Below are 72,089 nucleotides of genomic sequence, written 5' to 3'. Positions count from 1 at the left end.
CGGATGCGCAGCTCAAAGCAGACATAAAAGTTATGCTGACCGTCAAACTCATGTTTTGGAGTTTAAGGTTGGTGATCAGGTTTTGCTTAAGGTTTCTCCCATGAAGGGAGTAATGCGGTTTGGGTCAAAGGGTAAGTTATCGCCTCATTTTGTGGGTCCTTTTATGATTACAGATCGGATCGGGGCAGTAGCTTATCGTCTGGCTCTACCAGATAATCTTCATAGGGTACATAATGTTTTTCATGTATCTATGCTGCGAAAATTTCTACGGGAAGAAGATCGATATCAACACATTGATGTGGGTGAAATTGAGTTGCAACCCGATGCAACCTATTTGGAACAACCTTACTGTATTCTCGATCGTAGCAATCAGATACTACGCACGAAGACTATTCCATTAGTACGTGTACAGTGGAGTCATCATAGTGAAACAGAGTCTACTTGGGAACGGGAAGATATTATTCATGCCAAGTATCCAGAGCTCTTCCATACAGGTATGTAGTGAATTTCGGGGACGAAATTCCTTTATTAGGGGGGGAGAATGTAATACCCCGTAATTTTAAAGAGTTTATTTAAATTAATTTTGTGTTAGGTTAATTCTTTAAGGTGTAGATTTATTCACCTTTTAATTATATATGTTAAATTATTTAATTAATTTTCTTTATTTGTGCATGTAATATTGATTTTATGTTCTATATATTATAATGTTTAGTTTAGAAATTTTATTGGTTATGTTTTAGATTAATTAATATTATTTAATTAAAGTATTTAATTTGTATTTAATAATAATAATAATAATAATATAATAATAATATTTATAATAGTAATAATTATAATAGTTTATTAGGAATAATAATAATAATAATACTATTTATAATAATAATAATAGTATTAAATCATAAGTCATGATGAAATTAGAGATTATGATAGGATTTCATTAATGTTTATGGGTAAGACTTGAAGCCATATGGTTGGGAATGTGGTGAGTTGAATGTAAAAGTAGATATTTGTAATATTTATATTATTTTAATTTGTATAAATATTAGTTAGTTTGATGAGAAGGTAAGTTAGAAACCAATTTAAAATAGTAGAGAGTTATTGTTAGAGGAAAGAAAGAGAAGAAAGGTGAGAGAGAAAGAAAGGAGCTTGGACCGGTGTAGGAGAAATTTACCCGACTACGCGCAATCGGCGGATTTATTTTAAATCCAAAAAAGGCAAGTTATTATCTACTTTTCCCCGTTGAGTCCATAAATTATTCATTACATTTATTCGGCTATTTTTTTTTAAACCATGCTAGGACAATGAGAAATTAATTATTTAATTTATTAAAATAATGTGATATTAATTATTTAAGGGTTAAATAATTTATTATTGGCCTAGGTAATTAATTGAAACTTAAGAAATTGTTATTTAAGGCTTTAGAAATTTTTCTAGAATTTTTGGGCAATTTTCGGAATTTTTCTGTATTTTCCGGCGACCCTCCGGCGAGTTTTCCGGTCGCCGGCAATGGGGGAGATGACCGGAGTGATCTGGTGTGATGCGGCGCACCATAGGAGGGTATGCGCGCGCATCTGGGCCATTAACAGGAGCGATTGATCCGGTGCACCGCGGTCCATGTTACCGCGGTACACCCGGATCTGTGAGCGTTGGATGGAGGGAAGATAGGGTGAGATGATCCGGTGTGATGCGAGTACGAAGTCCAGATGCAGCCAACCAACCAGGAAGTGACACGTCTGCAGGAAGCCATGGTGCGCGCGTGGCTGATGCCAGACGCGCGTGGAGGCGCGTGTGCGTGCGTGAGAGAGTGGAAAGCATAGGGCTGCGCGTGGGGAAGCTTAGGGCGGCGCGTGGGGGCGCGTGAAGGGCCCTGTCAGCTGTTGGAAATTACCAGAATACCCCTAGGGCCTGTTTTGTAAATTCCAGAACCTTAAACGTGGATTTTTAGGTACTGTGTTGGTATTTGCGGTTTTAACGGGCCACGAAATTATTATTTTAATACCCGGTAATTATTCTTATGGCCGATTAATCTTTTCTAAGCATTTATTGGCTCGTTTACAGTACGGATATTAATGTGATTTATTTAATGACATTGTTAAATATAAATAGTGTTGTTATCTTATTAAATGGTATCAAACATTACTGTTAAATTAAATAATGCCATGGTTTTAGTCATATAAATTATCCATGATATCTTATGAGATGTTTATACTGTTAAATGATATATAAACCATGATTATTATGCTGTGTGCATTTCAGGAAATAAATGGACTGTTTAATTATGTCACATTTATATTATATGGATGTGTTGCCATATAGAACCATGTGAGCTGGCTAATAAGTTTAGACTCATTTATACCTTATGCATTCGTTGCTATAAACAGATGTGTGGCTGTCGGGGTATGTGGTTTAATATTATTGGCATGTGTTGCCTAATTGGCATGCTCAGTATGTGTAGTAATATTATTGGCATGTGTTGCCTAATTTTTATGCTGAGTATATTCATCAGTACTTTGAGAGGTGTTATCACTGTGTAGTTCGTTATAGTCTGTGTTGTCAGTACCATGCACCATATATAATAGCTGATTTCTCGGGTAGGGAAAGGCGACACTTAACCACCTAGTGTGAGTCTAAGTGATCACCGTCTATTCTGGTTGAGGTCATGTTATACATTGGATAGTTCCCTTAGGATGTATACCGATATAGTACTCGTCCGATTCATAGTGATTAATTTATTTGATTCTCTGATTTGGGTCATAGTAGAGAGGACTTGCTCGTGGGGTTGACCCACCATTGTTGTTATTTCAGGATACGGTCAGTACCGGTTCCAAGGTTGAGGTTAGCAGTGAGGGACCACCATCCGAACTCATCTACTCTTACGATCCAGTTCAGGGTAGAAGTTTTATGTATTACTGCAGTTTCAGCTTTTATTTACTTTTGACGTCGAACTCTCCGGTTTATATTTAGGGATCCTTGACATAGGATTTCCAAGTTGTAATGGAGTACTGTATTAAATAAAGGATGGATGGATGTTGTATTATTTAGTATTCCTTTCCTGACTAAATTCTTTTATTATCATCATTTTGTATTCCATGCTTGTATATTGCCAATTGTTTTTTGATATCCCTCGTTTTTCATGTATAAGCCTGATCAACTTATGCGTGGAAAATGTTGGGGGTGTCGCATTATTGGAGATTTCCAAACCAGGTTGTGCCATGGGACATGAGTAAATTGTCTGGTAAAATAAGCAGAGGTATGTTTATGGCTGTAAGTACCTGTTAATCAGATAATCCAGAAAAGTTTGTCATTTTTGGATGCACATGGTAGGGGTAAATGTAGAAGCTCTAGGATTGTTATGGTTAGACAGTAAGGTAAGGACCAAGAATTATTCACAATGAAGGAGTCCATTCTGGTGTCATCATTATAGCCAACCTCAGTAAGGATTTGGGAAGAAAAGCTTGAGCATAGAAGGCCCCTAAAAGCCCAATTATCTATCTAGAGTGAAGTATCAAATCCATTTCCAATGTTGTGTTTGACGAGAAATCTTGCAATGTGCCTCAATTAAAGGATTTTCCTCTAACTCTATGAACATGGTTGTGGAATCTTAAAACTCTAAAGATTTCCAGACTTGATAAGATGGGCTCTACACCAAATAATCCAAATCCCATCAGTGGTATCTGTCTAAATATCCCAAATGTATATCAAAATCCTAGCTCTGTTGAATATTTCTAGTTTGGAATACCTAAACCACTAGTTTCTAATAACCTTGCACTAGATGCTTTCAACTCTAGACCAGGCCATAAAAAAGATCTGAAAATTCTATTGAGCTTATTGATCACTCCCATAGGCAAAATAAAAATGTTAGACCAGTAGAGTTGTGTTAAGACCAAAACAGAATTGATGAGTTGCAATCTACCTGCATAAGAGATGGATCTTGATGGCCAATGTGTAATGCAATGAGTGATTTTTTCAATGAGGAGTTTGCAATCTGAGGTTTTCAGGTTTATGGAGATTAATGAGACTTCATAGTATTTAACTAGAAGGGTGCCAATCTTAATACGAATGAGATTTGTAATGGTTGTTGTTGTATGACCCTCAACTCTAGACAAAAAGATAATACTTTTAGAGAGGTTGATTGCCATTCCGGACATTAAGCAGAAGTGGTCCACTGCAAACTTGAGGACAGAGACTGAAGCAATCTCCATAGCAAAATAGAAGGAGGTCATCAGCAAATGACAGGTAAGTGATCCCTAGATCCTTACACCTCTAATGGTAATTGAAAACATGACCCCTGGCAAAAAAGTTATTGATTGCGGTTGTTAGTGCTTCCATTACAATCACAAAGAAGAGGAGAGATTTGATCTCATTGCCTTATTCCTCTTTTTCCTTTGAAGAACCCTTGAAATTCCTCATGTAATCTAATTGTAAATGACGGAAAGTGGATACATGCTTGGATCGACTCTATGAATTTTTGTGGAAAGTTTAGGAGTGTTAGACAATTGATGATGAAATTCTATTTAATGGCACACCTTGCAAGGTAACTATCCTTGTGATACCCCCTTAATAACTCATAAGCTAGTAGAATTGAGTCAGTAATCTTCCTCCCACTAATAAATGTTGTTTGTGTTAAGTCAATGATGTGAGGTAGGGTCACTTGAAGCTTGATAACAGGTAGTTTTGCTACACATTTGTAAATTGTGTTATAATAATAGATGAGACGATAGTCATGGACGATGGAGGGATTCTGGTATTTAGGAACAATAGATATATAGATATATATATATATATATATGTATATGTTACTGGCTTCAAAAAGTAGTTTGTTATTCATGAAGAATTCAAAAATAGCTTTGGTTACTGATCTTCCCAAAACGCCCCAAGATTTCTGGAAAAAGAAAGCATTAAATCCATCTGGCCTAGATACTTTATCTTTATTGAGTCTCATCATACAATTCTGAACGTCTATGTGTGACAGAACCTCTTCAAGGAAACTATGAAGGTGGAAGGGAATTTTCTTTGTGAAAAATGGAGCAAGATGAGTAGTATAAGGGAAGAAACCTAGAAAGTTCTGAAAATGTGCCACCACTTCCACCTTTATTGCATCTATGTTTTCTATAACCTATCTAGATGAAATTGTAAGAGAGAAACAAAAAAAAATCTTGTTGTTCCTGGAGGCAAGATACTTGTGAAAGAATGAGGAGTTACAATCCCCAAGCTTCAACCAAGTCATTTTGGACTTTTTGCCTCAACATATCTTCTTAGACTTTGGCAAGCTTTAGGTATTCATAGGTGAGTGATATTTCCAACTATCTAAGAAAGATGTTAGTAGGGTTATGATCAAGGTCTAATTGATATGAGTCAAGTTCAAGTTTGACATCATGCATTTTTTAATCAACATCAGTGTAATTCTTCTTGCAATTTTCCCTAAGGATGTGATTGAGTTTCTTGAGCTTTTGTACTACTTGAAACAAAAAGGCACTATAGACACCCATTTTTGCCTTACCCTTTCAAATGACAAATGAAATTCACCATTGAGTCCAGAACATCCAAAAACCCTAGGGTACACCTCTCCTCTAGGTCTTTAGCCTTCTCCATCACCCACTTTGACCAAAACCCCTGGCAAGGCTCGAGCAGTCAACCTCAAGTTTGACTTTTCACACCAATGGTCAAACTCACCCACAAACTTCAGCATTGTGCTTATAAGGTCCAAAACCCCCCAAAAAGCACTGTAATATTGCCTACCTTCCAACCCGGCTCACCTTTGACCAAATCGCTAAGGTATGGACCAACCGGTCAATTCTAAAGTTTAACTTTTTCCTCTGAAAATTAAAATCGACAAACAGTTATAAAACCCTAGAAACCATTATAATATCAACTATGTTCTGTTCTGGGGCCACTTTAACCTAATTTCCATTCCCATGGGCAAAACAGATAAATCAGCTCCACGCAGGATTTTTCAGCCTTTAGAAAAGGACAAAATGTGCCACATTAGCTGTGTGAGGTCAAAATTCCCCAAAAAAAAAGACTCACAAATTCGAAAATGGCATGAAATTCCTATCTTGGTTAAATCATTCCACAGCTTTGAGATGGTCTTGTTCATTCCTTTGATCATGTCAATAGTTTTACCTAAGTTCTCTTGTGACCAGTCATGCTCTTTAGTTAATCTTTCAATCTGGTGTCCTAAAAAGTCACGCTCTAAATCTAGCCACTTGTGAGAAGGTAGATTTAGTTGAATCTGCTTGAAAATTATTTTTTTTAATTTTAAATTCTCTAACATAGAAAGTCATAATTGTTCAATATTACAATTCTTTTGGACTTTGTGAATTTAGTGGGTGTCTCATACGTTAACGGCCTGCATAAGTAAACCAGAGTCTCTTTGAGCTAAAAACATTTTTCCTCTTTCTTCTTAAGGTGACCATAGGCTAAGCATAGAGAATGTTTTTCAAACGAAAGTTATTTACTACTCCCTCTGTCCCAAAAAAGATGTCATGTTTGGGGAACCGTGACTCATGTGAGTCACGGTTCCCCAAACAGGACATCTTTTCTGGAACAAAGGTAGTAATATTTATATTAATAAATTAGATGTTGAAAAAAAAATGATTAAGATAAATTATGAATATCACTTGCACTTATGAATACGGTGAAAATAAAATTTGTAGAAAATTCAAACTATTGTGTGGAGGCGCGTAAACGCTTTTGAAGATTATCGAAGACTCACACAAGGTGCAAAGGATCATGACAACTCTATCCCCAGAATTTAACCAAGCATACATTTCTAATCATAGTGTATGTAATGACTCGATCATTTTACTTCCTTTCTTTTTCGGTAATTTCTTTTTTCGTCTTTTTCCCTATTTTGTCCTTTTTCTAGTTTCTCATTTTTACTTGCATAACCTCACTTTTTGTGCTCGGATTTGACTTCGACTTTGCATACATCCATGATATTTAATTTTCATGATATCTACATTTTTACTTTTGTAGAAAAGTATGCTAAATGTTTACTTTTCTTGTAAAAGGCATGGATGCATAACTTTTTGGTAATATTCTTAACTTTTGGGGTTTTAGTGTAATTATGCAAAATAATTATTTTTCATCTTAGGGACACTTTTGCAATTTAATTTGGAAGATATTTTTAAAAAGGACCTTTTTGTAATTTATGAAAAATATGACAAGTGTCACACTCTCATGGTGCCACTTGTTGATCTTGTGGTGGAACCACTTGGAAGCCTTGTTTGATGACACATGGAGGGTGGAGATTCACCCATTTTTTGGCCTAGGATAGGAGCACTTGTTAGCATGGATGGTTAACAAGTGTGGGCTTAATATAAAGTCTTGGGAGTTTACTTAGATTCATGACAAGAATAGGTCTCACATTTAGTTTTGTAAGTATGTGTGTGAGAGGTAGTGCAAGAACACCTAATGAGTGGAGAATCCCACCACATTTAACTTAGGGTTTTCATTTCATTTTTTTTCATTTTGTCTCTTTCTTCTCAAACCCTAACTTGGCCACCATTGGAGCAAAGCTTGATTCAAGGCTTTAGGCTTTATTTTGGTGCCCTTCCACTCACCTAAGACCTTTAAGTTTGGAGCACTTTAGTTTCCTCTCACTCTCCTCTATAAAACCCTTGTTTGATTTTCCATCTTTAAGCTTGGTTGCCTTGGATTATAGAGATACAATTCTCTATTGAGGTAGGGGGTGTTCTAATTTATTATCTAAGTGAATTAATTACTTTTGTAGTGATTTTAAGTTGTATGCATTTCTTGTACTGAAATGAGAAATCCATGATTAATTATAGCTTGTATATAACTCATTTTAGACTTGATATATGGCATGGCCATGACTTGATCTTTGTCGTGTATTAATTTGGCATGATTTAAATAAGCTTTTAAATCTAGAGGATTAATTAATTTTAGTTGATTTAAATTCTAATTATTTGTACCATGCTTGTATTCCATTTTAGACTTGATATATGGCATGGTCATGAGTTACTCCTTGTCATATATTAAATTGGAATCACTTGGACAACTCTTGAAATCTAGAGAAATTACTTAGTTGGTCTACTTAATTTCTATCATATTGATCTAATGATTTAGTCATGTAATTCATGGAACTTATTTGTTTTATCACATATCATGACTTGTTGCTCTACTTGTTGATTTTGGAAACTTGGGATATCATTAAGAACTTGACATGGCTAGGACTTGGTTCTAGTACGGGAAATAGAGAGCTCCCAGTACTATAATGCGCACTAGGGGAAGGTACACATGGGTTAATAGCCCTAAAGTGATCCCAAGAGTACGGTTTTAGTCCGGGCAATACCCAAGTATCCACTTTAGTTTGATTTCACTCTTTAATTTCCAAGTTGATAACTTTGTGATGTTGCATCTCATTGCATTATGTTGAAAGTTCCAATGTCACTTTAATAGCATGGTTTAAATTATATTGAATTGTAAACTTGTATAAAGATGAGCCTATGCATACTCATTCCCTATGAGAAAATTCGTTTACTCACCCCAAAGTTACCGGGTTATTTTTCAGGTAAAGAAGCATTATTGTGGGACGCACAACACTCTTAGACTTGCTTGATTTCTTGGAGTATTTTTGGTGACATTGAATATGCACTTGTTAACATATCATTATCCTTTTTGGTTTAACGTATCCAAACTTGTAATTATTGCTTTAGATAGGTAATGTGCACTTAAGTGCACCTTTTGTTAATCTTTGAAGGCATATGTAATGAGGCCAAGGGCTAAGGACAATTATATGACAAGTATGCTTGCTTAAACTCATTGTTTGTTTATGGAACTCATGCGAATTCATGCATTGAAGGGTCATATTTTGCATAAGGGATACCATGAGGCCGTAGGCCATTGTAGTGCGTCTACTTTATCATTTTACACATGCGAGCATGATCACATCTCACAAAACACATGGATTTCAACTTTTGAACTATTTTGGGATCATTTATGAAGTTTTCATGCAAATTTCATGCAAGAGAGCATGTTTCAAGTTTCTGTTTGAATTAGCATGTTTTGGATGCTTGCATGAGGCGAGGGAATGTTTTAAAGCTTAGTCGGATCAAATGGAATGCATTTAGGACCTTAGAAATGGACCGAGCACCTTCCCCATTCGCTACAGTAGCTTTTTTTGCTGTAGCAGGGTGCATCGGTCGGCTAATAACAGATATTAGTTGGCTGACACATATCGAGTTTGCATTCTAGTAGCCTTTTTGGGATTTTTGGCATTTCGGATGGCTAACAATTGGGGTTTAGCAGGCTGACAATGGGGTTTTAGCCAGCTGATCCTCCCTGGAGCCTTCAACTTTCAGTTTCCTTTGACAGTTTTGTCATACCAACTTCAAAGAGGCATATTTCAGTCATTTCAAATCTAAATTAGGTCGTTCTTGAGTCTAAATTTACGAGCTTGAAGTTAGCTTTCCAATGGTACCAACCATACACCAAAAATCCAATCGTAAAGAGAGTTATTACAGTTTTAGTGAGATAGGGTTGCGGTAGCTCTAAATCGGAGGACGTCGTTTTATCCTAAATTCATATCTTTTCAATCTGGGCTCTGAATCAAGCGATTATTGAGCCTATTTTCATCTATTTTTCATTGTCTTTCCAATGGTACACTTGGTAGCATCCATTTCATCTATGAAATGACCATTTTGCCCCTAGGCTTATACTTGTTCGTTTTGAAGTATCATTTCTGCATCTGTTTTCTTTGGGTTCCGTGACCTCATTAAGGGTCACATTAGTGTCTTAGAGGTGTATAGTATTTCTAGAGACTTTTGTTTTACTTCTTGCTTCCGCATTCTGGATTCATTATCGGATCTACATTTGGTTCATCATAGGACGCACTGGCCTAAAAACCAGGACAGTCACAGTGTATTTGCACGATACACTATTAGATGCAATTCCACTTAATCTCTTTTCAAATTGCCCAAGTATGAAAATTATGAGAGAAAACTTCCAAACTTTGAGTAGAATAAACTTAAGAATGATATGGGATACTTGATTCGTACTAGAGTGAGGGAAGTCGGTCCTTACATAAACCTCTCAAGATAAACCTCATAAATGTATTCAAACCTCAAAAAACATGAATTAAGAAGATTATGTTATAAACCAATGAATTTGCATAATTACATTCATGTATCACACTAATCAAAATGTATCTCATAACTATGATGAAATGAATTTAAATGGTTCATCTAAAATTAAGTAAATCATATAAATTCATTGAGAATACCAAAGTCTGGTATGAATAGTTATAAAAACATCTCCTTTGATGATGCATGAATTATTCAAATTTATATACATCTGAACACATTTAAAGCTTAATTACTCAGAGGGGTATGAATCAAAATAATTATACTTAAATTATATGTAAATATATTTTCAAAAATAATATAGAAATATCTTGAAACATTTCCAACATTGGATAGCAAAAGACTTCATTTAGCAACTTAAGCCTTAGATTGAACTTGACTTGTCTTGGTTAAATCATTCGATACTATTGTTTGCAAGCTTAATGACATGACATGGACCATTATACATTTACGGGAGTTTGTGGCAAAAAAAGGTACCATTTTTTTAATCCTTTTAAGGGCTTAACGTGACACTAGATCAAAGATTGTTTCTAACTCTGATACTAACTATAATGGGTCGAGTGCTTTACGGTCCGACCCAATAGCTTAAGCTATTAGGTGTTACTAACACCCAACCCATATATACTCAATCACTTTCCCATCAAGATCCGATGTGAAATAAGTTCTCCTTATAACAACTGCTTATCCTATAATGCAAGCCACTCCCCTCCTCTAAACTTTCATTTATGTAGAAAATCCCATATACTATTCAAATATATATATATATATATATATATATATATATATATGTGTGTGTGTGTGTGTGTGTGTGTGTGCAGATACCTTTTTATCTTTTTTCTTTTTTTTTCCTAAATGAAGAAAAATTTATAGATATAAAACATTATAGTACAAGCAAGAAGTGAAGGTATATCCTCACTCCACAAGAAATCCCTTTATAGGATTAAACAAGAAAAATAGGGAAAACCCCTATCCAACCAAACAAAACAAAAATTAGGAAAGGACATCTTGGAAAGATACCCCCAAGACATCCAAAACCTCCTAAACAATACATTTCAAAAGAGATCCACAGCTCCTGACAACATCATTATGGACCCTTCCATTCCTTTCACTCCATATAAAATACAAAGTGGCAGAAAAAAGGGTTTTGCAAAATTTATTCCTCACTAATGTAGCTGCAAATTGATGAGCTAACTCCATTGCAAATTCACAAACAAAATGTTGTTTGTTAATCCTCCATTTGAACATATCAATAAGATCACACCAAATAGATGCTTGACAGATTCTTCAAAGTTGCAGCAGAGACAGCATCTAGAGGTAAGTGAAATACCTGTCCTCTATAAATTAGAACCAGTCAACACTGCATTCTATAAAATAAGAATACCATAAACTGACCACGCGGACTACCACCATTCCAAACTAGTGACGACCAGAAAACTTCTGGTTTACTCAACCTGCAAGCCTCCCATGCTGCTTTATATGTAAACATATTGTGCTTCCAACGGATTCTGTCAATCTCACCATAGATTCTAAACTGAAATAAGTAATTCTGAATTACCATAGGAACATTAATGAGATGCCATTGACCATTAACCAAAAATTTACTCAATAATGTCTTCTTGTCAGTAGTTAGCATTCTAAGATTTCTAAATATAAACTCCTCTGAAAGAAAGAGCCCATTGCACCAAGGATCAAGGAGAATTTTAATCCTTTCACCATCACCAATGTGGTACCTACAATTAATCTTCAAAATATCCCTCACAGCTACAATACTCTTCCATGTAGCAGACTGAGAAATTCTAGGAACCACAGACCAGAAATTTGATGTTTTCAGATGACATTGCTTATACCAAGCAACCCACAACCTATCCTTGGAAAGGATAAAGTCCCAAGCCAAAACACACTTAGCAGTTCTATCAATATCCACCAACTTTCGAAGCCCTAAGCCACCTTCTTATTTAGGAGAAGTCACATTATTACAACACAAACCATGAACTTTATAAGACTGATTATCTTGTCCCCAAGTAAAATTTCTCAATCTTCTCTCAATAATATTAACAATAGCTGCAAGAATGGTATAAACAGAAGCCCAATATTGAACCATAGGAATGATATTAGCCCTAAGCAATTCAAGTCTACCAGCCATAGATAAATTCATACCTGCCCATTTGGTAGTAGCTACTTCAACCTTTTCAATCAATGGCTTGCAATCAATTCTTTTCAAGCCTTTGTCAGAAATAGGAACACCTAAATAAGTAAAAGGCAGTTTACCTTGCTTACAGCCCAGGATTCTAAGAATAGTAGATTTTCTTTTAACTGATCTAGTAAAGAAAACCTTATATTTATCTCCATTCACTGCTGAACCAGAAACTTTTTGAAAATGTTGAACCATTCTCCTTAAAGTCATCATCACTAAGGCTATGTTAGCTCGAACCACAACCAGAAGATCATCTGCAAAAAATTGATGAGTAACCACATCATTTGCCCTTCTAGCAGCTTCAGAAACCACCAAATGTCCTACCTCACATTCATGTTGAAACATTCCTAAGAAGTAGTCAGTAACTAATGTAAATAACAGAGGAGATAAAAGGGTATCCTTGCCTAATTCCTGTAGAAGGTTGAAAGAAACCACATGGAGTTCCATTAACTAACAGAGAAAACCAAACAGTAGAAATATATTCCTTAATCCGTCCTATCCATTTACTTCCAAAACCATATAGTTGGAGTAAGTTTAACATGAAACCCTACTGAACAGAATCATGGGTCTTCCTTAGGTCCACCTTCCAAGCTAAGGTGGGTTTAGTGTGTTTAGCCCCAAAACCTCTCATTAACTCATTTGCAACAACGATAATATCATGAATTTTCCTCCCATCGATAAAAGCATTTTGTTCTTTACCTGTCAATTGATCTAAAATTGTTCCCAGTCTAACAGCTAGATGTTCTATAATGATCCTGTATAAAGTATTGCAGAGAGAAATTGGTCTGAATTCTCCAACCTTAACAGCTTCTCTCTTCTTAGGAATAAGAGTAATAAATGTGTTATTCAACCCCTTATCCATAGAAAGATGAGAGAAAAAATGGAGGATTGTATTAATAATATCATCTCCAACAATATTCCAGTAAGATTGGAAAAACCTTACTGAAAATCCATCTGGACCTGGAGCCTTATCAGCTCCCATACTAAAGACAGTCTGCTTAATCTCCTCCCAAGTGATAGGTCTTTCAAGATAGGAAGCATCCAAAAAGGTTAAAGTATTCCTAATGTAAACATCTAAAGGAGCACTATGTTGATCTTGAGATGAAAATCAGTATAATAGTTCAGTAACAAGTTTTTAATCCCAGGGTCATCCTGAATCATATTACCAGCAGCATCCTCAAGCTTAATAATATTATTATGCACTCTCCTAGCCTTGATCTTTTGATAAAATACTTTAAACTTCTGTCTTGATCTTTAATCCAACTAATTCTAGCCTTTTGTGATAACAAAGTTTCCTCATTGGATTGGGCAGCTTTATAAGCTCTCCTGGACTCAACCTCCCTCTGAATAAGACTCTCATTATGAGGACAATTGAATAAATCAGTCTGGCAAACTTCAAGATCCCTCTTGGCTGTATTAAATTTTCAAAAACTGATCCAAACTTAGTTCTATTCCACACCTTGACAAATTCCTTAACCCCTTTAAGCTGATTTATAACCTGTGCAATTGGATCACCAGGAACAGCGGTCTGCCAAGCTTCAGCAACCACTTGCTTCACCATAGATTAAGTATTCCACAAGTATAGAAATCGAAATGGTTTAGGATCTGAAGCAACCTGCATTGGAAAATGAACACAAATCCCGCAATGATCTGATGCCAAAGGGGGAGTGAGTTCAATTTGAGTAGATGGGAAAAGATCACTCCATTCTTCATTCATTAACCCTCTGTCAAGTTGTAGATAAATCCTCCTTGTAACCTATCTCTTGTTGCACCATGTATAAGTTCCATTCATAACAAGAATATCAACCAAACTCAATATATCAATAACATCATTAAAGTCCTTCAACACCTGGAGTGATAGATGTTTCCCTCCAATTTTCTCATAACTATATCTAACAACATTCCAATCACCAACAAGTAACCATGCTCCTACAATTCTAGCAGCCATATCCACAATACATTTCCACAATTCAAGTCTTTCTACTGCAGTATTTTCACCATAAACACAACTAACCCAAAAAGATACATCGGTATTTCTGTTCTTGACCTTAAGAAGAATAACTTGAGATTTAACCTCCATAATTAAAACATCAAATATCAATGGATCTATGATGGCCCTGGTTTTTAGGCCAGCGCATCCTATGATGAACCGAACGTAGATTCGATAACGAATCCAGAATGCGGAAGCAAGAAACAAGACAACGGTCTCCCAAGGGACAACACACCTTTAAGACACTTTGATGACCTTCCATGAGGTAGTGGAAGTCAATGAGAACTGACGCAAAAGCAAAAGCAAAAGATCAGAAAAATAACAATTAACCCCCAGGGGTAAAATAGTCATTTTATATGGAAATGACGTCCCTAGAATGTATATCATTCCCGAAACACATCCATGACTTCCCCTAAAGTCACGGAACTCAAAAAAAGTAGTGGAAGCAGAAAGCAAGAAAAACTGAGCAAAAATAGCCCCAAGGGCAAAATAGTTATTTCTAAAACTATGGATTCGGATGTCACCGAGCACACCGCTGGAAAGACAGCAAAAAATTAATCAAGTTAGACCCAAGAATCACTTGATTTAGAATTTGGATGAAGAAGATATGAAACTCCAAAGTTTCATAAAAATCAAACTTTTAGGTTTGAAATTAGTGCGGTAAGGGTACTTTACAAGGGGTAAAATGATCTTTCCAGACAAAACTAGATGCAACTAAGTATATCATTAGATAGACAAGGAAAAATTAATAAATCTAGACTCAAGAATCACCTGATTCGGACTCCGGATGAAGAATATATGAAATGTTAAAGTTTCAAAAAAATCAACTTTTGGGTTTAAAATCAGTGTGGCAAGGGTACTTTACAAGGGATAAAATGGTCTTTTCAGATAGAATTGGATGCAACCGTGTATAACGTTGGATAGACAAGCAAAAATTAATAAACTTATATTCAAAAATCACTTGATTTGGAGTCGGGACGAAGAAGATATGAAACATCAAAGTTTCAAAAAAAAAAAAAAAAAAAAAAAAACAACTTTTCCTAGTAAGAAATCTGGGCATGAATAGTGTTTTGACAGAGAGCATTTTTTGATTTTTTTCCCAGAACTGAAGCTAAAAACGGACCCTTAAACGAATTTTTCTGGGAAAACACAAAGAAGAAACCTCCCTTAAAATCACGTTTTCTATCCGGCAATGTGGAAGGAAACAAAAAAAAATATGCTGTAAAATCCCTATAATGCCTCCTAGATCAGCATAGATCAAGAGAGTCCAAAAAGCTGCTACACAAATATTTTTCAGAATCTGTCCACAACTGAGAGATAAAACGAGCTATCAAATGATTTTTTCTAAAAAAACATGAAAAAGAAACCCCTCTCGAAATCGAGTTTTCTACCCAGCAGCGCAGGAGAAAATGAAAAAAAAAATAATGTGAAATGCCCAAAATGCCCCTAGATCAGTAAAGGGTCAAAAACTCAGAAAATGCAACTTTGCACCAAGTATGCATTTAGCCCTAAATGCATTTCTAGGTTGAAACGAATGTTCAAGCAAGTGTAATTAGTGTTTTCAAGCGCACAGGAATGGTCCGCGGCTCCTAAGAAGGCCCGACTCAAAATCCGACACCCCAACGGCCAAAAATGAGAAAAATGGACTTGGAATGGAAAATTTGAAATCCAAAAATGTGAAATGGTATCAAATTACCATTTGGCCCTTAGCCACACTTCATACACGATTAATGAGACTCTATGAAAGAATAAAAATTGAATTTCCACACCTGATGCAAACATAGTGAAGCAAAGACTTGTCATTTTTCAATATTTTCATAATATTTCATGAAGTTGAAAGTTACATAGGATACAAACTAGATACCATTGGCCTATGGCATCATCTTATACATGTCAAATACATTGTAAAGAGTGTACTCATATACACATTACATATATGGAATCAAATATACACATCTTGACAAATAAGGCTACAAATGGCATTTCAAGCCAATCTTTACAAGAATTAAAACCTTCAAGTCTACAATCATCCAAGCAATGATGAACATCACAAACCAAGTCTTCATACCTGAACAAAACCCCCAGTAACTTCGGGGTGAGTAAACAAGTTTACTTCTAAGGAATGAGCATGCATAGACTCGATTTCTTCACAGATTTTTACATTAACTTGAAACGATTCAAAAGGATCATGCCACCTAATATCTATGTCAAAGTGAGACTCATAGATCATCCTAAGCTACTTATGTAATTTAAAGTGAACAACGGCATACAAGTTTACATGCTCAAGTATACTAAATAATGTTAAAACATGTTATGTGACATATAAGCATACATTTCCAATTATACTAAACCATATTAAAACAAGTTATAAAATGTCCAAGCATATCTACTCAAGTATACATTTAATATTGAAAGCTCGTAAATCAAGTACACAAACACAAGCATACTACACTAAAAGAATTACACATGTGACAAGTATACATAGTACAAGTATACTAAATGAAATTTAAACTCATGGAGCAAGTATACAAGTTCAAGTATACTAGATAGGATTCAAATACCCAAAGTAAGCATCAATTCTCAAGACACAAGTAATCCATGATTAACAACTTGAAATTAAATGCAAAAACAAATAGTGGAAATACCAGGACATTCGGTCGTTAGACCAAGCAAGTATTTTCAGGTAATTACAACCCACAAGGTACCACCTAGTGTGCACTTATGACTTAGAAGACTCTTGTCTCCGTACTAGAGCCAAACCCTAGCCATCAAATAAATTATGTCCTCACATGCTTTCCAAAATCAATAAGTTCAAAACTTATACAAACTCAAATGTAATTTACCACATTCCATGCACAAGTAAGGTTGAATCCACATAAACCATGTCCTAGAATTCAAGTCTAAAAAGCATATGACATGTCATGTCCTCAATATGCAATTTATACATAAAGCAAGAATATCTTACAACAATTGAGCCATACTATCATCCTAAGCCACAAGTACTAAATAAGCTAAATTTTAGTAACTAGCTTTCAATGTAAGCAATTGTAATATTCTAACAAGCTACATACCTACACAAGATATATATTTAAATCAGCTTTACAAGTCAATGATATTTTATATCATCCTAAGTCCAATTACTATTTTAAGGAGCCACAAGTACTAATTCTATATCAAGTTAGTAGCATGCTCACAAGGTAATTAAACATACTTCATTTTAAGAGATTTTCAACCTAATCTTGGAAAGTCTCTAGATTTCAAATCAATTCCAAATAATCTCAAATTAATATATGTTAAACAACATAGCATGCTCATTACATATATCAAATCAAAAGAGCAAAATGAGCAAGACTCCATTATGTAGATTTTAGTTAATTTAAATTAATTAAATCTATAATTTTTCAAAAGTTGTTCAAATGATCCGAAATAAATATATAACAAGGACTAAGTCATGGCCATGCCATATATCAAGTTAAAAATGGAATACAAGTAAGGTACAATTTAGTATAATTTAAATCTTTTTAAATTCATTAAATCTCTAGATTTGAAAACTCATTTAAATCACCCCAAATTAATATACAACAAAGATCAAGTCATGGTCACGCCATATATCAAGTCTAAAGTGAGTTATATGCAAGTTACAATAAATCATTTATTTCTCAAATTGATATAAAACAAGCATACAACTTGTATTTCACAACAAAGGTAATTAAAATCATTTAAAAAATAAACTATAACACACCCTACCTCACAAGAGGATTGTTCCCCTTAAATCCAAGGCCAATCAACACTAAATGGCAAACCCTTTAAGGGTTATGTAGAGGAGGATGAGAGGAACAAAAAGTATTCCCAAGGTTAAGCTTGGAAATCAATGGAAGGTTCTCAAAAATCAAAGTCAAGGCCTAAGCATCAAGCTTCTCTAATGGTGGCTAGGGTTTGTGGTGAGGAAGAAAATGAAACAATGAAATGAAGTGTGAGTGGAGGAAATAGAAATCCTCCACTCACTATGTGATCTTACACCATGGTCAACACACACAAGTTTAGTCAATTGCACAAAAACCCTTCTTTAAAACCATAATTCCAAAATGGCCCAAAAATAATTGCAAGACTTAATTTGGAGCATACACTTGTCACTCATCCAAGCCAACAAATGGTCCAATCCTAGGCCAACTAATGAGTGAATCTCCACCATCCATGTGTCAAGAGATTAAGCTTCCAAATGGTTCCACCAAAATATCAACAAATGATTCCATAGAAGTGTGACACTTGTCACACATTCCAAAAATTACAAAAAGGTCATTTTCCAAAATATCTTCTAAATTAAATTGCAAAATAGTCCCTAAGATGAAAAATAATGTAATTACACTAAAACCCCACAAGTTAAGAATATTACAAAAATGTTATGCATCGATACCCTTTACAAGAAAAGTAAACACTTAGTATTCTTTTCTAAGAAAGTAAAAATACGCATAGCATGGAATTTAAATATCGTGGATGCATACAAAACCAGAATTAAATCTGAACACGAAAAGTGAGGTTTTGCCAACAAAGTGACAAACGGGAAAAAGACGAAAAGTGAATAATGTCAAAAAATGAAAAATGTGAAAATGACGCAGTCCTTAAAGTAAGTTGTCAATCCAAAAGAAAGAGTCTCAGAAACCATTTTCGAGTACCCAAAAAGACACTAAGTGACAAGAAATCAAACCCAAAAAAGAAATTTCAACGAAAAAAATTCATCCGTAAAATTCTGAGGAAAAAAGGAAAGGAAGGAAATGACCAAGTCATTACAACTTACCCTTCTTAAAGAAATTTCGTTCCTAAAATCAGGGACATTCCCAGAAGAACCGAAGAAGGACTGTAAACAAGGTTACACCAAGGAATAGATCATAAAGTACCCAAGAACAATTCCAAAGGTCTCAAGATCAACAAAAAGACACGAAACCACGAACCGTGAGATACCTCTCTAACGAATTGACATACTAACCCAATGTCAACCACCCAAAGAAGATCAAGGAAACTATATAACTAAGCAAAGAACACAACCAGAAACAACATGGCAGCACAAATATTGACTAGAACTCACCCACAACGTACCCAAGGTGCGGTAGCATCGACGACATCAAGCGCCCACCCACACTTACATTACTAGCTAGGTAATGCAAGGTAGCATCGGCAGCAACTAGCACTCGCCCACCACACATAACTTGTACGGTAGCATAACAGTATAAAGCCCTAATTCATCACCTGCCCTCAACAAGCTTACCCCCCATGAAACCTATCGATACAAATGACATCAATGTCAAACAATCATTACCAAAAGCACCACGGAAACCAGGCATTCTGTGAGAGTTGTGATATGGTCCAAAATGTCCGGCCGGACCATTCTGGCCAATCCTAAACTCTAACAACAATGTCATAGGCATTGCTACGCTTAAGGCCTTAAATCCTCAATATAGGAAAAACAAATAATCCCAAGCTCAAAACACAGTTGTTAACCACACCAATCACGAATCCAAAGCCTGACGAGTCTATGCCCTCAAGCCAATGGATCGGACTTTACAAATCAAACAGCATCATCATCGCCCTAGTTACAACAACTTCCAACAAGACAATGCACCCAAAATCCTCCACGTCATTCTAAAGCTGACCTACTACAAGGCTACACCTAGGAATCAAGACATCAGATCAAGCTCACACACACAATCCTAACAACCAAGGTCATACAACCCTAAGCACAGTACGAAATGATAAAAGAGATGGACTAACTAAAACAATTAGTCATAAAACATACATATACATATGCAAGTATACACTCACAAGTATACTAAGAAATATCAAAATGGAAACACAATATATGTGTATGTACAAGTATACATCCAAAAGTACACTAAGCAATACTAAATCCATGGTAGACAAGTATACAAGCTTAGGTATACTAAACCAAAATGAACTGAAATAAATAACGTGCAAGCATACTAGGTACAAGTATACTAAATGTAAATAAAAGTCCACGCACCATACAACTAAACACATAGTGTACAAAACAAATAAAATATGCTACCTATCACATAGGGGTCAAGCATCAGAGGCATGCTACACATCACCTATAACGCTTACATGACAAACAGATATAGTAAATAAAAAACACATCATCTATATCATCACATAACTACCAAATAGTTACATCCCCTAACATGTTTCTAAGGCATGCTCGAAACAACAAGGTATATAAACATGTAGGAATGATTATGCAATTAATAATCCCGCAAAATTATAAGTAAGAAGGGATGAAATGCCTCTCAAAAGGACAAACTTACCGAAAGTGAATCCCAAAAACCCGGATGAGTCCAATCCCTCACCGCAAGGAAGTGAATCATCTCCTAGAATGAACACTAAAGTCCCTAAAACAAAGAGTCTACAAGTCTTTCCCAAGACTGGCTCAAACACAAGGTGGAATCCTAACACCACACAAAACAAACAATGATGTAATGGATGATCCCAATACTAACCATTACGAGACGCCGATAAGAGAGAACTCAACTTAAGATATCGATAAGTTTGATGAGAACTCTACAGAACTAATCGAAACCCTAAACACAACCCCGAGTCTTCCATAACAAGGAATAATAATTAATTGCACCAATGTAATTAATTACATGAAAACACTCACACCCCAACCTTAGCTCGTAAGAGTTATCTAAGGCAAGATAAGAAGATATCTTAGGTCAACGCACCTATCAAATCCCTAACCATCACTCTAAGAAGAAAAGACACAAGAACCCCACCATTGAGGCTCAAGAAAACAAACCTCCCAATCCCCAAGGAAGGACTCGAGTCAATCCGACTCATCATCCCATGACGCTAGAAACAAGACCCCAAGGATGTCATCACATTAAAGTCACCACGAGACTCTAAGATTCGATGCCCTAGCATCAATCTCAACCAACCAAGCTGAGACAACCCGCAATGCCTAAACAAGACATAGAAATAAACAGTTAACACATAACACAACAATAGACTACACACCCACACAAGTGGTAAAGGATCACATAAGGCATGTCGATACACGCAACATACAGTCATGTTAAAGATAACAAGCACATATAATACGCTAAAGCAAAGAAGCATAACCCTAATGCTAAGCAGACAAGCGTAAATCAACATGCTAAAACAGAGAAGCATATACAATGTGCTAAGACCTACAAGTAAATACAATGTATAAAAGTAAACAAGTACATATGTCATGCTGAGGCAGTTAAAGTAAACTTCTAAACATACGTCCACATAAGCACGTAAACATGTGATTACATTCAACATGTTATCAAGAAGCAAATAAAAACATAGGGCATGACAACACAAGTATGATATGCACCCAAAACCCGTCGTCCCAAGGTTTCCGAACCTAAGAGCTCTGATACCACCTGTGACGGCCCTGGTTTTTAGGCCAGCTCATCCTGTGATGAACTGAACGTAGTTCCGATAACGAACCCAGAATGCGGAAGCAAGAAATAAGACAATGGTCTCCCAAGGCACAACACACCTCTAAGACACTTTGATGACCTTCCATGAGGTCGTGAAACTCAATGAGAACTGATGCGAAAGCAAAAGATCGAAAAAATAACAATTAAGCCCCCAGGGGCAAAATAGTCATTTTACATGAAAACGATGTCCCTAGAATGTATATCATTCCCAAAACACATCCATGACTTCCCATGAAGTCACAGAACTTGAAAAAAGTAGCGGAAGTGGAAAGCAAGAAAAACTGAGCAAAAATAGCCCCAAAGGCAAAATAGTTATTTTTGAAACTATATATTCGGGTGTCACCGAGCACACCGCTGGAAAGACAGTGAAAAATTAATCAAGTTAGACCCAAGAAGCACTTGATTCAAAGTCCGGATGAAAAAGATATGAAACTCCAAAGTTTCATAAAAATCAAACTTTTGGGTTTGAAATCAGTGCGACAAGGGTACTTTACAAGGGGTAAAATGGTCCTTTTAGACAAAACAATATGCAACTGAGCATATCATTAGATAGACAAGGAAAAATTAATAAATATAGACTCAAGAATCACTTGATTCGAAGTCCGGATGAAGAAGATATGAAACGTTAAAGTTTCAAAAAAACTAACTTTTGGTTAAAATTAGTGCGGTAAAGGTACTTTATAAGGGGTAAAATGATCTTCTTAAATATAATTGGATGCAACCGTGCATACCGTTGGATAGACAAGCAAAAATTAATAAACTTAGACTCAAAAATCACTTGATTTGGAGTAGGGACGAAGAAGATATGAAACGTCAAAGTTTCAAAAAAAAAAACCAATTTTTCCGAGTAAGAAATCTGGGCAGGAATAGTGTTTTGACAGAAAACATCTTTTGATTTTTTTTCTAGAAATGAGGCTAAAAACGGACCCTTAAACAAATTTTTCTGGGAAAACACAAAAAAGAAACCCCCCTTAAAATCACATTTTCTACCCGGTAATAGGGAAGGAAACAAAAACACGCTGTAAAATCCCTAAAATGCCCCCTAGATCAGCATAGATCAAGAGAGTCCAAAAAGCTGCTACACAAATTTTTTTCAGAATCTATCCACAACTGAGAGCAAAAACGGGCTATCAAATGAATTTTTCTAGAAAAACACGAAAAAGAAACCCCTCTCAAAATCGAGTTTTCTCCCCGGCAACATAAGAAAAAATGAAAAAAACACTACGAAATGCCCAAAATGTCCCTAGATCAGTAAAGGGTCAAAAACTCAGAAAATGCAACTTTGCACCAAGTATGCATTTGGCCCTAAATGCATTTCTAAGTTGAAAGGAATGTGCACGCAAGTATAATTAGTGTTTTCAAGTGCACGGGAATAGTCTGCGGCTCCCGAGAAGGCCCGACTCAAAATCCGACCCCCCAACGGCCAAAAATGAGAAAAATGGACTTGAAATAGAAAATTTGAAATCCAAAAATGTGAAATGGTATCAAATTACCGTTTGGCCCTTAACTACACTTCATATACGATTAATGAGACTCTATGAAAGAATAAAAATGGAATTCCCACACTCGATGCAAACATAGTGTAGCAAAGACTTGTCATTTTTCAATATTTTCATAATATTTCATGATGTTGAAAGTTACATAAGATACAAACTAGCTAGCATTGGCCTATGGCCTCATCTTATACATGTCAAATACATTATAACGAGTGTACTCATGTACACATTACATATATGGAATCAAATATATACATCTTGACAAATAAGGCTACAAGTGGCATTTAAAGCCAACCTTTACAAGAATTAAAACCTTCCAGTCTACAATCATCCAAGCAATGATGAACATCATGAACCAAGTCTTCGTACCTAAACAAAACCCCAAGTAACTTCGAGGTGAGTAAACAACTTTACTCGTAGGGAATGAGCATGCATAAACTTGATTTCTTTACAGATTTTTACATTAACTTGAAACGATTCAAAAGGATCATGTCACCAAATGTCTATGTCAAAGTGAAACTCAGGGATCATCCTAAGCTACTCATGCAATTTAAAGTGAATAACGGCATACAAGTATACATGCTCAAGTATACTAAACAATGTTAAAATATGTTATGCGACATATAAGCATACATTTCTAAGTATACTAAACCATATTAAAACAAGTTATGAAACGTCTAAGCATATCTACTCAAGTATGCAATTAATATGGAAAGCTCGTAAATCAAGTACACAAACACAAGCATACTAAACTAATACGATTGCACATGTGACAAGTATACATAGCACAACTATACTAAATGAAATTTAAACTCATGGAGCAAAAATACAAGTTCAAGTATACTAGATAGGATTCAAATACCCAAAGTAAGCATAAATTCTCAAGACACAAGTAATCCATGATTAACAACTTGAAATTAAATGCGAAAACAAATAGTGGAAACACCAGGACATTCGGTCGTTAAACCAAGCAAGTATTTTCGGGTAATTACGACCCACAAGGTACCACCTAGTGCGCACTTATGACTTAAAAGACTCTTGTCTCCGTACTAGAGCCAAACCCCAGCTATCAAATAAATTATGTCCACACAAGCTTTCCAAAATCAATAAGTTCAAAACTTATACAAACTCAAATGCAAGTTACCACATTCTATGCACAAGTAAGGTTGAATCCATACAAACCATGTCCAAGAATTCAAGTCTAAATAGCATATAACATGTCATGTCCTCAATATGCAATTTATACATAAAGCAAGAATATCTTACAACAATTGAGCCACACTACCATCCTAAGCCACAAGTACTAAATAAGCTAAATTTTAGTAGCTTACTTTCAAGGTAAGCAATTGTAATATTCTAACAAGCTATATACCTACACAAGATATATATTTAAATAAGCTTTACAAGTTATTGATATTTTATATCATGCTAAGTCCAATTACCATTTTAAGGAGCCACAAATACCAATTCTATATCAAGTTAGTAGCATGCTCACAAGGTAATTAAACATACTTCATTTTAAGAGATTTTCAACCTAATTATGGAAAGTCTCAAGATTTCAAATCAATTCCAAATAACTTCAAATTAATATATGTTAAACAACATAGCATGCTCATTACATATATCAAATCAAAATAGCAAAATGAGCAAGACTCTATCATGTAGATTTCTATTAATTTAAATTAATTAAATCTCTAATTTTTTAAAAGTTGTTCAAATGATCCGAAATAAATATATAACAAGGACTAAGTCATAGCCATGCCATATGTCAAGTCAAAAATGAAATACAAGCAAGGTACAATTCAGTATAATTTAAATTAATTTAAATTCATTAAATCTCTAGATTTGAAAACTCATTTAAATCTCCCCAAATTAATATACAACAAAGATCAAGTTATGGCCATGCCATATATCAAGTCTAAAGTGAGTTATATGCAAGTTACAATAAATCATTTATTTCTAAAATTGATATAAAACATGCATACAACTTGTATTTCACTACAAAAGCAATTAAAATCATTTAGAAAATAAACTATAACACACCCTACCTCACAAGAGGATTGTTCCCCTTGAATCCAAGGCAAATCAACATTAAATGGCAAACCTTTCAGGGGTTATGTAGAGGAGGATGAAGGGAACAAAAATTATTCCCAAGGTTAAGTTTGGAAATCATTGGAAGGTTCTCAAAAATCAAAGTCAAAGCCTAAGCATCAAGCTTCTCTAATGGTGGCTAGGGTTTGTGGTGAGGAAGAAAATGAAACAATGAAATGAAGTGTGAGTGGAGGAAATAGAAATCATCCACTCACTATGTGATCTTACACCATGGTCACTACACACAAGTTTGGTCAATTGCACAAAAACCCTTCTTTAAAACCATAATCCTAAAGTGGCCTAAAAATAATTTCAAGACTTAATTTGGAGCATACACTTGTTACTCATCCAAACCAACAAGTGGTCCAATCCTAGGCCAACTAATTGGTGAATCTCCACCCTCCATGTGTCAAGAGATTAAGATTTCAAGTGGTTCCACCAAAATGTCAACAAGTGGTTCCATAGGAGTGTGACACTTGTCACACTTTCCAACAATTGCAAAAAGGTCCTTTTCTAAAATATCTTCCAAATTAAATTGCAAAATGGTCCCTAAGACGAAAAATAATGTAATTACACTAAAACCCCAAAAGTTAAGAATATTACAAAAAGGTTATGCATCTATACCCTTTACAATAAAAGTAAACACTTAGTATGCTTTTTTAAGAAAGTAAAAATACGCATAGCATGGAATTTAAATACCGTGGATGCATGGAAAACCGGAATCAAATCCGAACACGAAAAGTGAGGTTGTGCCAACAAAGTGACAAACAGGAAAAAGACGAAAAGTGAATAGTGTCGAAAAACGAAAAATGTGAAAATAACGCGGTCCTTGATAGAAGTTGTTAATCCAAAAGAAAGAGTCTCAGAAACCATTTCCGAGTACCCGAGATGACACTAAGTGACAAGAAATCAAACCCAGAAAAGAAATTTCAACGAAAAAAATTCATCCGTAAAATTCCAAGGAAAAAAGGAAAGGAAGGAAATGACCGGGTCATTACAAGATCCCTACCACACCAAATTCTACCTCCATCCACAGCATCATAATTGTTACACCATTGCCAATGTGGTCTAATTTTTGTGCTAATCTTACTAAACTTATCCCTTTGGACTCTGGTCTCTACCAAACACACCAAAGCCAAAGTGAACTTACTCAACCAGGAATGGACCACAAATTGCATCCTTTTTCCTGTTGGGCCCTGTAACATTCCACATTCCTATCATAAGGTAATAGCAATTGGTGGAATAGCTCCACCAGCAACCATATCTCTACTAATCCTAGTCATAACAACTTCATTCTCAACTTCCTTCTTCCTAAACACAAACGGATTTATCTACAACTTGACAGAGGGTTAATGAATGAAGAAGTACTTCCTTGAGAAGACCCCTCCGCAAACGAACACACGGACTAATAGTCAATTTATCTTGTATCACAACATCCTCATGAATCGCACCTAGATTAATGATCTAATGTCCCATTTGCACAGGTGAACCATTAGCCTGTGTCTTTAGTTCCACAGCTGTACCCTCTTTACTCAAAGTTTCACATTGTATTGTCACAACAACATTTTCCTCAGACTCCACTAGTCTAGCCCTTGTCCCTTCAAGCTGTAAGGCTACATCAGTAGTAACCTCATTAATTTCCACATTTTCTTCCTCAACATTCTTTAATTTCTCAGCAGCAACCTCTTCAAAAATAGGCAAAGTATCCACTATACTTCTATCTAAGCTATCTTGAACAACAGCAATAGCCTCCTCCCCATTGACAACCACAATAGGATCCAACTCCTTATCAACTAGGATCATCTTTCCTTTTTGATTTTCCACCCATTCAAAAGCGACCCTTTTCTTCTTCACTATCATTGGACAATTAACTTCAGCATGTCTATAGCCATTACATTTCCTACACAACTATGGTTTCCAATCATATTCCACGACAATCTCACATGCAGTGTCATGTATATCAATATGAATAACTTCAGGAAGTTCATTATGAACATCCTAAATCATATTACCAGCAGCATCCTCAAGCTTAGTAATATTATTATGCACTCTCCTAGCCTTGATCTTTTGATAAAAATACTTTGAACTTCTGTCTTGATCTTTAATCTAACTAATTATAGCCTTCTGTGATAACAAAGTTTCCTCATTGGATTGGGTAGCTTCATAGGCTCTCTTGGACTCAATCTCCCTCTGAATAAGACTCTCATTATGAGGACAATTGAATAAATCAGTCTGGCAAACTTCAAGATCCCTCTTGGCTATAATTAAATTTTCAAAAACTGATCCAAACTTAGTTCTATTCCACACCTTGACAGCTTCCTTAACCCCTTTAAGCTTCTTTATAACCTGTGCAATTGGATCACCAGGAACAGCGGTTTGCCAAGCTTCAGCAACCACTTGCTTCACCATAGATTGAGTATTCCATAAGTATAGAAATAGAAATGGTTTAGGACCTGAGGCAACCTGCATTGGAAAATGAACACAAATCCCCCAATGATCTGATGCCAAAAGAGGAGTGAGTTCAATTTGAATAGATGGGAAAGGATCACTCCATTCTTCATTCATTAACCCTCTGTCAAGTTGCAAATAAATCCTCCTTGTAACATGTCTCTTAGATAAAGAAGCACTTCCTTAAGAGGACCCCTCCACAAACTACCACACCATATATGGACTAGTAGTCAATTTATCTTGTATCACAACATCCTCATGAATCGCACCTAGATTAATGATCTAATGTCCCATTTGCACAGGTGAACCATTAGCCTGAGTCTTTAGTTCCACAGCTGTACCCTCTTTACTCAAAGTTTCACATTGTATTGTCACAACAACATTTTCCTCAGACTCCACTAGTCTAGCCCTTGTCCCTTCAAGCTGTAAGGCTACATCAGTAGTAACCTCATTAATTTCCACATTTTCTTCCTCAACATTCTTTAATTTCTCAGCAGCAACCTCTTCAGAAACAGGCAAAGTATCCACTATACTTCTATCTAAGCTATCTTGAACAACAGCAATAGCCTCCTCCCCATTGACAACCACAATAGGATCCAACTCCTTATCAACTAGAATCATGTTTCCTTTTTGCTTTACCACCCATTCAAAAGTGACATTTTTCTTTTTAACTATCATTAGACAATTAACTTCAACATGTGTATAGCCATTACATTTCCTACACAACTGTGGTTTCCAATCATATTCCACAACAATCTCACATGCAGTGTCATGTATATCAATATGAATAACTTCAGGAAGTTCATCATGAACATCCACCTCAACCATAACTTTGACAAAACCTTCACACTCTCTAGTAAGAGTAACCTCATCTAGGAATAAAGGCTTAAAAAATTGAGAACAAACCCTAGCAATAGACATATTTCCTCTGCAATGCATAGGCAATCTAATCAATCGAACCCAAATAGGAACTGATCCCAAAACCTCTTTCTCTAAATTCACATTCTTCTCCCAACGCTTAAAAATCATGGGGCGACCATGATACGTATGTATCCTCTGCAAGATATTATGAACAGCTTCCGCATTCTCGAATCATATCATGAAAAAACCTCCTAGTAGAGATACCAATTTCATCACGCCCACAGACTTCCATATACGCTTCAAGAAATCATTAAAGTGTGGAAAGTATGGGCGCTTTCCCACCACGTAACCTACAATTGAATGTTTCCAGTATTCTACTTCTTCTTCAACATCCTGATCCAAGATTTTGATCACCTTTGCACCTCGGCATTCTGGTATATAAGGTAGTTTCTCCATCTTCTTCTGTACTTCAACATCAAATAACTTCCTCCACGATGGAGGAGATGGACCCTTTTCCTTGTCCAGGACTAGTGCCTAAGGATTACTAGCCCCCATCAGCATGATAGAGGAAGAAGGACCCTCCCTCATAACTGTCAAACCCACCAGTCCTCACCGCCGGCCGTCGTTGTCTGAACTATAGCTTTGGAAACCCTAGTAACTACCGAAACCCTAAATCGTCCAGTTTAGAGAGAAAAAGGGCAAAATAGTAAGATACATGACATTAGTTCGATACCTTTCTTTCATTTTTTGGTCTTCTATAATGACAAAAAATTGATGTCTTTAGACCTAAAGTCGCTATAATAGGGATAAAATAATTAATTAGATGTATATTAACAACACTTTAGCAAGTTTAGTGTAAGTAGGGATGTCAATGAGACAGGTTCAAGACATGACACCCCTTTCCCAAACCTGTCCCACCAAATAAAAAAAATTTCCCAAGCCCAGCTCAGAGGGGCCGGATGTACATATTTTTAAATGAAAAATAATTCAATTTATTAAAGATAAATTTTGTAAATTTTCTTGTAGCATACTCAAATTTTTTTGTAGCATAATAACAAACATATTATTAAAATTTAAAATTATCATAAGAAATAAAAGAAAAAAGAAAAATTATAACTAGTAAAATAATATTTATTCATAATTAATTATTAATCAAGGTTGAGGACTTTGCGAGTTCTAAACTCTTTTCCCAAACCCACCTCTAACCCAATTAAGATGATCCCAAACCTGTCCCAATAAGGGCGAGGTAAATTAACATCCCTAGTTATAAGTTAAATATGTATCACATACCCTTGAAGAATATGTACAGATCCCAAAGGGGAAGCCCACATTGATAGTGGGCAGGACGTGAATCAACCATTATATATTTAACCCCAATGGACAAGCCCATCCCAACCCAAAGAGACTCAAATGGTATAAAACAAATAGCCCAATTAGTGACTACTAACAAAACTAAATTCTGACAGTTTGTGAGTGTCAGAAATCCGGTAACAAAGCCAATTGCAGCGTCGAAGAACTGCATTTCCGATCAATCAGGTGGCCTCGGTGGTGGTCGAAGTGTACAGCTAAGAATTGCTTATGCACCTGATGTGGTGGCGCTATAACTAGATGATTAGGAATTCCCAGGATCAATTGAGACATTATTCGTCACCACAAGAAGTTTGGACACGTTAATCTAGGGCACAACTAATTCTCTCAAACAAGGAATAACAAATAAATTTAATATGTTGGTGCAAACAATTCAAGAATCCTCCAAGAATCTAAAGAAATAAGCATACAACTACATTTTTTTTCACGCTCTATATCAATCTATTAGTTGAAAGAATAATTTTATACTGCAAACAATTCAAGAATCCTCCAAGAATCTAAAGAAATAAGCATACAACTACATTTTTTTTCACGCTCTATACCAATCTATTAGCTGAAAGAATAATTTTATACTGCAAACAATTCAAGAATCCTCCAAGAATCTAAAGAAATAAGCATACAACTACATTTTTTTTCATGCTCTATATCAATCTATTAGCTGAAAGAATAATTTTATACAATTGGCCACCCAATATCATGAATATTTTAGTCTCTTCCTGGTCCAGCCTGAACAAAAAACTTATGGCAAACTCTGCATAAAAAGATAAATCTAAGTTGATAAAACAGCTGGTTTCTGTGTAGCCTCTTCACCTTGCAAGCTCTCATAATATTTGACTAGGACTTCCCATCCCCCAGGACACATAAAACCATCAGGAGGGTTCTCACCGTTTCTTGCATAAGTCCGCATCTGCAATCAATAAAATTACAAACACAAATATTAAAATAACAGTAAAACATATCTTCCTCAATATTTATGAAAAGATGTCCTTGGACTTCAAGATTGCAAATTACTCTCACTCTAATATTTTTTTTTAACAATTATCTGAAATTTGAAACCATTCAAAATGTCTCAAATCTTAAACAATTTCTAATTTCAAAAAGTTTGATAAATTAAATAAAATTATAATATTCTTATATCTATTGTGCTAAAACATAGGGGTTTCAAGTTATTCTAATTTAGCCAAAACAGTGGATACCGGAGAGCAAGGCCCAAAATAGATCTAAATAAATTAACAAAAAAACAAAACTGATTTTTAAATTATTACAATTAGAGTTTGAACGCAGCAATATTAATCAATTAAGTATAGATAGCAAAAATAAATAAATCAAGCAACCACTTTTATGTGGAAAATTCCAAGGAGAAAAAACAAGGGAGATAATCCAGAACACTGAATCCACTATGATAAAGAAGATTACAACTAGGTTACAGTTCTCCAAACATAAGAACCCCTACTTACCTCCTTGACACAAAATTATCCTCAAACTCTCCTCAAGTCTCTAGGCACACAATCCACTTGTCAACAGACTTCATTCACAAATCTATTTCTCACACCAGTAATTCAGTTTCAACCACTAGTCATCCAGGTTGTGTGTGTTGTGTAAAAAACATGGGTGTTGATGACGATGAAAGCTCCACAAGATGATCAACACTCAAAATAATAATTCCATCTCATGCAAGATGTAGATGATGAAAAACAAAAATATGATCTCTCTATATAAAATCTCTTAATAATGTGTGTAGAGATCTCTTTGTATATTTGTGTCTTTTTGAGGGACTATATTGTATAATGCTTTGTGTTTGCACTGCAAAAATCTGTCCGTTCCAAGTGGAAGGTGGAAGGTGCGGTCGTGCCAGGATTTGCCGAGAATCCAATGGAAATGGAATAGTGCCAAACTATATTCCAAATCTGACCGTGAGAGACTTGAGGCTCAGGCGATTGTGGAGAGCTTGGAATGACTGCTCTCACGGAGTTCTTTTTGCCTTTGTGGAAAAAGACTTCGGAAATGGAGTGATAGAAAGGAAACGGATGAAAATGTTTGGTAAAAGTGCTGCTGAAAGAATGAAATGAACTAAAATGAAGTCTGAATTTCATTAAACTAGGAACTGAAGTACAAGTGCTGAAAATTAAAGGAATTGAAATACATGTGCGGGAAATTAAAGTGCTTGAAAAGTAAAGATTACACTAGGAAAAGATAAAGTGCATGAATTGAAATGAAAAGTAGATGAAAATAGGAGTTGTTTGATTTGTTTGGAGATGCCTTTCATTTAGTCCAAGTCTTCTATTTATGGCCAGTGGCAGTTCCATCTGTTGTTGAGATGCTTCCATGTGGGACATCCGATTTGTGCCACATGTCCCATATCCCCCTTAGTCTTTTCAGAATGTTGACACGTGTAAAGACATGCTCTCCCATGAATTGCAGCCCAATTGAAGACTTCTAGCCACGTTCGGTAACTGCCAAGCGGAATGGACCATGATCTTTTAACTGCAGGTAACTACTCCTCCATTAGCTGCCATGTGTCCCATGACTTTTCTACTTGTGGGTAACTATCTCTCCTTGCTGACACGTGTCCCTATGCATTACTTGTACCAATGGCTTCCTCTAATGAAGCCACGTGTCGCTTCAGGATTGCATCCTTATCTGCATATCGCCCTTCCAATTGGAAACGTTCACTCTTCCATTGGAATCAGCCACAACAACCTTTCCAACTGGAAATGGCAGATAGTTATGGTGTAAACATTGCCCCAAAAATTTTATGTGCTGGATATTCTCTGAAGAATAGTAAGGCATATAAAATTTTAGATTGAGTGAAAATTTGGCATGTGATATTCTGCTAGAGGAGGAACGGGACAACTAGAAATTTTCAACCGGAATGTACCGTATGTCTGAAAACTTTAATCAGCCTATTATCTAGGCCAAAAGTTGTAAAGAGGATTTGGATCCTTCTATCCCACACCCACCCCCACCCCCCCCCCCCACCCCCCCCCCCCCCCCGCGCGCGCGGCGCGGGAGGTCTGGAGGTTTACTAGGAGGATGAATTTGTACATCTTATGGCCAAATACACAGTTGATTAGCTACATTTTGCCCCCCTAACACCACTAGAAGTGGGTTTGGGTCTACTAGAAGGTTGTTCCTCCATCAAGGTTTCTTTGGAGGGGGTTGTCCTTCAAACGCCATTGGAAAGGCCATAGGTGGCGCGATTGCAAATTGTTGAATGCTCATAAATAAAACATTCTGTTGGACCTGAGATGGAGGTGGCTGGACTAATGTTGGTGGAGGATACTGTACATGCAGTGGAAGTGATTGAATTACTATTGGTGGAAGGTTCTACACTTAAGGTTCCACTTCCACTTGAAGTGAACCTGAACTGGTGGTGGTTGCGGCTGCACTAATGGTGGAATCGGTGTCTGAGGTGGTAGTCATTTTGACGGGTTTGTACATGATGGTAGGACCTTTCTCATTCTGCTATTGCATTTCGAAAACATTCTAGGAGCTTTTCCTTGAGTTGTCGGAAATATTGCTCACGTTCTTCGGCAATAAATAGGTTCAGACTCGTTGAAATTCTTCTTCCATCCATTACCTCCAATTTCTTTAACCGGGTGTGCCACTATGTTTGCACTGAAATTATGTTCATTCCAAGTGGAAGGTGGAAAGTGGAAGGTGCGGGCATGCCTGGATTCGCCGAGAATCCAATGGAAATGGAATAACGCCAAACTATATTCCAAATTTGGCCATGAAAGGCTTGAGGCTCAGGCGATTGTGGAGAGTTTGGAATGACATCTGTCGTGGGGTTCTTTTTGCCTTTGCGGAAAAGGACTTCGGAAATGGAGTGACAGAATGGAAAAGGATGAAAATTTTTGGTAAAGGTGTTGCTGAAAGAATGAAATGAACTAAACTGAACTGAAAGTCTGAATTTCATTAAACTAGGAATGGACATACAAGTGCTAAAATTAAAGGAATTGAAATACATGTACGGGAAATTAAAGTACTTGAAAAGTAAGGATTACACTAGGAAAAGATGAAGTGCATGAATTAAAATGAAAAATAGATGAAAATAGGAGTTGTTTGATCTGTGTGTAGATGCATTTCATTTAATACAAGTCTTCTATTTATAGCCAGTGGCAGTTCCATATGTTGTTTAGATACTTCCATATAGGACGTCCGATTTGTGCCACGTGTCCTATGTCTCCCTTAGTCTTTTCAGAATGTTGACACGTATAAATATATGTTCTCCCATGAATTACAGTTTTGGATGAGTAGGTTTGGTGGTCAAATGCCAATTGAAGGCTTTGAACCACGTTCTGGAACTACCAAGTGGAATGGACCATGATCTTCTAATTGCAAGTAACTGCAGGTAACTGCTCCTCCATTAGTTGCCATGTGTCCCATGACCTTTCAGCTTGTAGGTAACTGCTCCTTCATTGTCCGCCATGTGTCCCACGACTTTCCAACTTGTAGGTAACTGTCTCCCTCTTTGCTGACACGTGTCCCTATGCAGTTACTTGTACCAAATGACTTCCTCTGATGAAGTCACGTGTCGCTTCATGATTGCATCCGTATCTGCAAAGCGCCCATCTAATTAGAAACGTTCACCCTTCCATCGGAATCGACCACGACAACCTTTCTAGCTGGAAATAGCCAATAGTTATGCTATAAACACTTCGGATCCAAAAGAGTTAGGGTTTCTTAGTTAATCATAATAGAAAAACTTAGACCTTTTAGGATTCTAATTTAAAGAAGTTTCCAAAAACTTTTCCCGCACGGTTCGATTGATCAACAGCTACTAAACAGTGTCCAGTCATCAACACTTGATCAAGTTGTTTTGCACTTCAATATAAGTTTTTGGAAATTATCGGCCAATCGATGCTTACTTTTTTGAAAAATTTCCAGTATAAATGTATTTACTTCAAAAACATATTCATGCATCCAAAACATTGTTTTCATGAATCAAAACGTATATGCATTGCAACATTATGCACTAAACGACGGTGCATGATTATGAACCCTAATCAATGATTTAGTTATTTAATTGGTGATTTAATTTTTTTTTTCCCTTAATGTATCTTCAAATTCTTATTCTAATCATAAACATAGGTACCACCACAGACTAACCAGCTAAACTAACTTTTGAAAATCTAATCCAAAACTAAAAATAAAATACCAACTCTGTCTTTGGTAACAACATTTGTCTAACATTAAGTTCTAATCCTAACAGTGTCTTTCGTGTAAGTAACTCTAACCACCCTTGTTAGAGTTGGGAATCTTAACATCAGAAAAAATGTAAACGTCCTTTTACCATTTTACCCTCAATGTTACTATATAAAAATTACCAATAGCAATAAAAATTAAATTACAAATGTTTCCTCAACCAACAAATTTCTTTCCTATGTCTTTCTCTTCCTCTCTGAAATTTCAACTGGAATCATATAAAAATACCAATAGTCCGTTTCTCACTAAACCAATGCCACCCCACACTAGGGCTGCAACTCGGGTGGGTGGGCCCAACCCAAAATAACCCAAGCCTAGCCCGAAATTTTGTGGCCTTGGGCAATATTTTTCTAATTTCAATTTGGGCCTAGGCTGTATATTTTGAGCCTGAATTCAATTCGGGCTAGGCTTGGGTTGATATGGATGAAGCCCGAAGCCCAACCCGAGCCTGAAAATATTATACATATTATAATTATACTTCAATCACAAGAGTGTAATAGTCAAGTTGGTAGTGTGTTTGGGATTTATGCTTCAGGTTTGAATCATGGGTGTAGCATTAATTGATTTATTTTTTACACACAAATTCTTATGAGGTGGGCTTAGTGCGGGCTCAGGCTGGACAAATTATGTATGGGCTGCTTGGACAGCTCGGCTCGGGCTTAAGGCGGGCTCGGGCTGAAGATTTTCTATATGGGCCTAGCCTGAGATGAGTGCCAAGCCCGCCCAACCCGCCCGAGTTGCAGGCCTACCCCACACCAGCACCACTCTGTGTGTGTGTGTGTGTGTGTGTGTGTGTTGTTGTTGTTGTTGTCCCCATTGCTAACTCTACAAAATTCCCCACTATCTCTCTCTCTCACCACCATCCCTGTCCTCGCCATCACTAGCCCTAGCAAAATCGGTAGAATTTTGTTGTGGTAGGATAGAGACTCAAGTATAAGAAAGCCCACACGCGGAGAAAGACAACATTTTAGGCTACTGTAGGGTGTGTTTTGGGTTTGGGTCAAGCCCATAATAGCCCACTTGCAAGACCCAAGTATTCTGACTCATTGGACAAGATTTCAACCTCAGGTTGGTCCAACCCATAGGTAGCCTTGGTGTTTCGTACCGCATGAAAATTTGATAATATAGAAAAAAGTATTTCAATATATAAAAGTAAAAAAAAATAATAATAATAAGGGTAAATTACATTGACACCCCTGAGGTTTACCTTAATTACACGTTGGTTATGCCTGCGAAAACCAACAATGCTATCAAAGAATGGAATAAAACGAAAGGCCATGTTTCTGCTCAATTACAGCAGGCTAGACTGGAGATAGAGGAGGTTCAACTCCAACTTCTCAAGGATCCTTTGAATCCAGGTCTGATATCTAAGGAGAGGGAAGCTTATTTGAATTTACAGCATACTAGTGCTCTGGAGGAAGTGCTACGGGCCCAGAAATCTAGACTTACATGGCTGAAGAAAGGGGATAAATGCTCATCCTTTTTCCGTAAAATGGTCAAACAAAGAAGATGTAACAATGCCATCACAAGTAGTTCACTAACTAGTCTTTTATAACATTGGGGTCTTCAGACAATGCACCATCAGTATTCTTTGTTTGGCCCTAGAGGAGTTCTTTCTGAAGTGAATAGTATGAAACTTGAATGTGCTATTAGTGCTGATGAAGTGAGGAATGTGGTGATGGCTTTTAATCCCGACAAGGCTCCAGGTCCAGATGGATTCCCAGCCAGGTTCTATCAAAGATATTGGAGTATGGTGGGAAAAGAGGTTGTGGCTGCAGTTCTACACTTTTTTGAATCTGATTCTATTCCAATGGGAGTTAAATCAACTTTTCTGGCATTGATTCCAAAGAGTAATCATGGTGACAAAATAGAGAATTATAGACCTATTTCATTGTGTAATCTTGTCTACAAGATCATTTCAAAAAATTTGGCCAATAGGTTAAGATCTGTTCTCCCAAACATTGTTGGATTGGAGCGGTCTGCATTTGTCAAGGGAAGAAGAATTCATGATAACATTATTTTGGTTACAGATCTGGTGATTAATGCTAGATTATATGGCTCTGAGACTGATTCTGAGGCTGTTGCTACGAATCTGCTGTTGGAAGTGCTAGACATTCACAAAATTTCTTTGTTTGATTTTGTTGGATAGCTTTCTGGTTTTTCGTGCTAGTTTGTTTGTGGTGAATTGTTCCATTTTTAACAATTTCTCTCTTTCTGTTTTCTTGGAAGAGGATGAATATTTCATTCCTTCTTAAGTTTGCTTGTTATTCTGGGGAAATGCCCTCTGTGCACCTGTAAATATTTTTTCTTTTCTTTTATACAATCATATTTATGAAAAAAAAAAAAAAAAATCTGGTGAATAAATTTGGTCATAAGAGGGGAGATCCTTCCATGGCATTGAAAGTAGACCTGAAGAAAGCATATGACTCTGTTGATTGGAGGTTTCTTGAAAAGATTTTACAATCTAATGGCTTCAGTGACAGATGGTTCAAATGGAATATGGCATGTGTTACTAATCCTAACTTTTCTGTGCTCTGCAATGGGGTTCCTGCAAGTTTCTTTTCTGCTTCTAGGGTGGCTTAGAGCCTTAACAGGGGTGTCCAAAAGGGGAATGCGTAGAAAGAAAGTGTTCAAAAGGGGAATGCGTCCCAAGAATACACATAGGCTGAAGCCAAAGCCAAAGCCAAAGCCAAAGCCAAAGAGGGATGCTAAGGACCCACAGAGGTCAAGAAGTCAACAATCTCCTCTATAGATATACAATATTTGCCCATAACCCAACAAAAAATGAAGCTAATAATACGGAATTTCAAAGTTCCTATGGGAGACTCCTCCTCATCAAAAGATCTGTTATTTCGCTCCTTCCAAATGCACCACCAAACACAGAGGAGCTACCCTCCAAAAAAGACGGCATGAGAACCCACCCCACAGCCTCTCCAAGAGTCAATCAAACCTCTCGCCGTTTAGGGCATAACCCACTGCACGCCAAACAAGCCAAAGATCAAACTCCAGCAGTCGTGAGCCACAGGGCAATGCAACAGCAAGTGATCCACTGACTCACCATCCTTTTTGCACATGCAGCACCAATTAACTGTAACCTGCCATCTCCTTCTGAGGTTATCAAGTGTCAGAATCTTGCCCCAAGCTGCAGTCAAACAAAAAATGCCACTTTGAGGGGAGCCTTCGAACGCCAAACCATTTTGAAATCAGTCCCTGAGAAACCCGAGAGACAACGGAAAATGGACCGAACCTCGAATTTCCCTTGCTGCTCACTCTAGTAACAGAATACTTCTCAACTCTTATGGCTGCTGGTATAAGCTCTGGTAACATTAAACCTTGTAATGCTGTGGTGAATTCTGGCATGGAGATATCTCATGCTTTTTATTGTGGTTAAAGCTGAAATGTCCTCTGCTAGAACTACAGTTGATGTCTTTAAAAAGTTTGATGCTGCTACTGCCTACTGGCCTTCAAATCAATAAGATAAGAGCTTTGTAATTTTTTCCGAGGCAGTTAGGAACAGAAGAGGATTACTGAATGTTTTACAGTTCAAGGTTGAGGAGTTCCCTTTCAAGTATTTGGGTATTCCTTTGTCAAATAGATCTCTGAGGAGTACTGATTGCAAGCCTTTGATTGACAAAGTGCATGCTAGATTGAATCATTGGAACACACTTAACCTCTCTATGGCCAGCAAAATTGAATTACTGAGATCTGTTTTGTACTCCTTTTCGTATCACTGGATGTTTGGTTTCAAGGTTCCTTGGAGCTGTAGAAATGTTTTAGAAAAGAAGTTCAAAAAGTTCCTATGGAGTGGCAAGCTTGAGGTTAACAAATTGGCTCAGCTCAAATGGAATCAGGTTGCCCTCCCTCATGCTGAAGGTGGTTTCAGTTTGAGGAAACTTACTGATATTGATAATGCAGCAAAGATTTCCATTGGGTGGGATCTTGTGCAGAAAAAGGATAAGTTTTGGATACAATGGCTCCAAGCTAAATATCTAAAGCATGCTTCTTTCTGGACTGTAGTTCCTAAATCCTCTGACTCTGCAATCTGGAAGCAACTTGTTGTGGCCAGTTAACAGTTTTGGTCCAATTTTTTTTTTTAAATGGGAGATGGACAGTCTTTCAACCTACTTCATGATCCATGGTGTGCAAACATGTCTCTGGTGCAAAGGTTTGGTGCAGCTTCCTCCGTCAATTTAATAGACAAGACAAGGCGGAGTCTATTATTGATGGAGGCAATTGGTCTTTTCCTGAGTTCTGTTTTTTAAATTTGATAAGTAAAATGTATTAAAAGGTGTTCAAAAGGGGAAAGCGTCCCAAGCTATACAAAAATAGAACCTATGATCTCAAGGAACCCAAAAAGTCCACAAGATCCTTAATAGAGGAAAAATCTCTCCTCCATCCCCAACAAAAAAGAGTACAAATAATAGAAAATTTCAACACCCCAATGGAGGATTCCTTCCCATTGAAAGATCTTCTATTCCGCTCTTTCCAAATACTCCACCAAACACAAAAAGGGGTTACCCTCCAGAAGACCATCGCCTGAGCCCCCACCCATTGGCCCCTCCAGATATCCAGCAAGCCCCGAGATGTCCGAGGCATGACCCAATGAATACCAAACAAATCAAAAATGAGACTCCAACAATCATGAGCCACAGGACAATGCAGCAGAAGATGATCCACTGACTCCCCATTCAATTTACAAAGACAACATCGATTAACAATAATATGTCTTCGCTTCCTCAAGTTATCCAAAGTCAAAATCTTACTCCAAGCTGCAGTCCACACAAAAAAAGCCACCCTAAGAGGTGCCTTGGAAAACCACACCATCTTCCATGGGAAGGAAATGCCATGAAAACTAAAGAGGCACACAAAAAAAGACCGGACCTGGAACATCCCCTGAGAGGAAGGCACCCAAATCAGGGAGTCAACACCAGTGCCCTCCACCTCCTATCTGTACAAGAGAGCCAACAAGCCAGTGACATCATCCAACTCCCAATCCTGAAAAGATCGCCAGAATCGCACATCCCAAGATAACCTCCCGCTATCAAGACGATAGCAATTGGCAAACATAGCATGTTTGTCAACAGCAATCATGTACAAACTTGGAAACAAAAGAGCCAGAGGCCTATCCTCACACCATGGATCCTCCCAAAACCGAACAAATCTTCCATCCCGAACTCTAAATCTAACATGTTTGAAAAACTCGTCCCATCCTTTTCCAATAGCCCTCCACACCCCTACTCCACTAGCATACCTGACTGGCCTAGCTGACCACCTCCCCCCCCCCCCCCCAAAAACGACCAGAAATAACCCTTCTCCATAATCTATGTCTTTCACTGCCGAATCTCCAAAGCCACTTACCAAGGAGAGCACTGTTAAAAGGAGCCAATCTCTTAATCCCAAGCCCGCCCAACTGAAATGGCCTGCAGACCTGCTCCCATCTGACAAGATAATACTTAGACTCTTCTCCATGGCCCCCCCAAAGGAAATTACGTTGAAGCATCTCAAGACGTCCAACAACCGAGGCTGGAGCCCGAAAGAGCGAAAGAAAATACGTTGGGATGCTTGACAATATACTTTTCACTAACGTAACTTTACCACCCTTGGAGAGATATTGTTTTTTCCACCCAACTAATCTTCTCTCGACCCTCTCAATCACCGGGTCCCAACTTCCCACCCTCCTGGCCGAGTCCCCCAGCGGCAAACCCAAATAAGAGATAGGGAAGCGTTGCGTCACACCCCCTAAAACAGCAGCCAGAGTGTCCACCTCCTGAACCTCCCTCACAGGGACAAGCACACTCTTGCCCACGTTGACTTTCAAACCAGAGACAGCCTGAAAGCAAACCAAGACACATCTCAGGTACCTCAACTGGGACACCTCTGTCTCGCAAAAGACAATAGTGTCATCCGCAAAGAGCAAGTGAGATATCTCCATCTGCTGAACGGAGTCAGGGCCGATCTTAAAACCCCTAATAAAACCCAAGTCGACCGCCCTTTTCATCAACCTACTGAGAGCCTCCATAACAATAATAAAAAGGAATGGGGAGAGAGGGTCCCCCTGTCTCAGAATGCGAGAACTGCCGAAAAACCCCGTAGGAGACCCATTCACCAGCACCGAAAAGCTGACAGTGGAAACACATGAAGCAATCCATTTCCTCCATTTCTCACCAAACCCCATCCTCTCCAATAAATAGAACAGGAAATTCCAACAGACATGATCATAAGCTTTCTCGATATCCAGCTTACAAATGACACCAGGAGACCCACTACTCAATCTAGAATCCACACATTCACTGGCAATAAGAGCGGACTCCAGGATCTATCTACCCCCAATGAAACCATTCTGAGACTCAGAGATAACTCCATTTAAGACCTCCCTCAAACGAAACGCAAGGACTTTTGCAATGAGCTTATAAATGCACCCAATTAGACTGATTGGTCGAAAGTCCTTTATATCGGAAGCACCACCCATTGAAATGGTCTGCTCGATGTTGGAGGTGTTGTAGACTGAGGATTGCTGTGGTAGTTTCCATTGTTACGCATAATAAAATCCTTTCATTCGTCAATTTGGAGAAGAGGGGGTTTCTGATCCCATCTATTTGTCACAACTGTTATGATAACGCAGACTACAATGATCATTTATTCTGCAACTGTTCCCTGGCAGTTACAGCTTGGGATTCCTTATTTGAGATTTTGAAGCAACCAAGTCAAAGGTTCCTCTCCATGGCCCATCTTGTGGAGTGGTTTTTACAAAATACAACAAACAAGGTTATGTCATCAAAGGTCCTATGTTCTGTCTTCTCAATCACAATTTGGAAGATTTGGTGTGCCAAAAAATTTTCTCTTCATCATGGGGTCAGAGAGAATGCTAATTCTATTGTTAAGGTTGTAGTGTGGGAGGTCCTACATTTCTACAATCTTTCATTCTCTGACTTATTAGACTTATTTAATTAGTAATGTTAGACTGTTGTTCTTCTTTTTGTTTTGGATTGTATTGGAAATGGGCTTTCTCCATTCCTTATTTGTTATAGGAGGGATGCCTCCTTTATCGTTGTAATTCTATTTTTATACTTTTTATAAAATCAACCCGTTCAGGAAAAAAAGAAAAAAAAAAACCAACACTGACACTCACTGACGTTTGGTATGTGTCATATCACATACTATGTGATATCTACCAGCCCTTCCATTAACTAGCCGTTTGGGACTCACTGACTACTTGTGAATGACCTACTTATCCTTGACTACTTAAACTGACCTCTTTTACCTTAAAGTGTGCTGTGAAATAACCAAAGTGTCCCACTAAAAGTCTGGTTAGTGGACAAATATACTCTGGCTCCATTCATTGTATACTTCTACAAGGTCTGTATGATTCTCTCCCTACACCCCTTTTCATTTATAAAAATTGGCTTAGGGGATAAATATACCTCTTTCTCTTTCTCTTTCTCTTTCTACAGTGGTTGTAAAATTCTCTAGGATCCTAATTTGCTCTCCTCTCCTTCAAACTTAGCTCTCTCCTCTTCATTTTGAAATATGAAACAAAGGCCATGAAATTACTCCACTATACCCATTCTTCAATTTACCGTACATATATGTTTTAACCAACACCAAATGATAACATATATGCATGTTGGTATATATGAGAGATTTTAATTTAAAGAACATTTAAGCATTTGAAGAGTGAAAATTTTAGGTAGCATGGTGTTACTGCAAACACAGCAAACCAAGAACAAAACAATAATTACGACAGAAAAGTAAACACACCACACAAAGAACACAGATTTACGTGGTTCACCCAAAATCTGGGCTACGTCCACGGTGAAGATCTGGCAAAAGATTTCACTATGCGAAAAACATAAGAATACAAGTTTCGGCCCCTAAACCCTAGCTCTCACCCTCTCTCTCTCTCTCTCTCCTGCGATTTCAGTGTTCTTATGTTACCACTCCAAATCCTAAATGTACTTGTATACCGGGCTACAAAAGAGTCCTGAGCAGGGTCCATGACCTGCACAAAGCCCATTTGTCGGGTACCTAGTCACAACGCAACATGGGCCGAAAGAAAACTCGGGCCACAACATCACACATGGTAATATGGAACATAGACCTAGAATTAGTTTGGCAGTTGAAGTCATTGTGATAATTGATATTAATTCAAAATTAATCATTTACCTCTCTGTAATTCATTCCTTTCAACCTTCTATGAATTCTTTGTTTAGAACTTCAATGAGAACAAAAGGAAAATTGGCTTTTGAGTTAATTACAAAAATAAAAAATAGCTTTTGAGTTTAGAGAGAACACATAAGAGATAATCAGACTCAAAGCTTCACCTTAAAGTATATATGCACACATAGATATATGGAATTAATATAGACACTTGATATTTTGAATAAGGACAAAAGTTGGTGTAGGTTTTTGCAAATATAGCAGCCATGTGTATTGTGTAACAAACCTCACAATGTGTCCAATGTAATTATCCCTTATAATAATTATAATAATAAATTATATAAGATGAAATTTAATTAAATAATACATAATTAAATAAAATGAGAATAGTCAGTGGTTAAAAGTATATTAGGTTGCTGGTGGTGTGGGAGTGTGGAAATTTATCCAGAAGGGCTGGGATGAATTTTCTGAGCACCTTAGATTCAAAGCTCGGGATGGCAGGGACATTCAGTTCTGGGCATAGTTGTTAAAGGCTCAAGGCGCACTAAGGTGCCAAGTCTCCTGAAGCCTGAGGCGCAAGGCGAGGGGCGGGCCTGACTGAATTGAGGCACAAGTTGAAAATATATTACATTTGTAGCCGACAACGAAAGCTAGCAGCAATATAAAGCTTACAAATACAATAAGCACTATGGCCAAGCAGCAATACAAACTCCAAGTTCCTAACAAAATATCCAAAAGCAATACAAGCAACCCAGCCAAGGCTGCCAAGCAAACCAAGTACAATAAGCAGCCACCATTTTTGAAGAAAATAATAAATCATAAACCAAATACAGTAAGCAAAGTAGCAAACCAAACCCTTAAGTTGAATAGTTAATAATCAGCCACCTTTTTTGGATAAAATTACAAATCATAAACCAAATGCAGTAATCAGAATTGCAAACCAAATGCTTAAGTTCAATAGTTAACATGCTAACATAAAATAAAGAAATAAACAAGAAAACGAAAAAAAAAAAAAAAAAAAAGAGATAGAGAAACAGATTTTGAAGAAGAAGAAGAGAGCACATGCCAAGGGAAGAGGAGAGGGAGAAAAAAGAAGCAGCAGAAGTGCAGAACAGATTCTGCAGAAGAACTGACTGATTTGAGTTAGGAATTGGTATAATTGACTTTTATTTTATTTTTATAATTCCTGTTATAGAATTTTACTGTTAGTAAACTTTCACTTTTATAGAATTTCACTGTTAGTAAACTTTCTTTGTTAGAGAATCACTGTTAGTGAACTTTCACTTTTATAGAATTTCATTGTTAGTAAACTAGTAAACTTCCACTGTTATAGAATTTCATTGTTAGTAAACTAGAAAACTTCCACTTTTATACAATTTCATTGTTAGTAAACTTCCCCTTTTATACGATTTGATTGCTAGGAGATTATTACATACCAAAACCAAACAAGCAAGTTGGGAAATTAAAAAGCAAATGACTCTTCAATCAGGCACGCCTTTGTTGCACCTTGCACTTGGTGTGCCTGCAACAAAGGTGCGCGCCTTATTGAAGTCGACTCGCCTGGGCTAGGTGCACCTAGTGCCTTAGGTGCGCCTTTAACAACTATGGTTCTGGGAGGATTTATGGTGTGGCGAATGCCCGTTGAAATGTTCTTTTCCCAGACTTTTCAGGATTGCCATTGATAGACATGCCTTGGTGGCCAACTGTTATCAACTTGATAGCGGTAGGTTCATGTGGGACATTCGATTTCGGCATTCTTTTCAAGATTGGGAGTTAGACGATGTTTCTAGCCTACTGGATCTTTTGTATAGACAGGAGGTGGATGGCATACCCTTTTTTGGGTGCCCTCTTCTAAGGGGAGGTGTGAGGTCCATTCCTTGTTCCTTTACCTCTCTAATTTTCATGGTTCTAATGTGGAGTTATTGCGTTCCAGAAGAGCTTCTTGTCAGGCAGTTCTTGCTGAGATTGCTAGTATAGAGGAGATATCATGGCGACAAAAATCCCAAGCTCTTTGGTTAAAAGAGGGAGATCGTAATATAAAATTTTTTCACAGACTCGCTAATGCTCATAGAAGGAGTAATCATATAGGACATATACGGGTTAGTGTAGAGTTGTGGAGGGAGGAAGAGGTTCGACTTGGGATTGCTTCTTTTTATCAGAAGCTTTATACCGAGCCGCTTGCTTGGAGACCTAAACTTGATGGTCTCCGTTTTGAGGCTTTTTCTGAGATAGACAGGGAGGGGCTTGAGATTCCTTTTACTGAAGACGAAGTTCTAAAGGCTTTATCAAGTTGTAAAGGGGACAAAGCTCCGGGGCCTGATGTGTTCACTATGCAGTTTCTAATGGAAAGTTGGGCAGTTGTGAGAAGCGAGGTGATGGGCACTTTTCAGAAGTTTCATTCTAGTTGCACCTTTTGAGAAGTCGCTAAATGCCTCGTTCATTGCCCTTATCCCTAAGAAGGGAGGTGCTTCTGACATTAAAGACTTCAGACCTATCAGCTTAGTGGGTTATATCTACAAGCTCATGGTTAAAGTTCTTACTCTTAGGATGAGGGAAGTGATGGATGGGATTATATCGAATTCCCGTAATGCTTTTGTCGGAGGACGGCAAATTCTTGATTCAGTTCTTATTGCAGGCGAATGTGTGGACTCTAGATTGACAAGTGGTGTTCCCAGAGTCTTGTGCAAACTTGACATAGAGAAAACATATGATCATGTGAATTGGAATTTCTTACTTTATTTGCTACAGAGAATGGGGTTTGGAAGTAAATAGAGAAAATGGATTGAGACTTGTCTCTCGGCTGTAAAGTTTTCTGTTCTTGTGAACGAGTCTCCTAGTGGCTTCTTTAGGTGTACTCGGGGATTAAGACAAGGAGATCCCCTGTTGTCTTTCCTTTTCCTTATTGTCATGGAGGGCTTAAGCAGACTTATGCGCAGGGCAGAGGATCTTGATCTTATTAATGGCTTTATGGTGGGAAGAGATCCTGCCCATCAAATGGAGATCTCTCATTTACTTTTGCAAATGGCACCCTAGTTTTCTATGATGCTGATGCGTCTCAACTTAGATATTTGAGGTGCATTTTGGCCTGTTTTCAGGCTATTTCTGGTCTGAAGGTTAATGTGGCTAAAAGAGTGCTTGTTCCGATTGGGGATGTTTAGGATATCTCTTCTTTAGCTACAGCCCTTGGGTGTAGGCTAAGTTCTTTTCTTATTCAGTATTTGGGTTTGCCTTTAGGGGTTTCCTCTAGAACTGTGGGAAGTTGGGATCCTGTGATTGATAGATATGCGAAGAGATTGGCAAGATGGAAAAAGCAATATTTGTCTAAGGGGGGGAAAATTACGCTTATAAAGAGCACTTTATCAAGCCTTCCCACATATTTTTTATCTATGTTCCAAATTCCATGCTCGGTTGCTGATAGGATTGAAAAAATTCAAAGAGATTTCCTTTGGGGCAGAAGGGGAGAAGAGTTTAAGTATCATCTTGTCAATTGGGAACAAGTTTGCAATCCTTTGAAGTTTGGTGGTCTTGGTATCAGAAGACTAGTTCCCTTTAATCAAGCTCCCTTGGGTAAATGGCTGTGGAGGTACGAGAAGGAAAGACATCGCCCTTGACGATGGCTTGTATCATGTCGGTATGGGGAAGAGAGTGGAGGTTGGTCTACTCGTCCGGTTTCTCTCGTGGGAGGAGTAGGGGCGTGGAAATCCATTCGGAAGGGATGGGATGCTTTCTCTTCTCACATCAAATTCAGAGTTCATGATGGCAGATGTGTTCGCTTTTGGGAGGATCTTTGGTGTGGTGATCGGCCTTTATCTAGTTCGTTTTCCAATTTATACAATATTGCAGTTGATAGACATGCCTGTGTAGCCAACTGTTATCGGCTTGATAGTAGTAGGGTTACGTGGGACGTGCACTTTCGACATTCTTTTCAAGATTGGGAGTTGGACAAGGTATGTGTTTTTCTGGATTTGCTATATTGACAGGAGGCAATTGGCAGAGGAAGTGATGATCTAACATAGATTCCCTCCTCCCATGGTCGCTTTGAAGTTCGATCCTTATTCTTATGTCTTTCTAATTTTGATATCATTGATTTTCCGTGGAAGACCATCTGGCGCTCTATGGCTCCAACTTGGGTGGCATTCTTTATATGGACCGCTGTATGGGGTAAGATCCTGACGATTGATAATCTAAGGAAAAGAGGCAACTGTTTAGTTAACTAGTATTGCCTATGCAAACAAGATGGTGAGTCAGTTGATCATATTCTCATGCGTTGTCCTGTGGCGAGAGACTGTTGGAATCTTATCTTTGGCCTGTTTGGTATGCGTTGGGTTATGCCTCGTTATCCTAAGGTTTTGATTCATGTTTGGAGAGGATGCCGCGTGAGAAGAGATGTTCGCGATTACTGGAGAGTTGTACCACATTGTGTTTGGTGGAGCTTATGGAAGGAGAGGAATAGTAGAATGTTCGAAGGGAAAGAGTCGTCTACGACGATTTTGAAACTTCACATCAGTTTCGTGAAGAGGAAGTCATGTTCCTCTTCAGATGATTTAATCATTTTTTTTTTGATTCTTTGGGGCCTTAAAACGCCGGTTCCACTTTTGTATAAGGGATGTGTTCCCCTCTTGAACGCCTTTTTTTATTCAATTATTACTTATCAAAAAAAAAAAAATTCCCTTGGAAGATGATATAGCGCTCAAAGGCTCCTCTCAGAGTGGCATTCTTTGCTTGGACTACAGTTTGGGGTAAGATTTTGTCCATGGACATTCTGAGGAATAAAAGGCATATTACAGTGAATAGGTGTTGTATGTGTTAAATGGACAGAAAGTCCGTGGATCACCTTCTTTTGCATTACCCCATGACGACTGTTGGAGCCTTATTTTTGGGTTGTTTGGAGTCCAATAACGGATTATGCCTCAGTCTTCAAGGGATATGACTAATGCTTATTGCTTAGAGAGGCTACAGTATAGGGGCCCACGCCCATGATTTTTGGAGGGCGACTCCCCTTTGCGTTTGGTGGTGTACTTGGAAAGAGCGGAATAGAAGATCTTTTGAAAGGGAGGAAACCTCTATTGGAGCTTTGAAATTTCTTATTATTTGTTCTCTGTTTAGTTGGTTTATGGGGAGTAATTGTATATCAATAGAGGAAATTGTTGTTTTTTTGGGTTCCTTGGGACTTTCCTTTGGCTTCAGCCCTTTATATTCTTTAGGACGTGTTCCCCTTCTGAACCCTTTCTAATATATCCTTACTTATAAAAATATATATAGAGAGAGTTCATCTTCTATTACCGAATTAGAATATATAAATGATAATACAGTTTCATGAATTGATCAATAAACATTATTCACAATATATATGTAAAGCATTTGACCACAGATTCTTTTAGCATAAATCGTCAATTACAACCCATTTGCTATGAAGGACATACAAAAATCCCAACAGGTGGAGAGAGAGAGAGAGAGAGAAGGTAGGCAGTGGTGGGTAGAGAGAGAGAGAGATGGGGTTACTGGTATGGGATAAGATGGTCATTTAATAGTCAGATTTTTTTTATTAAAAACTCATTATAAAATGAAGGGCAATTATGACATTTTACACACAAATTTAATGTCGTTCTAAAACTAACTCTGATAGGGGATGTTTGTATAGGTTTTTGCAAACATAGCATCTGTAAGTGTTGTAAGGGTAAACCCCAACAGGAATCAATGTAATTTACCCTTATATTTTTAATGGAATTATGGAATAAATAATACTCGCTCCGTCCCAAAATAGTTGTCCATCTTGAGAACTGTGACTCACAATTTTAGAGTTTGTAAAATTAATGTATATTAAATACACTTAATTTCAATTTATATATTTAATAGAATAAACTATGTTAACACATATTTTGGGGGTAATTTTGTCTTCTTAAAATTTTAATGTAAAGGGTAAAATGTAATTTCGAGATGACAGATGAAGTTATTAAGTCTTTTTATCAAAATGAAGGGCCATAAGAATTTTTTAATAGACTTGTCCGCGGGGAAGGTCTTTGAAGGTCGGCAAAGCTCAGGGGAGGTTGACTGCAATTTTACATCTTACATTGAAAAATCTTCAAATAAAATAATCTGCATCTTTTATGCAGAAATATTCTTGTCAATATTGCGTATTTAAAACTAAAATATTGAACCCCTTCAGTATTTAAAAGTAAAATATTGAACACCTGTAGGGTGTACGGGATAGCATAAACCTTCAGGAAATGGCCTTGCCTTGTCATAAAGCAGATATTTTAAGCCTATTTTGCATATTATTTACATAACATTCGAGAAACTGCTTCACTAGAAGTATTTTTGTGACTGCTTAGTTTCAAAATATCCTATTGCACTTGAGCTAAATCCATTCATTATACAATGACAATGTGCAAAGAGCACATACAGTATCAACATTCAAACTGCTGGTAAGGTCCTGGTAAAGGGAACCCAACACTTCCTGACCAGAAGCATAAAGAAGCGTGTCCTAAAATAAGTGACCTTTTCGAAAAGTCAATGTATAAATTAAAGCTTTCTTCTCCAGGAGTTCTGCAAACTTTCCTAAATTAACAATGTGCAGAGCACATACAATATCAACTTTCAAACTGCAGGTAAGGTCCTGGTAAAGGGAACCCAAAACTTACCAAACCAGAAGCACAAAGAAGTGAGTCCTAAAATAAGTGTCCTTTCCGAAAAGTCAAATGTAAATTAAAGCTTTCTTCTCCTAGAGTTCTGAAAACTTTCAATGTCAATGTTTAAATTTTGGAGAACTGGTTAAACAAATTGTTGTTCAGAATTTTTGCTAAGGTGCATTAGACCTAAGCTACTACTTAAACAATGAAATCAAAACTCTACTCTAACCTTGGTTCCAGAGATAAAGAGAAAATCTTTAGCACGTGAAGGATCAAAAAATGCCATCTTCTTTTCAACCATGTCATATGCTGCCACCTGAAAAATATAACGAAGATAGCAGATTCAGTGTAATAAATGTATTTGCAAAAAAGAAGGGAAAAAAAAAAAAAAAAGAAAAAACCCGACACACACACCCACATAAACCTGTGAAGCAACAAATATCAGTAATAAAATGGACTCGTCAAAAAATTAGAGGAAGAAAAAATAATAGGAAAATAAAAATGACAGCAGGATTACTAAAATTCCATATGTTTTGATGTAGAACAGCTCGCTCACGATTATCTGAGCATACAAGATCATCGCAAATCAGGGAGGCTAAAAAGGTAAGGAGAATAGAAGGAAAAATAAATAAATAAATAAGGAAAAGTCAAAAGGAGATTTGGTGTAGTTGTAAACAATAGAAGGTATTATTCTCCATTACAAGAATTAAGGAGGATTCAGAAAATAAATAAGAAGATTTGGTGTAGCTGCCAACAATAGAAGATATTATTCTCCATTGCAAGATTTAAGGAGGATTCTGCTCCATCAAATCTCAGATTTCACCTTTAATATTATTTCACGCGTGCTTTCTTTTTTTATTTTATTTTTGACTTGCCTATATAAAGGCAAGAGATGTAAGTCTACAGACATCATTATTATCAATATAATTTCAGTTTCTCTCTTGTGAGTGTGTTCTTTGTGAAATCAGGTTTAACCCTGTTCTTTATCGTTTCCGCTATGTTAGTTGGTATCAAAGCAAGGTTCTGAATCCAAAATTCGCCTTTGTTTTTGATGGCCGGTTCACGAGATGGAAGCAACCCCTCCAACAACAGTGTTCATGATGGAGTAGCTCTTTTGAGGGCTGAGTTTATTGAGTTCCAGACCAACGTTAATCGAACCTTACTTGATATGCATGAAACTATGCGTCAAGTATTGGCGAGATTGACAACGGTAGAATTTAACCGCGAGAACAACAGGCTACCCAACAACGGTGATCATGGACATCCTACTGGTAATCGCAACCCAAACCCACTGAATATGCAACCAGCCTATAAGGAAAACGTCGGTTTTGGTAACAACCAAGCCGTACAGGTGTTTGGAGATAATCGAGGTCGATGGGAAATTGATGATTCCGGGGATTTTCGTATGAAGATTGACCTACACACCTTTCAAGGCCATCTTCGTATTGAATAATTCTTGGACTGGATTAGTGAAGTTGAACGTTTCTTTGACTATATGAAAATCCAGGAGGAGAAGCAAGTCAAACTTGTGGCCTATAAGTTGAAAGGTGGCGCATCAACATGGTGGGATCAAGTGCAAACTACCAGTGCACGTGAGGGTAAAGATCCGGTACATACATGGGTTAAGATGAAGAAGTTGATGAAAGCTCGAATTTATGATTAAGAACAGGTTCTTTATCAGAAATATCAGTCCTGCACGCAAGGAAGTAGAACGATTGCTGAATACGCTAAAGAATTTTATCAGTTGTCATCCCGTACCAACTCGGTAGAACCCGAATTTAGCATGGTGACCCGTTTCAAAGGCGGGTTACAATGAGATATTGAAGAGAAAGTGGCGCTGCAACCGCTATTTCAACTGTCTGAGATTGTCATGGCGGCAGAGAGGGCAAAATCGTTACTGGAGAAGTCGAAGAATTGGTCTCGTGGTTCATATAATACCCCACGTCCTACATATGACATGGGTAAACAGACCACGGTAGCCCCTGTTCCAATGACATGGTGAGACATTAGAGATGATCCAACAAAGGCCAAACCTGCAGCACCCATAGGCCCTGCTAGAAGGGGAGCCCGAGCTGTGAGAGAGAATCCCGATGCACACCCAAGTATGGGCAAGCGTTTTCAATGTGAAGAACCTGGCCATAAATCCAACAATTGCCCCAAATGACTGACAGTAAATCTGGTTGAGCATGAGGAAGGCGAGGGTGAGGAAGGTGAGTTCCTTACCTTTGAAGAAGAAGAGGTGATTGAAGGAGACAATGGAGAGTTGTTGTCCCACTCTTTAGCCGTGAGGAGGTTGATGTTCACGCCAAAGAAGGAGGAGCACCCGCGGCGTCATAATGTGTTCCATACACGTTGCATTGTCAACCATAAGGTATGTGATGTTATTATTGATAGCAGCAATAGTGAGAACATTGTTTCCTTAACAATTTTTCAAAAATTGGGACTTAAAATAGAGAAACATCTCCATCCATAGAAAATTTGATGGATCAAGAAAGGCTCAGAAACATGAGTAACTGAAACCTGCACCGTTCCATTCTCAATTAGGAAAGCATATGCAGAGGAAGTGCGTTGTGATGAAGTCGACATGGATGCATGCCATATGATATTAGGCAGACCATGGCAATTTGATGTCGATGCCACTCACCGTGGTAGAGACAATGTGTATATTCTATACAAGAATGGTCAGAAGATTGTTTTAGGTTCGCTGAAAGAAGTCGAATTTCCCAAAGGAAGTTCAGTTATGTTGATAGTGAGGAATTTCTGGGCAAAGTAACAACTGCACCTAAAATCTTTGCTGTTATGTACAAGGAGGAAGTAGTTAAACAACCTCCTTTTACAGTACCAGCAATAGCGCAGCCATTACTATAGGAGTTTAGTGAGTTGGTGCCAGGAAACTTGCCTGATAGTCTCCCTCCCATGAGGGAAATTCAACACCACATTGACTTGGTGCCCAGGGCGAGCCTGCCAAATCTACCACATTACCGGATGAGTCCCAACAAGAGTCAGATCTTACAAGAACAAGTGGAGGAGTTACTACAAAAAGGGTTGATTCGGGAGAGCATGAGCCCATATGTTGTTCCGGCCTTGCTAGTACCCAAGAAAGATGGTAGTTAGAGAATGTGCGTTGATAGTCGCGCAATTAACAGAATCACTGTCAAGTACAGATTTCCCATTCCATAGTTGGATGATATGCTGGATATGTTAGCGGGATCAAAAGTCTTCACCAAAGTGGACCTCAAGAGCGGATACCATCATATCAAAATCCGCCCTGGGGATGAGTGGAAAATGGCGTTCAAGACAAAAGGAGGACTGTATGAGTGCTTAGTCATGCCATTCGGATTATCCAACACGCCAACTACTTTCATGCAGTTGATGAATCAGGTACTCAAACCATTTATTGGTCAATTTGTAGTTGTTTATTTCGACAATATTCTGGTTTATAGTCAAACAGAGGCAGAACACCTTTTGCACTTGAGAGAGGTATTAACAGCTTTGCAGAAGAATAAACTGTTCATTAATCTAAAGAAGTGTAGCTTTGTGACCTAGTATTCCTAGGCTATGTGGTTTGAAGTGATGGCATTCGGGTAGATGAGAAGGTGAGGGTCATTCGGGAGTGGCCTACGCTGAAGAATGTAAAGAAGTACGCAGTTTCCATGGCTTAGCCACGTTCTACCGAAGGTTCATCAAGAACTTCAGTAGTATTGTGGCCCCCATCACAGAATGCATAAAGAAAGGAAAATTCCAATGGGGAGAGGAAGCTTAGATGAGTTTTGCCTCAAGCAAGGAAAAACTGTCAACAACCCCAATCTTAGTCCTTCCAGATTTTGAGAAGCTGTTCCAGGTGGATTGTAATGCCTCAATAGTGGGAATCGGAGCAGTTCTATCACAAAGAGGAAGGCCAGTAGCGTTTTACAATGAAAAGCTGAGTGAAGCACGCAAGAAGTGGACTACCTATGAGTTGGAATTCTATGCGATGGTGCGAGCTTTGCATACGTGGGAGCATTATCTTATCCATCGAGAGTTCATGCTATTTACAGATCACCAGGCACTGAAATCCATTAACAATCAAAACAGTGTTAATCAGATGCACGTGCGATAGGCGGCTTATATCTAGCGATTCACCTTCTCGCTAAAACACAAGTCAAACCAATAGAACAAAGTTGCAGATGCACTAAATCGGAGAGCAGCTTTCTTAGTGACTATGAGGGATGAAATCGCAAGGTTCGAGTACTTGAAGGAGTTATATGAGGTTGACGATGATTTTGGCCAAGCCTCGGCAACGTGTAAAACAAGCCAATCCGTTAAAGGGTTGCACATGTAGGAAGGATTTCTCTTTAATGGCAATCAGTTGTGTATTCCATAGAGTTCTTTGCGGGAGCAAGTGGTTTGTGAATTGGACGGAGGAGGATTAGGAGGACATTTGGGGTGTGAAAGACACGAGAGCTGGTAGAAGAACGGTATTATTGGCCGCAACTCAAGTGTGACGTGGAGAACCATGTGCGGTGGTGCTCAATCTGCAAACTAATAAAGGGCAATCTCATAATACTGGTCTTTACACACTGCTATTCCAGCTGCCTATTCCAGATGCTCCATGGGAGGATTTATCCATGGATTTTGTTCTAGGGTTGCCAAGGACGCAGTGAGGAGCAGACTCTGTTTTTGTGGTGGTCGATCAATTTTCCAAGATGTCCCATTTTATTGCATGCAAGAAGATGAACGATGCAATCCAAATGGCCGATCTGTTCTTTAAGGAGGTGGTTCATTTACATGGAGTGCCACGGTCCATTACCTCAGATCGTGACGCCAAGTTCCTGTCTCACTTTTGGAGGACTTTATAGAAGAGATTTGAAACCTCTCTTAATTTCAATAGCACCAGTCACCCCAGACTGATGGCCAAACAGAGGTGTTGAATAGGACCCTTGGAAATCTAATTCGCTGTATTTCAGGAGAGAAACCAAAACAGTGGGATCTTGCTCTTGCCCAGGAAGAATTTGCTTATAATTGCATGGTTAACGAGTCCACTGTCAAATCCCCATTTGCGGTAGGGTATTGATATCCTCCAAAAGTTGCTTTGGATTTGATATCCTTACTAAAGTTGCCGAGGAAGAGTGTTGCTACAGAGAAAATAGCTGAGCACATTAAGACCATTCAGGAGACTGTTAAGAAACATCTAGAGGAAACTTACGCCAAATACAAGGCTACAGCTGACAAGAGACGAAGGAAAAGAGTATTTGAAGAAGGGGACCTAGTTATGGTGTATCTAAGAAAAGAGAGGTTTCCAGTGGGAACATACAACAAGTTAAAGGCCAAGAAATATGGTCCATACCAGATTCTAAAGAAAATCAATGACAACGTCTATGTGATTGATTTACTTGCTGACATGGCAATTTCTTCTACCTTTAATGTGGCTGACATACATGAATATTATCTGCCAGATTCGGGTAACTCAGGACAAGTTCTTTTTACACAGGGTAGACTGATGTAGAACATGTCGCTCATGATTATCTGAGCATACAAGATCATCACAAATCAGGCAGGCTAAAAAGGTAAGGAGAATAGAAGAAAAAATAAATAAATAAGGAAAAGTCAAAAGGAGATTTGGTGTAGTTACCAACAATAGAAAATATTATTCTCCATTGCAAGAATTAAGGAGGATTCAGAAAATAAATAAGAAGATGTGTGTAGTTGCAAACAATAAAAGATATTATTCTCCATTACAAGATTTAAGGAGGATTCTGCTCCATCAAATCTCAAATTTCCCCTTTAATATTATTTCACGCATGCTTTCTTTTTTTATTTTATTTTTTACTTGCCTATATATAAAGGCAAGAGATGTAAGTGTGCAGACATCATTATTATAATATAATTTCAGTTTCTCTCTTGTGCGTGTGTTCGTTGTGAATTCAAGGGTTTAACCCTGTTCTTTATCGTTTCCGCTACGTTATGCTTGAAGACCATTACAAGGAAAAAACTGCTGCTATTGACTTGGCCCATAACATTTGAACTTTAAATCCTTTCATCTCGTGGATATCAAACCAAGACTGCAAATAATTTCTGTAATAAAGCTAAAGCCCTAAAGAATTTGTATCCTAACTGAGGTACAAAATTTTTCATCAATCTATTCCTAGTCAACTTCAAATAATTCAAATTTAAGTTGCAGAGTTTTTTTCCAAATGTCTGTGCATTTATTTGAAGAAAATAACCTAATACGCTTTGCTATCTGCAATTGATGGGCATTATGATAAGTCTATTAGAAATATTTTCCTCAAATACAACATGGCGCACTTTGTGAGTAACCATGTCTGTTTTAAAGGAAAACTGTATATGCTTTGTGATCTGCAAGACAAAAGTAACATTATGACTTGGTCACAAGCAAATTCACCATTCAAGGATCGCATACATAAACCATAAATTATAAGTCAACAGAGAATGAAACTAGACTCCTGGGTGAATGCAGTGGATCTCATGAGTTTACTATTTTTTTAAAAAGGCCATAATGAGGCATCACGACAGTTACCTAATGGTAATGGTGGATGATGCCCCTTGCCCCCTGTTAGAATGGTGCTAATTTGCTTCACAGTCGTTAAAGTGCCAATAATGGAAATGACCATTATAGTGACATTACTTTACGACCATTACATTTCCATTATGTTAAGGTACTGAGAGAGTGCTAGACCGTTATCGGAAGCTCTATCAGAATACGAGCAGAGAAAATTTGATCGAGAAAGGAAGGGGGGGGGGGGGGGGGGGGGGGAGGGGGGGGGGGGGGGGGGGGTGAATAGTCTTATAGATATTTTTCTGTTTTTAACTAACTTTTCAAAAATCAGTTACTTCAACCTAAATTTCAGTTAGCTATATTCTGATGATTGATTTTCCAGTTATAATTAACTTTCAATCTCAATCAATCAAATCACCAATAAGCATAAATAGTAAATAAAGAATAGTATAGATGAAGGATTTTTAAGCGAAAAACCACAAGACCTAATCCAGATAGGCATAATCCACTGTCGAGAAAGAGTTTACAACCATCTTCACAGTTCACTCACCCTCGAACCTGTAGTTACCTCTGGATATAGATGACACCAAACTTTCTCCCGAAACTCTCCAGGTCCTCTGTTCGCTCATCTACAACATCCGCTGCTAAAGAACCTACTTCTCTAGTGATAGCTTGCATAGTTGTTAAAGGCTCAAGGCGCACAAAAGCGCAAATGCCTCCTGGAGCCTGAGGCGCAAGGCGAGGCGCGCGCCCAACTGAAGTAAGGCGCACGTTGAAAAAAAACAAAACAAAACCCACCCAATAAAGTATTAAAGATGCAATAGTATATATAAAGATTGCAATAATGTTTGGATGCTAGAAAATTTGAGTTCATCCTGCAAAAATCACATGGATGTGCTATTACTACTTTTAAGTCAAATCAAATCTAATTTTCATTAAGCACGAATAAAACGTTTTTGCAAGTTGCAAGCGCCATGTTTGGATGCATTAAATAGAAATTATGAATTTATCTTGCAAAAACCACAAGGATCAAGGATGTGCTATATTTTCAAATCAAATCAATCTAATTTTCTATAAGCACCATGATTGATTGATTAGGTATATCTCTATTATCTGTTTTAATAAGGAGTAAACAAAATCAATCAGGCGCATCACCAAACACATGCAATGCAGTAAGGCACTAATCTACAGAAACAACAACTACGCAAAAACCCTCAAAAAAACAGAGGACCAACATCATCCAGATTCTAGACAAGCATAAAAATAAATAAATAAAATCTGCCAAAAGCAAAAGGAAACTCAAAGAACTGAAAGAAGAGAGAGCCGAGAGGAGAAGAAGAAGAAGAAGAAGAAGAAGAAAAAAAAAAAAAAAAAAAAAAAAATTCTGACATTCTGACGAGAGAAGAGGAGAGAAGAAGAAGAGAGAGAAGGAGGAGAAGAAGAGAAGAAGAAGAAGAAAAGACTAAGAGAGTAAAAAAAAAAATCTGACATTCTGACGAGAGAAGAGAAGAGAGAAGAAGAAGAGAGAGAAGGAGGAGAAGAAGAGAGAAGAAGAAAAGAAGAGAAAAAAAAAAATCTGACAGAGATTCGGTGAGAACTGAGAAAAGAAGAGAGAAGAAGAAGAGAGAGGAGGAGAGGAGGAAAGGAGAGAGAGAAGGAGAACTGACCGGCAGATCCAAGAGGACCGAGACTGAGAGAGCCGGCAGATCCGAGAGCTTCGCAGATATCGCCTTCGCTGCCGGCAGATCTGTCTCTTTCCACTTTTGCTTTTGGTTTTCTTTTTATTTTTTCGTTTTGTAACTCGTAAGTTGTGTAATAAACAAATAAAAAGTAATAATAAACAATTAATAAACAAATAATAAAGAATACAAAACTGAAAAAATAACAAAACAACTATAAAAAAGTTCCCTTTTTCAAGAGGCGCGCCTTCTGTGCGCCTGTGGCCTTGCACCTGTTATACAAAGGCAGCCGCCCTATTCAACCCCAGTGCCTTAAGCCATTGGAGGCAACATGGTGGCGCCTGGAGGCGCCTTGCGCCTCAAGCGCGCACCTCCGGCGCCTTTAACAACTATGATTGCTTGCCCATTTCTACTCTAATTGTCTGGTTGAATAGGATTAGATTGATAATCTACTCCTTGAAGAGTATTCAATCACACATAGATGGTCCTTAAGAAAACTTAGATTGGATCTTTCTCTAGGACTCTCTCTCTCTAAGGATGTTGATTGTCTCTTCTCTTACCTTAAACTGGCCATAACCCCATTTTATAGCCAAAATAGGATTCCCATACATTTTAGGTAGTTGAAACCTTATAATATTGTATTTTGAGAGATTTCCAAAAAGTAGCTCCGACAGGTTTAATAGGGCAACCCTTCTATCAAAAGCCTACTGGAACCATTTCAATCGATTAATACATTTTGATACCGAACTGAATTTTGATCGATCAACCATTCGATGGATGCTCTCTGGAAAAGATTCGATTGATTGACCAAAGTACATTGTTTACTTGCTTGATGTCCAGTTTTACTAAGGTCTGTTTATGAGAACATGTTTATGAGACCAACCAAAATAAAAACAAGTCAAACTAAGGTCTTACTAAAGTCAATTTACTTGTTACCTAAATGTCTGTTTGACAATGCAGTTTGCCATATTCTTCGCAAGGGTTAAGTGCATCAAACCCCCCTGAACATTTTTCTCTCTCTCAAAAAAACCCCCTCAACTATTGAAAAGACACTTAACCCCCTCAACTATTCAATTGGTTGCAAAATGTTAAGTGGCCGTCTGAAATCTAACATGTCCAAGGAAAGCACCTGGCGCCGTGATTAGACAAAAATCTTAATAGACAAAAATAACCTTATGGTTATTAAATGAATATTATATATACAAATATAAATATAAATATATATATATATATACACACACTCGCGTCCTTCCTCTCTCTCCCCAACCACTGCCCGTCCATGGACATCACCTCCACCGTCCGTCCAAGGCTGCCACCGCCACTGCCATCGCTCTCTCCCCCACAAAGACTCTTCTTCTCTCATAACCACCTCCACCATCCACGACCGCCGGCACCCCCTCTCTCTTTACAATCCACCTCCCTTTTTTTTTTTTTTTTTCTCTCTCTCTCTTTAACCTCCATCTCCAGCGGTGGCAAGAACGATTTAAGGTGGAAAATAATTCAACAAAAAAATTGTTTTTGTTGTACATGTTAGTGTTTGGAAGGGAATTGATTGAAAGAAAAAAAAAATTTTGGGGCAGTTGCGATTGAGTTGATTTGATGGTCAGCGACAACAGATTTTTGGGGTTTTTGCGACTGAATTTTTAACTTTTGTGATTTGGTCTTGCGACTAGAATTTGGGGTCTTGTGATTATGTTTCCAACGATCGTGGTCTTTGATTTTGCAGCAAAACAGAGATATCTTCTCGTTTTGGTTCATTGCAAGAAAGTTGGGGCTAGAAAACAGAGAACAAGAAGATAAAAAAGCAGGGGGGCGTTGTCGCTTGTTCTAACTTGTGTTAGAGGTGAATTAGAGAGAGATAGAGGTGGGAGAGGCGGTGATGGCGTCCATGGATGGTGGAGGTGGTTGGATGGTGGAGGTGGTTAGTTGGGGAAGAAAAAATAATAATATTATTTTATATATATATATATATATATTTATGGAAATAAATAATAGGGTAAAGTGCAAAAAACTCCCTTCAACTATTGGCCATTTAGCAGAAAACCCCCCTAATCTAATAATTTGGCAAATAACCCCCCTGAACTAACATGTTTGTTGCAATTAACCCCAGTCCGGTGATTAGCCGGTTGAATTTGACCGGGAAGAAGCACATGACAGTCACGTGACAGCCCAAAATTTTTTAAATGACCATACAACCCTTTATGAAGTTAAAAGACCACAATGCCCCCTCACCATTACTATAAAACGACTTATTTTTAGTCTTTAACTACTGACGTGACCGTGACCGATCGATTGGAGTAGCTCTCGCTGCCAAATTCTAACGTTGGAGTCGCCGGGATCTGACGTTGGAGTTGCCGCTCCCGAAGTCATCTCACACAAGTTCACGAAGTGATCTCTCGGCGTAGGTGATTATCGCGCTCGTTAGGGTTGGGGCTTTCACGCCTCAAGCCTTCCTCGCATCAACAATTTTCTTGAAAAATGCTATGTCCACGATCGATAGCTCCTCCTCCTTCCTCATTCATGCCATAACTGAGCAAAGACCAAATATCTCTTCAACCTTCTTTTTTTTTTTTTGTGGGTAAAATCCTTGCAACGACTACCGGGCGGACTCTGATGACCACAAATATCATAACTCATGTTTTCTCAACTCTCCAATCATTGATTTGATCAATCGATGAAAGCTTGGATCCCTGATTTTAGACCAGATGATGGATTGATATATATGCATCGAATTTCTTGAAATTTTGTTCTACAAGTATGTCAAATAGGCATCGGCGTCGTCATCTCCATCATCAGAGAAACAACACTAATAATTAAAAAAAAAACAAAAAAAACAGAGAAATCTTTCTCAGCCGATGGTCTTTTTAGCCTCGCCGGAATTGCATCACCATGGTTGATTCCGCCAAAATCACATCACCGCCGTGAGCCGCGGTTTGCTGGTGGTGTCATTCACGTACAACGGCGAGATGCGGTTTAATCTGGAGAGCGTGAGGGGATCATATAAGGGTTTGAGTGCCGAATACGATCGACAAGTCGAGTTTTGAAGAATTCGCCTTCCAGGATTCTAGCCATTAATTCACACTATCCTGGTGGTGTGTTCTTATCATCTTTGGTGGTTATGCAATCCGACGGTGCCTTTAATTTCGCTATGTTACAAAGGGAGCGATGAAAATTAGGGTTCGCAGAGAGAAAGAGGGGATGGTGGTTTGGCAGCCTTTCGAGGTGGCGGTGGGCAGTGGAGAAGAGACAGAAAACGGTTGTACTGTGGTGGTCAGGAGTTGGCAACTGGAGGAAATGGAGAGGAGAAAGGGGAAGAACTGTGAATATAGAGGGGAGGGGACGATTTGCTCGAGTTTAGTGTCTAAGGGCTGTTCAGACTTCAATTTTCAATTTTTTTTCAGAATTTATTTTTTTAGTTCTACTTTTTTGTGGATAAAATAACATCAAAAAATTGGTGGTTGTTAAAATTTTATGAAACGACGTGGTTTTATATAGGGGTAAAATTGTCTTTTACTATTTCCGTTATAACTAATTGGCCGGAGATGTCACATAGGGGGTTAATTGCACCAAATTCAATAGTTCAAGGGGGCAAATTGTAGTTCAGGGGGGTTAATTTCACATGGCCAATAGTTGAAGGGAGTTTTTTGCACTTTACCCTAAATAATATTATTTTTAATATTTTAAAATTAATAATTGAGTTGTAATCCTCTTGACCTGTCAAATTTTCATTGAATAATGATATTACAATGCCGCATCAACAACAAAAGTTGGATATCAATGATATGACCTCGTTTAATTAATGGGCAAAATGGTAATTTTATGTTTTAGTTAACAGTTGTTTGACACCGTAGGGTTAAGTGCAACATTCTTATAGTTTAGGGGGTATTTTTTAGTTTAAGGGGGTTCCTTGCAATTGGCTCATAGTTGAGGGGGGTTTAGTGCACTTAACCCTTCTTCGCAATTCAGAGCATTCTATGTCTTCAATAAACATGTTGGACGCCCCCCTTAAATTTAGGCTTCATATTAGCTTATATCTTCTGTTACATGTGTTTAGGCTTAATTATAGGCTATCATATAAGGGCAAGGCTTGTAAGCAAGCTTGGTAGTAGTGCCTACCCATTCTATCTCGCCCACTTGCCGGCCCATAAATTCTTCAGGTGGGCCAGCAGGCCAAGCAGAAAGGGTCTTACTTGATGACTTTGCTCACATGATCAATCGTCTGGGGCTCTTGGATCCCCTCTATCAATCGAACTCATTACTAAACTCAAAGTATTACACGTGTTTAGGCTTAATTATAGGTTTGGCTTACATTTAGACTTGCCTTTGTACACGTACTTTTTGTTACACATATATAAATACCCCGAATGAGATGAATACAATTTAATTGAATATTCACAATTCTTTTAATAACTTTCACAAAACATCCACAAACTAGTCAAGACTCTTTGAAACATTACAACATAGGTTTTGAGTAGGAACATGCTAACACATGAATCAATATCCAAACATATACCACAACAACCTTTCGACAGAGAGTTATACAACCCAAATTTTTTGTTCTTTTTTCCTGTTTTTTACCCAAATTTCATACTTCTCTTTAGCATGACTCTTAAATTCTGAGATCTAGCCTCTAAGAGTTTTAAACACAACACCTGAATTTAGAGATTGAATCAAAAAATCCTAAGACTCAATTCAATCGGTAGAATTTAAATTTTTTTCCATTTTTTTTTGTTTTTGATAAAAAAGATTGTGTTAGAAAGCGATCAAAAGGGGACCACATCCCACAAGAACTACACAATTATTGTTTAACTCTCATTTTTCAATTAATTTTCTTAACTTTCATTTAGTTTAAGTTTATATTAAATATGAAGAAATTGTTTAACTTGGTTTATTGAATGCGGTTTGGGCCCTCCCAGATTATATGTTTATGATTCATTGAGACTAGAATATTGTTCGAATGTGTGTGAATTCAACCATTAGTATGGGGTTCTACTATTAGAATATATGTGTAGTACATCTTAGTAGAGTTGGATAAGGTTGAAAATATTCACTGCTCCAATGCCCATTACCGTTATGTAACCCCTGTTGCACCCATTAAACTGAAGTTTACATAAAACCACAGTTGTAACTCCACGCCTTAGAAAACCCCAGCTTAGACTCCACATTTTAACTATTACTCCCTCTGTCCCAAAAAAAAATGTCCCTTTTGGGGAACTGTGAGTTGAGTCACAGTTCCCTAAAAGGGACATTTTTTGGGGGACAGACCGACAAAGGGAGTAATAATGATAATCCCAGTTCCGACTGCCAAAAAATAATCAAAAAACCACTATATATGGTTGATTAGCAACAGCAAGATGACTTTACAGATTCACCAATCAGAAAAACTTTACCAGATTCATGCATATTTTATCATATAGAATAATGACATGGGTGATTATCACGGATAGAAGGTAGAAAAACTGCAAAAGAGTTTTCACAGTCAATGCAAAGAGCAAGGTAAGACACATACCCTGAATGGCAAGATGTTCAGCTTCTCCAAGCCAGGAGCCATACTTAGCACCTTCTTACCATGATCAGGATCATATAAATCCCTCTTCTCGGTAGGGTGACCCATGCCAGCAGGATCACGACCAACAATGTAGAAATTTGCACCTGCATTAATTCGTGCCTTGGCATGCCATTGTACTTCAGTTGGACCTGCATAATGCATGGGTGATGGGAATATGGCCACAATAGTAGTCTCAGGGTCAAGGACTCCATCTTCTAGGACCTGGGCAAGAACGAAATTCTTAATATATATGTATATATGCATAAATATTTGTTGTAGACATATGGAAAATGAATTCTTCTATCACAATTTCAATAGCACTGAAAATACAAGTTCATAATTCAGAGTGAATTCATGGCCAAAAGAATTATAAAATTTATAAATGACAGAAGATTCAGTTTATGCAATCATAGAAATTATATGAGATCGTGTTTAGAATGGCAGTAGATTCCACTAAAATATACTATGATTTAAGGGGGAATGAGTGAACTCATTTTTACAGCTATGTCTAATAAAAGTTTTGTTTTCATATGGCCTAAAAATCCGATCTTATTATGCATAAGCATTAAGAGCAGACTCGATAGAAAGAGTCGAGTAGAAAGAATTGGTGACAATAACCTTGCTATGTTGTTCCATACGAACATCCAATGGCACATCGTCAGCCTTTGTGAAACCTCCCAAAGGATGAAGCAAAAGAACTGGATTCTTGTATCCCATTTCCAGAAGTCTCCTGCGTGTATCATTCATTAACAAAGCATGCCCATTGTGCACAGGGTTCCTTAGCTGGAAAGCAAAAACTGCATCAGCCTGACGCTTGTCAAATTCTTTCCGAAGTTGTCGGGGAGAAAGCCTGTAGTTGTCAAGACCATCATTATATTTGATATGCTTTAACACTTCTAGATCTCCACCAATGAGCCAATTGCCAGCTGGAGTGATTACCTCCTCAACATAAGGTAATCCTGGAGCAGCTGTTCCCCAAGTTCTAGCTATTCTTTCTTCTTTGTTATGTTTGTATATTTCAATGCTGCAAAATAATTTTGAAATCAAGATATATTCTAATTTCTAAAGATATGGTAAAGGCAATCAAATAGCTGAACGGAATTGAGTTGGCATGCAATTTAGTTGTAGTCCAACTTCTGTGGCAACGAAATAAGAATTTACAATAATCAATAATGCAAGAGCATCAGTCAAGCCCAATACAAACCCATTTAACTTGAAAACTACAGAATGGCTAAAAGAGAAATTAGTCAAATAAATCAAATCAAACTTGGTTCAAATACACACACACATGCACATGCACACACGTGTGCACAGATAGACACACACAAATGCACACACGCTGAGGGACCGTGGAGAAGTGAATGTGCCTTAAGACTTTCAGAGGGATCCTAGCAAAGTGCATTGTATTTGTCACGACAAACACAACAAACCCAAGATAAAACCAAGAATCACGACAAAAAATAAACACGCCACACACAAAGAACACAAAGATTTGGTGTGTTTCGGCAAAACCTATATCCACGGTGGAGATCCAACGAAAGTTTTCACTATACAAATATAGGAGATTACAAGTTTCAGCCCCTCACACTCTTTCTGTGCGATTTTCAATGTCTCTATCTATCCCACTCCAAAACCTTAGTGCCCTTATATATCGGGCTACAAGAGAGTACTAATTAGGGTCCATGACCCACAAGCAAAAAGCAATCACACACAAACCCAATATATAACGTGGTTCAACCAAAACCGACTTACATCCATGGATGAGAAGAGATTCCACTACGATTTGCAGAGATATTACAACAATATTATAGTTTCAATACCATGTACATGCCTTTTCACCATGTACCACTCCACGAGTCTATCACCTCACTATAAGTGCCACCAGTGTTTTTCCTACTCTACCAACCCATAAACTACCTCTACCCATCAATTCCCTAATAAGACTACATCTCTCTCAATCTCATAAGTCTCAACCCATAACCTAGGTGCCTATTTATAGAGTTCCAAACTCAATTCCTTGTTGGACAAGGATTACCATTCTTTGGAGCCCAAGACTTGCTTTACCAGATTTTTCCTAATATAATACAACTCTCAAATAGAAAACTAATAAAATTAGGAATTTGAGACATAATTTCCAACAATCTCCTCCTTGGCTCAAATTCCGTGAAGCCAATTGTCGCTTCCAACAGCATTGATCAGGACAATTCATTGCAGCTTCAATCTTGACGATTCTTCTGCAAAATTATCATTGTCCGCACCCTCGATCTATCTAACCTCTAAAGCTCCACCTTGACTACTCGAACTCCATACAATGTAACCCATCACAATTTTTGACCACTGTGACCAACCAAGCCGATTGACTCCACCTGCAAGGCTGCAATTGAAACCCGTTGCAGCTAGACCTGTCAATGGATCGAACTTTGATCCAAATCCGATTCAATTATCTAGATATGGATTGGGAAAAATCCAATAATCCAATAATGATCTAAATCCGATAATCCATTACCTTAACAAATCAGATATAGATTATAGGTAATCCGATCCCATTAAAATTATATATATATATATATATATATATATATATATATATATTTTTATTACATTACAATATACTATATATGAATGTTATATATATTAGTTATTTACTATTAAATTTGTATATATTAATTATTTACCATTACATTCATTTGGTTGCATAGTTATATTATGCTCCATCCTATATATTAACTATTTTCTACTCTATCTAACCTTATAACTATACATGTTAGTAATATGATTTTAATCCGAATCCGATCCGATCTGAATCCGAACTAAATAGGATATGGATTGGAACATTCAATCCGTTAACCGATTAGCGATCCAAATCCGATAATCCATTAGTTTAACAAATCAGAATCCGAATCCGATCCGTTGACAGGCCTAGTTGCAGGCTTGCGGCACTTGTTGAGACTTCTTGTGTTTTCTGGATCTCCTTCACCTTTGGCTTGGATACCAATTTGTTGGGACAGCGGAAGTGCGCGGACACAAAGATCCAATGAAAGCCAACAATATTCAACCCCCAATTTATGCTGGTTGTCCTAAAATGTGCAAGCCACATAAAGCTTCTAGTTTCAACGAAGTTTTGGTTTCTTAAAGAACACAATAGCATAATAGAATGATCAACATGACAATATCAGGCACAGTTGACCCACTCAGAGTGATTCATGTAGTTTCTGTATGCACTCAATAAGAATTTGAAGAGGCAATCAGCAAATGAATATTTTGACACTACTTAAAAGTTACTAATAGGCATTGAAGTTTTGCTCAAGCTTTACAAATTATCAGCAGAACAATTCAGTAACATCTGATTAGATTTGTTTAAAGTGGAAAATGTAAAAGTACTTAAAATTGGAAATGGCGCTGTTGTTTTAAACTAACAAACTACTCTTAAATCCATGGCATTACCTAACAGAATAGCCAATTGGGATTATTATATCTCTTCAGAGCACATCTGGACAACTCAAAGCTTCATGAACTGAAAAGCACATGCATACTTTCATCAATTTATAACTACTGGTCTACTAGGGAAATGCCATTTCTTCCTGAAAGCCCAAGAGAATCAAAATTGACTCCATTCCAAAATTGAGGTCTTTACATGATTATAATCAATAAATCTAGTGAGGATGTACTCATAGAAGGAAAAAGTTCAGCTGAACCAAAATAGACCATATAAAGCAACCAACCATGTCTAACACTGTCATTTGTTACTAGCCATAACACATTAAAGATCATATATCATAATCAGCACCATTACCTTTATCCTATATAAATAGGGCCAGTAACATGAATCTCTTTTTCCATTCTTTTTTATTACAAACCATGTCTCCTATTATATTTATTATTTTGAGATCATTGGTAATTACTATGACCATACTGCATTGAGTCTACTTTCTCTTATTTTATCACTAATAGGCTTCACTCATACTTTCTTCCTCACATGTGGATTATTAATCATATCTTTTCTAGCACTCCTGTCATCTATCTCAACATTCTCATTTCAGTTACAAAATATTGGGCAATTTAAATGTTCCATAATTATTTGAAAAAAAAATTATTTGCACAAAAAACAAGTTCAATAGCAAAGAATGAAAAGGCCAATTCAAGGAAGACTAACCTCCTAAGAATACCGACAATATCACCATTAGGCCCAATCAAAGCGACATTTTGCGCCGACCCAATTCGTTCTTTAACCTCGTCATCAATGGCTAGAACAATTGGCAAGGACATGTTTACGACGGACCCATCTTTCATTCTCAAACAATTGAAATGCAGACTCTGCAAATACTCATCCTCTCTCATGAACCCTCCCAACGGGCTCGCCCAACCCTCACTGATCACGTGAACCCATTGGAGATCAATCTTTGTTAGCTTCACTGCCGGCATTGATTCGGCCTCCGAAGTCTTGAGAGACCGTTCGCTCTCTGGCACCCCAACATCGACCAGTGACCCACCATCTGGGTCGATTAGAGAGCTCTTGATTGTAGAAGAAGAAGATTTAAGGGAATGAGTAATGGACATTTTGTGATCAAACACGAGTGGGATTAGTGGGTTTGAACGATGGGGGGTGAGTTTGGGTCGAAGCTTTCTTGTGTGGATTGTGGTGGTTTGAGAGGTGAGGTAGAGATGTGTGCTAGTGACGTGTTGTAGTCTGATTGTTAGGGACATTGTGATGATGAGAAAATGTTTATAATACACCAACTGTTGGGAATGACTTTGTTTTTGGAATAGAATATTGAGATCCGTCAAAACTGGGGACTGTAGTACAACTCTATATTTGATGGACATCTTTGTGAGAAGCAAAAACATATAGATGCCCTCTTCTGAAAAGACATCCACAAGTTTGTTTCGACTTTATGTTAATGGAGGTGGGTTTTTTGCGCTAACTGCTTATTTATTATTTCATTTTTTTTTCTTTTTCTTATTTATTTATTTATTTATTTATTTTCTTTCTTAGGCTTTTCCTAGAACTCATCAACTTCTTATGTTTTTTCTTCCTTGGGCCTATTCCATCACTGAAAACATGCAATACCGTCCCATGTCATGTGAAAAAAGAAATAAAACTATTTTTGACTTAGGCGTAACTTATCGATATATTCGTTTTATCAACAATATTTAGAGTATATTAATTGGCATCTCAATGAATTATTAAATTATAACTCTTTGAAAATAAAAGTATTCATATGAACAATGTTTAAAGAGTAATAATTGTCACCTCAAAAGAAATAAAATAAGGTTTTTCATTAATGAATATATGAAAACTATAAACATTTAAAAATATATATAAAAATTAAAATTCTATAATTTACAAAACATTCATAAATAAATACTATATAAAAATTCTATATATTATAAAATCCGAAAGGGTACCAACAATGTTTAGATTGTAATAATTGTCACCTCAAAAGAAACAAAAATATATTAGAAAATCCAAAACTATAACTGTTTGAAAATGAAAATATTCCTAAATTATTTATTTCTCAATCTTTATCTTTTTTGCATATCTCATTTCTTCATGAAATGAATCATTGTCAAGTGTCAATTCTTTTAATTCTTACACCACAAAATAAGTTTTCACGACTTGTTGTTGAGTATTGTCTATCTTCACCAGAAAAAGAAAAGATTTCCCTTTGCAGCTTGTCACTTTGTTGCTGAATTCATCCATGTCCTGTAGAAAGAAGAAATATAATTTAGAGCTATTGAGAAATTCGTAAGTATTTTTTTTATATTTAATTAAAATTTTATGAATAAGGGTGGGAAATTACCTCAATTTGTAATTGTAGTAAATCATCTAGTGAACAATTTATTAATGTTTGGCAATCATTGAACACTGTTAGGGTTGCAAGTGTTGCAACATGTTCCATACTTTGCACTTTCATTATCATCATTAATCTGCACATGAATAAAGACAAAGAATTATGTATTTGTAATATTATTAAACCATTGAAAATAATAAGGTTTTAAGATATAATAATACTTTTGAATGCATTTTGGGTCTATCGTGTTGTATCGAGAACAGTATACTCTATTTTTTTTAACTTTTATTTTCTTGTTGCATTTCTCACAGGCATCGTACCACGGTTCGCGGTCATTAATGATATTTTCAATTGTTTCTTCGAAACAGTAATTTGTTTTCTGTAGGTTGTGCAACAAAATATAACTTCTTAATATATAAATTGAATATAAAAATGTGATACACAATTAAGAAAGATTAAGAAATATACTGAAATTTAATACCTCAAAAGACATTGTAGATTTCCTATTATGTCTTGAAGTTTGACTTTTTCAGCACCATTGAATTTTTGATCTTTTGTACTGGAAATCAGACTTCTTATATCTTTGTTATTTATGTTCTCTTTGTATCTGTCCACATATAAATTATCTTGTAAAATAATTAAATAAATAAAATAGAAAAACATTTTCTCTTTCTACAAATAGTGTATATTTTGCACCAAGAAGTCTGCAATATAAAAATATAAAAACAAATATCATCTGGCATATATGTTTAGTTATATATGAACATGCTCAAAGAAAAAGATTACATATAACTTTTATATATATATATATATAACGTAAAAGAATTTGGAATAAATAACGAACCAATGCCTTAATGCTTTGACACTTTCAATATCCATATTGATTTGCAATGTAGATCCTTTTTGCATTTGAAGAGACAGGCCTGAAATATTACATTATTATTTGTAAAAGTTTGTTATTATAGATTTACTTAATAATATATATAATGCAAATAATATCAATTTGAATGATAATTTACCTTTGTAGGCGTTGATTGCCACATATGTCACTGTGATAATAGGTCTTTCTTGTATTAGTTCCATAATAAAGCTTCCTTCATTCTCAGCAAGATCCTCCCATAACATCAAAGTAGTTGACCTTGAACTGTAATAAAGATTAATTACTTTAGTCATTATATTATATTGGCATAATTCTGATTATATAAGTAATATAATAATAACGTACCTCATATCCATTATAATGACTTCCCGCTTTTTGGTTGTGCCTTTGTTATTCTTCTTACATATGTTCAATGTAGGAGATATCTCAATAACAGTTCCTAATGCATCTAGTCAGATTAAAAATAAAATAAAAAATAAGAAATTTTAATTTTAATTTTATATGTGTACAAGAGAGAACATATATATGAAGAGTTGAGAATTAAACGAAAACTAACCCATATTTTCTTTTGCATCAGTGTACTTGTTCAGCTCCTTGAAGTCCACAAAATTAAAGTTTATTATTTCTAAGCTTACTACTTCAAGCTCTTCAACTTCAATTGAGGTGTTATTAAGAAACTTCAATTCATACTCCTTGTGTACACTCCTATATAGGATTGACGTCTTTTACATTTACATTTGAAATTCTGTATGTCTTGTGAAGCAATAGTGAATCACTGAATTTGGTGACGAGCTCGTTAAATAAGACACCTTGAATTTGTGTCCCCTGAAAGAGTAAAAAAGATGTGTAAATGGATTAATAAGATCATTAAATAACAATGTTGCCATACAAATATAGATGCATTTAATGAAACTAACAGAAATAGCCGATGGTATACTTACATCATCATCCATCAGAACTACTTTCAACATTGTTCCTGATGTGTATTCCTCGATTGCTCTTCGAAGTACAACTACTTTTATTGTCGATTCTGTTTTTAAAGTAACAAGTGAATTTATTAACTCAAAGCTTTGGTGACCTTTCTTCATTTTCATGACTATTTCTGCATGATGAAAAGCAAAAAGAATTGAGGTTAAAGAAAATAAAATTGTGAAATAAGAATGATCGAGTATCAAAATAGAAATGAAAATTTTATATACATCAACAATAAGTTAAATCGAAGTTGATATTTTTTTATGTTTTAAAAAGAATAAAATTGTGAGTGAAAGATTTAAATATTGTAATAATTGGTAGCGAATGTGGGGTATCTTTACCTTTCAAACAATGCAAAATAATTTGGAATGGGAAGGCATGGATATTAATGTGGGTGTATTCTTACCTTTCAGACTGGAGAACCTCCTTATAGACAACATTTTTAGTGTATGTACCACCTCTAATGTTTGTTTGATCCTTCTTAACAAGTACTTTAGTAGTTGACATTGAAGTTCCTCTAGATAGTGCGACATATAATTGTCCATGAGAAAACACGTGCTCAGGTAGATAAACTCCAACATAAGGAATTGTTTAGCCCTGTGCCTTTTTTAGTGTCATTGCAAAACTCAACCGGATTGGAAACAATTTTCGTGTAAAATGGAAAGGCGTAGCTTCATTCTCTGCCGAGCATAG

General features: G+C 37.1%; 1 protein-coding gene across 2 annotated transcripts; it reads right to left on the bottom strand.

Moving 5' to 3' along the window:
- Positions 1 to 30,584: 30,584 nt before the first annotated feature.
- On the bottom strand, positions 30,585 to 68,624 carry LOC132275997 (ATP sulfurylase 2-like). Of its 2 annotated transcripts, XR_009470818.1 has the most exons (6): positions 67,906 to 68,624; positions 64,371 to 64,776; positions 63,714 to 63,974; positions 50,259 to 50,345; positions 43,876 to 43,997; positions 30,804 to 30,942 (listed from the first exon to the last, which is right to left on the bottom strand). XR_009470818.1 is itself a non-coding variant. In XM_059777240.1 (5 exons), exons 1-5 carry the CDS (start codon positions 68,595 to 68,597, stop codon positions 30,805 to 30,807), a joined length of 1,584 nt encoding a protein of 527 aa, XP_059633223.1. In that variant the 5' UTR covers positions 68,598 to 68,620; the 3' UTR covers positions 30,585 to 30,804. The 2 variants fall into 2 exon arrangements, 1 of the variants encoding a protein (XP_059633223.1); XM_059777240.1 differs by lacking the exon at positions 43,876 to 43,997 and having other exon boundaries at positions 30,585 to 30,942; positions 67,906 to 68,620.
- Between the last annotated feature and the right edge of the window lie 3,465 nt (positions 68,625 to 72,089).

The sequence above is a fragment of the Cornus florida genome, unplaced genomic scaffold (genome assembly GCF_030987335.1).
Source record: "Cornus florida cultivar Cherokee Brave unplaced genomic scaffold, ASM3098733v1 CherokeeBrave_3.0.0_Hap2_Chr10, whole genome shotgun sequence".
Classification (NCBI taxonomy): Eukaryota; Viridiplantae; Streptophyta; class Magnoliopsida; order Cornales; family Cornaceae; genus Cornus; species Cornus florida.
Note: the sequence above shows the minus strand (reverse complement) of the source record. Positions and strands in the feature narration are given on the sequence as shown.

Bases quoted from the DNA above. Each gene is read 5' to 3' on its own strand.
- LOC132275997 (XM_059777240.1), bottom strand. From the start codon at position 68,597: ATGTTTTTGCTTCTCACAAAGATGTCCATCAAATATAGAGTTGTACTA. The intron at 63,975-64,370 runs GTTATTGTCACC...GTTCTTGCCCAG, and splicing joins GTATGGAACAACATAGCAAG to GTCCTAGAAGATGGAGTCCT. The intron at 50,346-63,713 runs GTATGTGTCTTA...TATATTTTTCAG, and splicing joins TGAACATCTTGCCATTCAGG to GTGGCAGCATATGACATGGT.